This window comes from Corvus cornix, chromosome Z, assembly GCF_000738735.6.
Source record: "Corvus cornix cornix isolate S_Up_H32 chromosome Z, ASM73873v5, whole genome shotgun sequence".
Taxonomy (NCBI): domain Eukaryota; kingdom Metazoa; phylum Chordata; class Aves; order Passeriformes; family Corvidae; genus Corvus; species Corvus cornix.
Window position 1 is genome coordinate 51423429 of NC_046357.1, and position 72089 is coordinate 51495517.

Sequence of the window (72089 nt, forward strand, 5' to 3'; positions counted from 1 at the left end):
TAAGAGATAAAGGGCTCTTTCAATAGGGGGTATCTTTGTCACTTTCTCTTGCTTAAAAATAAAGCATCAGAAGTAGGCCCACCCCCACACACGGTGCATACAGTTTTATAAGTTTAGCAAATTAGCATAATTGACAAAAATCACCAATTAGGAGTACAAGCGCAGATGCAATTCCCTGGTTCAACCCTCTCTGAATCCTGTTCCCCACCCCTTAGATGGGACTAAACTTTGTTTATAAAAATGTGTCTTCAAGAGCTGTTTTTTGGCCTAGGTTCCCAGAAAGAACCAAGATAGGATTGGGGCCTTGTAATGTGCTTTGTCTTTCTGCATAAGGAAAAGGTAGGGAAAAGCAGTGGGAAAACTAGCCATGGGTACAACAATAGCCTACAGCGCTACAAATATATGTGTAAAAAATAAATATATAAAAGAAAAAAAAAGGCAAAAATCACTCGGCATCACAGCAGGGTCCCGGACTCCTTTTCTGCAAGGTATTCAACCAGTCAGCCCCCTAATTACACACTATTTTCCTTACTTCTGACTTTAAGATGTTAACAATGCCTACTATATAGTGAGAAAAATTAGTATCTGTAGGACCTGGAATATTCCATATAAACAGTACCTTGTTGTCCAGTGTCACCCAATTCAAGGAGCCCAAAAAGAACATGTAATATCTTTCCCAATAAGAGAAGTCTTGAAAAGGAAAGTAAGTTTTAAATCAATCAATGAGAGTAGCTAACTGAACACTAGAATTCTTTGCTGCCAGAAGCAGGCAGTAAAGACAGGGACGTTTTATGTAGCTGTGAATGTAACAGCAAAACATCTCCTAAACAGACCCCACCTTTAGAAGGTAATTGCATATTTTACATATATGAAGTTGTTTTGAAGCTGATTTGCCAAGGTTTCCAGAACTGAAAGACAGCTTACTGTCAAATACATCTCTTAAAGAAAAAAAAACAAACCAGGAATGACACCACGAGGTTCACAAACTGCTCTTTTCTTTTTCCCTAAAATACAGGCATTGTCTTTTCAATGAATGCTGAATCAACTTTATTTATCAGAAGACAATTGCAGCTATAACATTAAACAACAGCCCATTGTCAATTTCACCAAAACGATGGTATAAGGATAAGACAATCAGGATGTCAAATGTCTTCCTCATCATTGCAACAGCTCAGAGTTGCTTTCTGTCACTAACAAGTTTGCTGCCGTAATACCACCTGCAATACAGGCTAGGCTATGCCTAAAACCCATTTAAATTCCTTCAAGTATACAACTCATCTGAAAAAATACAGGTGTAAAACATAAATCAGCACAAACTGGCAAAAATTACCCATGCATAAATGGCTCAAAAGAGACCAGAATCTCTACTCACCAGCATAATCCAGCACAGCTGCATATACTGAAGACAAAACACTGTTAGTCAGATCTTTTGTTCTGCTTCAACAAAACACAGAAACAAAAGCAGCAAAACTGCTATGGCACCTTTTCTTTTTCAATTACAGGGTGCCATAGTATTCCCTGGCACAATCAGATAGTTCTTGTGATGACAGTTGATCATTTGTCCACAATTTGCAGGCAACAAAACTACAGCCAACCTGTATCACTTAACATTGCACTTTTACACCCTATATTTATGAATTCCTGAAGGGGATTCTCAAAACACGCTTCATTCAACACAAAGAAAGCACTTAAACATGTAATGGTAATGATTTCCATCAAAGATAGTGGCTGGAAGGTATCAAAGCTATGTATCAAATACAATGTAATAAAGCTGAGTTACACACCTGTATCCAAAAGTCTTGGATTAAGATGAAAATCCTTAAGTCTAATGTTGTTTTTCCTGAATATACTCTGAAATTCAAAACTCATTAAAGCATACTTGATCAAAAAGCCAAACAAGAACCTAGATGCTTGAGAATAAATTTCTTTCTACTCAATTAACTCACCAAAGTGCACAAGACAATAAGTCCTTTTAATTTCAAAGAAGGAAATAGTTTATAAGTAGCTTTGCAGCAGAAAGCCTATATGCTAAATGGCAAATTGTAGTAAGGTGAGGCATGGGGTGGGTGGGTGATCAGAACAGTAGCTGCTGATAAAGAAGTGTGCTGGCAATTGGTAACAATGGGCTACTGCTTTAGATGCCAGATTTCCTAAAACACACGAGGAGTTGCTACGTATTTTGATACTGTAAGCAACTGCTGCTAGTTTTTGGAAAACAAAACAAAAGGAAGAACTGCAAGTTTGTGGAATATTGTTTACTGTCAATCAACACATCTTAACCAAAGTTTTCACAATACTCAAAGCTACATTTAAGTATACAATAATCTCAATCACAAAAAACAAGCAGAACAATTAAACTACATAAGGCCTTAGAAGCACAGTGTGTATTGTTGGAATATTATTTTGTTTACAATCAGGCTACATATAATTAAGTTTATTTTTCATAGTTTTATTCACACAAAATGCATTCAAGGGAAAGGCAACTTCAGTTTATTTCACAATGAGTTAATAGAAAAATGTCAATATTCTCTTCTTGCCACTCCTCCCACCACACCCAGGCCTGATTAGTAAAATTTCCATAAAATACTCAAAAACCAATAAACTTTTACACTAAACATCCAAAATTAAGCCTGATCAGACAACTGCAAAGTTCAAACTGTTTATTACAATGTCGGATAAACATCAAGGTTCTTCTTAATGACACATTGCGGCTCTAGACAATCAGTGTTTAAAACTACATGGTTCAAGAAGTCTTCTAGGTTTTAGAAGTCTTACTGGTTTCAAAGAGGTATTTTGTGGCCTCAGTAGCAATCACGTGAATGATACTTGCATTACAATAATAACTTGTGGCATTATTTTGGCAAGATTAGGACTCCTGAGAACGTGAGTGGGTACATTTTATCATCCTGAAAGCTAAGGGACAACATGAGTACAAAATACCTAAAGTTAAACTAAGCAAAAAATAAATGAAAAATATGGGAAAATTTATCTATTTTGCCCCCCTATTCCTATAACAGGGCATTGGTAATTTCCAGTGACTGTTTATTCTTATTACATACATTAGTATTTGCTCAAACTTCATGGCTATTACATTTTTACAGAACTACTGCTTAGAATTTTTTAATTACACCTGTGCAACAGAGTAAGTCACAGTACACTTTGAGGTGTTTAGAAAATATTTATAAACTTGTTTTTGATATGCTAAAGCACTTGGCAACACTTTTACAGCATCTGGTTTTATATAATTAAATTTTCTTACAGTACACCTTGTGATTTTTTTTCTTCACATCTAAGAAGAAAAAACCTCACACAAAGAAATATGAACTGCCAAGTCTGACTGCATGATCATATAATTCCAGTTTATAATGCTGGCATTAAAACCTTCATTAATTATGTTGACAAATCATTACCTGTACATTTAATGAAGGCAACCAAGATGATTTGAAAACACAACATTCAGGTTTTAAGTTACGTATTTATCAAGGTGTGCAGTTCTGCAGTGAAATGAAAAAAAATGTGTAAATATACAACAAAAGTTACAAGTTCACCAGTTCCTGTGACACAAACCGTTTTAATCTTTCAAGGTACTGTCCATAGAGTTCCACATCATTATGGCCTGCTCCTTCTACCCACAGTGGTTCTACAGGTCTCTGGCAACGCTCAAATAATGCTAGGCCATGTGAAAAGTCTATTACTTCATCTTCAGTTCCATGGATTATTAAGACAGGAGATGTTATTTTAGAAATTTTGTCAATGCTGTAAGGAAAAGATTATATCTATGAAAACAATGGCATAGTTCTGAAATACATGACAGCAATTTTCTTCAGTTAAGATCTACTTAGTTTTTCAGTCTTACAAAAATATATTGCAAAAGACTTTGTTTGCCGTTACCCAGACTAACAATTCACTGGATAGAACTACTTGCTAGAACTAGGGATTTACGTGTTAGATATAGGAAAATGAATTACTTGTTCACAGATATCCACTAAAATGATTGGAGATGCAAAGTGCCTAGAAGGTATATAAAGTTTCGTAGACTTCTTCAAATCAAATGTTCCTCTTTGATGTTATCCACTGATTTTTCTCCAACTGTTTTATTAAACCTTTGAAAAAAATTTCAGAGAATTTGCCAGACTACTTGTTTCTCTAGTAGAAAACTTCTGTAATAGAGAAAATGCATGCTAAGTAAAAAAAAAAATCCTACAACTTACTTTGGGAATGCATCAAAGCAGTATGTCTTCTTCGTATCAGGAAAAGCTACTCGCATTCCTGAGGTCAGCGGAGAATGAAGAATTACAGCGGCACTTTCATACCTAGCGGCAAGATCCACAGATGGTACTGTGCCTATACTCTGGCCATATATAATCACATTTTCAGGGCGAATTCCATACCTAGAAAATTAAAAATGTTTAAAAAGTGGCACAGAAAGTGAAGCAGACAAAACCTAGAGAGCAAGGCAAAAAAAGCATTTCTGAAGACAAAAATTTTTGGAAGGGTATCAACTATGAAACAGGAGCTGGCAGAAGAATAAGCAAAGCAAGTGTGTTCTATGACATTCCTGACTAAAACATGCAATTATTTACTTTCTATTTGCAGTATTTTTTTTCCTTATGCCTGAATGATATTGAAATAATGATTTAATTTTTTAAATATGGATTTGTGAATGCAGTGTGACTTCTGTACTTGTTAAAAGTCTTTACTATTAACTCCAGTGGACCTACAGCAGAGAACTGGTTAGTGCCTGGTTATCACCAAATGAAGCATAATCAACCCTGCAAAAATTTGGTCAGCTTTACTCTTCTGTTACCTGATAAAACCTGCAAGCTGGTAACATTTTTTTATAAATTTAGTGAGACTTAAAGCATGCCCGTACTGACAGTGATCAGTATAATACTACTGATCATTCCATGCATTAGCCAAGAAGCTTGTTCTTATTGACCTAATCCATAAGCAAGACGGCCCAACAGGGAATACAGAATTGAAGTTAAAGCCTCCCTCCTAATAAGATGCAATTAACAGGGGTAAACAAAAGAAATATCTAGTTAACACACAAGTCCGTTTAATATATTTTTCGGCATTAGTGTGAATACAAAGAGCAATTGCTACCCAGGTTATACGGGAAAAGCCTCTAAGGAGAATGGTAATGTGGCCAAGAACAGTGCCTGGAACCGAAGTGAGCGGCTGATCCATTGCCCTGTAGTAACCAGGTACCCTTGGCACAGCTCAGATTGCAACAGTGTATCTATACTTGAGAAAGGAAGTATCTTGAATAGGAAGGGATACTACATTGCATTAAAAACAAAACGAAGAAAACCCCACACACAAAAAAACCCAAACCCAACAACAACTGCCTCCTCCAAAACCCAGCAAACAAACCAACTTCTCCCCATCACCTCCAAAAAAGGCCCAAAACCCCAAAACTAAACCAAAAAACCCAAACCCAAATCATTGTTCTCATACATTACTAAAAACTTATTCAACTTTTTAAGTAAGAGCAGCCTAGCCTAGTGTCACTGTGGAACAGCATGAGGTAAGTTTGATGTGTGCCACTACAACTAGTGTAGGAAAATCAAGTGAAAAATCAAGTGTAGGAAAGTGGACCTGTTACCTTGTCTACAATAAAGGCATGCATCTTTTCTGTCAACACTATATAACAACACCCAAACTCAAGAAGAAGTTATCAAATTAGTATATTTTGCATACCTCCAATAAAGTCAGGGGAGCAGAAGTAATGAAAGATTCTCCAGTATCTTATAAACATGGGTAAATAACTGAAAAGTAACTGTATGAGTAACCAAACACTAAAATCTGTAAAGTCTAAAAGACTCAAAATCAGGAACGATAGGAAAAAAGGTATTTCATGTGTACCAAGACATTTGAATTATCAACAAAAAAAATACCTCCCCCCAAATCCACAAATACTTCTTAATAAGCCAGAAAAAACATCCCCTAAGTTGCATCAGTATATAATAAACAGTTAATAAAAAATATGTATACAGGATGATTTCAAGATTGTAATATTACTTAAATGTTACATATCAGTAGCAGAACTCATTAGGCACACCAACAGCTTGATAAATTGGGTTTAAAGCCCACTGTTCACATCTAACATTGGCTACTTCATTCATCTGTTTATTTAAATTGGGTTCTGATAGAGTGAAATGTAAAAGCTTTTAAAGCATTAGCACAGAGACAGTCTCTGTCTGACACAGGAGTCTTGCTACATCATGACTACTTAATTACTACCAGTGTTTCCTAGGAAGAGTTTCTAGTCATAATCAGATCATGATCAAATTAAGACTTCTAAAGCACTAAGTCTTGATCATCAGCCTGGAACTACTAGCAGGCCATCCACCTCACAACAGTTCTCAAAGAATAAGCAATTTCAAGCATTAACAAGATTTTCTCAAAATTCCAACACAAAAATACAATAAATTAAAGCTTTGAAACAAAAACCAAATCAAAGGTCTTTGCTATTTCTGCATCTCTTCTGAAACACCTGAGAACAGCTTAGCACCTATCCTTTTACAATTAATCTCCCAATTCACATCACGTTTGTCCATTCTGAAAGTACAGTATGGCTTTCCCTCCTTCCCACATAATCTGAACAAAACTTGCATTAATACCTGACACTTTGCATAACTAGTATGGCATGTGGTTTGCACAGCATATTATGATATAAGTTTTCAAATAATAAATCTTGCCAATTATCACACTTGCATTTCCTTGGATGTTGAGTTCTGTACGATACAGGCCATTGAACAGGAATTTAAAGAACAACTTAAAATGTACATTTGGGAACATATATTCTTCTCTTTCTCATTATTCTTTCCCCTATTTTTGTTCAAATTCTTTCAGCTTAAACATAGATAAATGATGGCTACAAAAAAATAAGCCAAGTAAAGCATTTATGATATCTGGATTAAAGTAATCCTTTCTCCATCACAGTCAAGTAGATTGCCTCACAGTGCCTGCCTGAAACTACATGTTTTGCAATCTGTAAATTAAAATAATGAGGTCAATAACCAGAAGTGGTGCTTCAAAGTAGACTTCTGAATATTCTGGCTTGAAGAAAAAGAAACCTAAATAATCAAACCCCTGCCTCCCAAATAACAAACTCCAAGAAGCTTGGAAAAGAGAGATCAACACCTGCTGTTTCCAGTCTTCCCTCTTCTCTTGAACAGGTGCAGCAGACAGGCACCCACCAAAGCAGCTCTCTCACTCTGCTCCACAGCTGTACAGAAAATTTAATGAAGGGCTCATGGGTTGAGACAAGGACTGGGAGAGATCCCTCATCAAATACCATCATGGGCAAAACCAGCCAGAAATAGAGATATTAAGTAAACCTATTACTAACAAAATCAGAGCAGGATAATTAGAAGTAAAAACAGACCTTAAAAACACCCTCCTTCCACCCCTCTCCTTCCCAGCTCTACTGCCTACCCCAGCAGCACAGGGAGACAGGGAATGGGGGTTATGGTCAGTTCATCACTTTTCTCTCGCTGCTCAGGGTGAGGAGTCCTTCCCCTGGTCATCATGGGGTCTCTCTCATGCAAGACAGCGCTCCATGAACTTCTCTGATGCGAGTCCATCCCACAGGCAACAGTCCCCCTCAAACTGCTGCAACATGGGTCACCATTCCACAGGGTGCAGTCTTTCAAGGACAGGCTGCTCCAGTGTGGGCTCCTCTCTCCATGGGTCTCCCATGGAATCACAGCCTCCCTTCAGACATCCATTGCTCTGGTGTGGGGCTCTTTCCTGGGCTGTGGGTGGATTTCTGCATCCCCATGGATCTCCAAGGGCTGCAGGGGCACAGCTGCCTCACCATGGGCTGCAGGGGAATCTCAGCTCCAATGCCTGGAGCATCTCTTCCCCCTCCTTCTCCGATGACCCTGGTGTCTGGAGGGCTGTTCCCATCACACGTTCTCACTTTACTCTTCTCTGGCTGAAATTAGAACTGTACAATGATTGGTTTTTTTCCTCTTCTTCTTAAATATGTTATCCCAGAGGCACTGCCAACATTTCTGATTGGCCCAGCCTTGGCCAGCAGCACATTCATCTTTGGAACTGACACAAACTGGCTCTGCCAGACATGGAGGGAGCCTGTGGCAGCTTCTCACAGAAGGCAGCCCCCCTGCTACCAAAGCTTGGCCATACAAGCCCAATACAACAGGCTCCTGAAACGTTTGGGAAAAAGAAAGAGCCCAACTATCCCTCTGTCACTATCTCTCAGAAGTATCACTTTACAATCTAAAACAGCAAAACTATTGTAAAGGTAACTGTTGTTAAGTTCCTACTCATAAAATTTGTCTATTCCTTTTGCTACTCATAAATGCCTGTTAAACTCCACAAAATTTTGTATCAAATTATCTGTTGACTACATACCTGTCTCCCAAAGGAGGAGTGTCAGATCAAGAGAAAAAGTGGCAGCAACATTGTTCTCAATCAGTGCCTCGTAAGTACAGGCCATTCTGAGGAAGGGGAACATGACATTTACAGAGCCATACACTTCAAGTAGTTCCTCTGGTTACAAGAGGTCAAAGACATGCAAAAACTGTCACTATCTTTGAAAGCTCATTATGTTGATAATAGAATTAATGTAAACACTGTTGTCTACTCAAGCAATCTTAGATAACTTGTGTCATCATATACAGACCTTCAGTGTGGGTGTGATGGTAATGGAGGGTGTTTTTATGTTTGGGGATTTTTTTAAGCCATAATCACCAAAAAGGACCTTCAAACAAAACCTTAAAAGTAGGTATGCATAGATGTACCTTCTCAGAGAAAGCACTGTTACCTGGGGACAAGCTATTCTGGGCAGAATCTGGTACAAAACCAGATAACTGGTACAAAACCAAAAATATTGTCTGCAGTTTAAAGGCTGGCTGAAACATCTTTCTCTTTCCCAAAACAATTGAGATTTCATTCCTTTCAACACCCGATTTCATCCTTTATGTTCACACACTTAAAGGCTAGCTGTCTGGAAATCAGATGGAATTTAAAGAGCAGTTGTGACATAGAACCTGTGTTCACATAAGCTTTCTGACATGCTCACAGAGTATCTGCGCACCCCGAATTTCTGCCTCATCACCATGCTAAAGGCACAGGCTGATGTTACTGCAAACCTAAGCTATTGGCAAACAGAAAAGAACCACTTTCCTATTTGCAGCTCTAGCAATGAGTTCCCCCTCATTAGTTGAAGAAACTCAAGTTAGTTGAAGAAACTAAATAAATCTTGTCTGGAAGTAGCGGTGCAACTACTTTCATGCTCCTTTTTGCTGTCTGTCTTCAGGGACAGGCAAGAAACAGCATGCCACTGGTGGGCTGAGGAAGGAGCCAATAAGTTGTAACTATCCCATCAGACCACTGCCTGGAACCAGGGCCCAAGCTAAAACTAATGAAGCCAGTATCCCTTTCTGTGGCCCTACATATGCTGACCAGATATAGATGGTTTCCTGTAAAAGAGGCAACCCTAAACACTCCTGGCCTAATCGTTTCAGCTTCTGGTAGGAAAAGAACTGCTAAACAGCTAAACTGCTAAATATTCTTTTTTTCCCTTTGTGATGAACTTCATGTGATTTAGCAGAAACTCTTTCACCATTTCCTTGATATTTCTTTGTTACAAGACCTTTTCTGCACTTTACTAAACACTTACCTTAGTGGTGGTCCACCTTTTCTCTGACCCTCCACTTTCTTTTTTTTCTCTTCATGGCATTGTAGAACTGTTTGGGTTGGAACGTGATATAGACCAGATCCCTGACATAAGGAGGTAATATTTCACTGAATCAAGTTGCTCAAAGTGCTGTCTGACCTTTCCTTGAACACTTTAATTGGATATACTTCACTTATTTTGGATATTCACCTTATTTTATATTTTCACTGGATATATATCACATTACCATGAAGTGCAATACGCAAACTGCAAAATGCATGTCTGGCTGTAACAAGGTAGGTAGAGTTTTATTGTTTCTTTGGTTTTTTTCTTCGTTTTTTTTTTTTTTCTTTAACTCCAGTTACCTTTAAGAAACAAAACCAGCAGAAATTACCATGCTACACTGTCCAGCTTTTAAAAAATACCTGCCATTTTGATCTGGATATACATAGGGGAGAAAGAAAATAATTTATTTTTTACTTCTGAACTATGGCTCTTAATCTAGAGGATTTGATTTACAATAATGAAATAAAGTATTGATAAAATCAACCTTAAAAGGGTACATTTTCCATAGTAGCTTTTCAGGCTTACACAAGTAAAGAGCTGCTAGATACTCCACAGAAGCTACGGTTTGCGAAGCTACTGCAACATACATTTAGAAAACCAACACAGCACTTGGGGCACATGAAACAAGGGGGAACATCCTGAGGGAATTTTCAGTGCACATTCAGAATCTTTTGTCATCATGGACATAACACATGAAATTACAGCTGCAAGTTGCAGAACATGAAAGGCATGAACATTATTCACACCTTAACTACCAATATTCCAGGCCATGAAAAAAATTTAGGAGCATACAGCTCTTCCTCAACTGATATGCACATTCTCCTTCTTGTGTATACAATATTTTACAGGGGGAGAAGAAAAAAGGAACTATGTTTTATGAGAGGCAAGCCCATTGCTCACACAGTAATCAACAAACTGCACCTTCTCTGCCTCTCTCATGACAGTTTGGCATTTTCTAAACTTTAAAATGCTACCAATACACTTGTTCTATTGTCAAGATTTTTCTTCCATGATAATTGAGCTACTTTTCCCTAATTCAAATAAAACCTCCATTTCTCTCCAAATGTACGAAGTTAGGGTACCTCAACTTCTAGTTGAGCCTCCCCACCCACTTCTGAATGAAAAAAAGTAATTTGTGAATTGTCAAATGAACACTTTTGGCCAACATCCAAACAGATTCAATAGTATTCCTATACCTGGCTGTTCAAATTATGGACATTCTGTCCACTGTGACACATCATCTGATGGTGAGATTTACCCTTCAATTTTTCAATTACTATACAGTCCATGATAACCAACAATGAAAGGGCTGTTTGGCTTCTTACAGGTAAATCTGGTCATGAGGCAATTCTGGCAAGTCTTCAGAGGTTTCTGAATGAGCGCCACTTGCCCTGCATTTGCCTGGGGCTGGTTAAACCTTTCCACCCTTGCTAGGGTGTCATCAAAGGCCTTCAGAGACCAGAACAGCAGAAAATAGGCGTATCCCAAAATGACTCCTGGTATTTCAACACTTGGTAGCTATGACAATCAGAAAAAGAATGTCCTCACTTGCAGCTTTTATGCACATGAATATGCAATAATGTACGACTTTTCCAAACCTGATGAAGGTAGTGAATCACACTACCTTCTTTCATGGCCATCATCCACACACGTAGTAGCTACTGCTTCCTATTAAAATACTCAAAGGTGGTAACAATAGGGACACAACTCAGCATCTACATCTGCTGTTTACCTGTTCTGATCAGCTGCCAAACTAGCTTTCCGTATTTACTTACATGAGTGTTAACATTCACAGCAAAATCCCATCATCACCCTCAGTATGAGTTCCAGACTATTTCACTCCAGGTGTCCAGTCTCCCCTGGACAGCTGTGCTGATTTACTCATAAGTGAGTATGTGGATTGTCTTTCCAAGACACAAAACCTAAGATTCTAGCAAGTCTTCACCACAAGTGGTTTTGTTGACTGTACAATTAAGTCCGCATCAGCATTTCAATTACCCCAGAAACACCGTTTAAGTGCTGGGTTCTACGATTCCATTTTTCAGAACACGGAATGCAGGGAGCTATGGGAAACTGATCAGTCTCCAAAGGTAACTTCTCCATTCTTTTCTTCATCATATCACAAATTGTGAGGCACAGTTTAAAAGTCTAGGGTCCCTTTCTCATCTCATCAACAAGAATTTCCAAGGAGTTATAGCTATACTCACATTTATCCTACAAACAATCCATTGAATTAATTTGTTTTTGCAGAATTAGTTATAAATGTTAAAGATGGTGCCAGTACAAAACTGACAGAACAGTTTATGCTATGAAAGTGAATCAAGGCTGCAGCAAAAGCTCAAAGGCTCTGTTCTGGTCCACGTATGTATTTTAACACAGCTGAGCACTGTCTCAGGGCTCAAGAGAATACCATGGCTGGATAACCAAACTGTGAGCCAGTATATCCAGTCATGAACTTCTCCCTGATACATCCAGCACTCAGATACAAGGATGAGACCAGGTCTGCCAGTTGGAAAGCTGTTCTAAGTACTACAAGTGTAACTAGTAACATGAACCTCTTTTTCAGAAGCAGACCAAACCCAGTTCATGTGTGAAATTCACAAGTTGGGCAGACCAATGCAAATTTTATACACTCTACAGAATTTCCTGATTTCTATAGGAAATGAAGTAATTAAAAAAAAGGCAGACAAAAAAAGTGACTGAGGTGAGGTCATTCTTGAACATAAGAATATCTTCTAAGATATATTTAGATGTCCCCCCAACAATGTCTGCTCGCAAAAGAGCACACTTAGATGGGACATTACAACCATAAAATAGTTTGGGTTGAAAGGGACCTTTAAAGACCTCGTAATTCCACCTTCCCTGCTAAGGGCAGGGATAGCTTCTACTAGAACTATTTGCTGAAAGCTCCATTCAACCTGGCCTTGGAACACTTCCGGGGATGGAGAAGTTGCCCACAATTTCTCTGGGCAACCTGTTCTTCTCCTGGCAACTTCTCTGGGCAGCACTGCTCCAGTGCCTCATTGCCATCACAGGAAAAGAATTTCTTTCTTATATGTAATCTCAATCTACTCTCTTTCAGTTTAAAGCCATTAGCCCGTGTCTAATCAATTATGAACAATCTTATTTGTTTAGAGAAAGTACACTTCATTTCTTAAGAGTCAAGGTGAGAATTCAAACTGAAATTACATTTCCTTGTAGGTTTTCTATTCAGACATTCATTATGAGAAAGAAGAGACAATAATTACAACTTAGTTTATAAAACAGAGCCTGTAAACTGACAAAGTATTATGTTTCACCATCTAGTTCTCTTCCATTTTCTGTTACATTTAAATAACTCAGACTGTCTTCCACATTGTTCACAAACCACATCATGCTTTTGGTCAATGTTACTGGGTATTCCACTGAGTAGCTAACTTCCAGATCACCTACCAGCTGCAAACCAGCTAAGAGTGCACCTGTTGCAGCTCTTGGCTTATGAACAGTCATATCTCAACTTTCCACTGTAATAAAAATAAACACTGAAAAGCTAAGCTAACAACATAGTAGGCATGTTTTTCAATAGATGAGGCCGAAAACCTCAACCACAGGTTGGTTCATTCAACCCTGTGGTTGAATAAGGTTTATGATAACAAGCTTTTCCCCTATTTAATACATGGATAAAATATGCTTCTTTGAAAAGAAGTATCATACTGTTGTTGTAATGTAAAAGGAATGCAAGGTTATATGTATTTAAAACACTGAAAAGTGATAATCTGCTCATTAATACTAAATTGATGAAGTTCTAAACTCACTGTGACAACTACCAGGATCCAGGATTTAGAGTCCACATGTCCCTGATACCATAATTATTAAACAGGATGCTCAAGTTGCAATAACCAAGCCATAACAACATGCTTCAGGTTTTTACAACCTTTTGGTGTAAAATACACAGTGTGTTGGGATTTTTCTGGCAAGCAGTTATGATTGCATACTATTTAAAAAAATTTTTTTTTGTAGTTCGGGTATTTGTAACACAAGAATATTGATCTAAATGGAACAAATTACTGTGAAAAATGCTCTCAAATTAGAGAAACTGCACTTATTTTGTGCAGGATTCTATAGGATTCTCACCTGCATCAGTGAATGCATTCACAGTCTTTCATCTTGCTATTTTATCTCCCACAAAACCAGAGGCTTAGAACACCAAAATTGCTGAAATAACATCCTTCCATTTGCATTTTTTTCTTGCCCATTTTTATTCTGCTTGAGTTAACATTACTGCTCCAAATTCCTCTGGTTTTGTTCCCACAATGACATATTTACACAGATCCATTACAACCTCTCCCACACATTATATTTTGTGAAGATAGCTTTCTATATAAAGCAAAAAGATGTTTCTGTCTTTGGAAATGCTGTAGCTGCTAGCTGGAATTCTGAAACAATGGTAACTTGGTGAGACTATTTCTGTATGGTGTTGAAGTCTTCTCGTACCAGCTTTTACTCTGCCCCTCCCTACAAAAAAAGTAGGTGATGGAAATTATCTGAAGAAACAACCTTCATTTTCTCATATGCACATCACAACAATGTTACACAATCAGTTACTGGGGTATCAATTATTATAGATTTTTCCCACCTTTTGAATTTTTGCAGCTGAGAAGATTCCAAACTATGACAATAAGGATGATCCTCTAATCATTCAAGATCAAATCACAGCTTATTAAATTTAATTCCATTTCAATTTTTCCAGTATATAAGTACTATACACTGATCCTGCTTAATACTGACAATGCCTTCAGCACAAGGCACCACCAGTCAGCTTGGATATGAATCCACTAATTCTAAAACACAGCACTGCTGTTTCAACTACTCTTGCACATGAAGTAAACCATTTGACAAGCATGCTGTAGAAGAAAAATGGCAACTAATGTCTTACCTTGTTCTAAGAGCCACCCAAGCAGCATCAATGTCAGCATACAGGTTCTTCTCTGTTGGCTTTCCAGAACTTGCTCCATACCCAGAATAATCATATGAGAATATGTTGCAATTAACCCGTGAACCCAGTCCTATATAAAAGCTGCTCATCTGACCCAGGTCAACAGCATTTCCATGTGAGAAGAGCAAAGTATACTTGGCATTAGGTGAGCAGCGCACAAACATACAGGCAATCCTGTTGCCTTTACTTGTTCTAGTCATGAAGCACTCAATGGCATCTTTTTCTCTAGAAGAGTATTGCCAGTCCGCTCGCTCTGAGAGATGTAAAGTCCAGCGACTACCACTCTCATCACACATCAGTGTGTACGTGGGATCAGGAGGTAAGAATGCCAGCTTGGAGGCAATTTTCCCTGGGCATGGTGGACAACAGAACAGGCAACACAGTTCACTAAAGGAAAGATTATTCATCTTCTGTCTGAAACAGGAAGAGAGAATGGTATCAGTTTCCTGGTACAATCTGGGTTAAAAAACCCCAACTTAATAAAAAAATGTAAACATAACATCTCTGGAAAATAATACATAATTTTTGAACGTTTAACAAAATAAAGACTTAAATACATATATGCATATTTTCATATAATATCTAGTTTGGTATTATTAGTTACTTCACAATGAGTATATTATTAAAGAGGAGTTATAACACCGAAGTCCTGACTGATGTCAAAAGTAAAATATGATTACCCAGGGAAAGAACAAGCATGAGTTTTGGAATTTCTTTGGAGGAAATTAACTTCCTCATCTTAAGATATTAAGGAAAGCGTTCTTCCCATTGACAAATACATATGTTATAAAGAATAATTAAAATATGTTGCAGAGTTGCAGTATCCTAAGGCTATGCAGATTTCTGCAGCTAAAAATCACTACAGCATTTCCTAAATACAGAGGTATGGGCCTGCAATCATGAGGTACGGGCCCCTGCAAGTACTATGAGAACTATGAAAGGTGCGTGAAGATCAAAACTTAAAAGACAAAACAAGATGATGCTTCTGGCTGAGCAAACACTGCAGAGCTTTGGTACCCTAAAATGTAGCCATAACCTTATCTTTGCTTCTCATAACTTGCTGATAGAAATGTTTCCAAAACCTCCAAGAAATTCTTAGCTGTATTGCACATAGGAATTGGGATTGTAGTAATGACAAAACTGGGGTTTTTTTTTCATGCTTTGAGAAACACATCCCAAACTAAATGCTCTATCACAGATATTTGTTAAAGCAATATAATCTATCGTACCAATTCAAAGCATTGGTTTTAACAGTGGGGGAGGAGGAAAAAAAAGTAAGCACACCTACACCTAAAGCAAGCTAGGTAAAGACACAATTGCCTTTAAAGCAGATATTGTGTTCTCTTAATTTAGAGCAGGGAGAAGGGATCGGGGGAAAAATCCTTTGTCACAGCAATACTTTTTCTCAGAGATAAGAAGAGCAACAAAATTTGACAAGTACCATGCTGGAAACCAGCACACCAAAGATAGGCATTTACACTACTTTCCTTGTGTTAAGGCATCTGACATTTCATCTTAACTTAAACAACTTTTTCATACCAAATCTATCTGCAGGTCTCAAGTTCATCTCCTGACAGTTCCCTGTGAATATAAACCCTTTCACGGTTCCACATACGGGCTTCAACTCAAGCTACAAAAAAAGCAGATTTCAGTTGTCTACAGTACCATGCTGTTCCAGAAGTATTTGGGTCATCCAACAACAAAATCTTACTGCTAACTATTATGATACCTAACAATATTTAGACATTTGAAATTTTGTCCTTAAATATGTACAGAAGCATAGTTTTAATGTGTAAATTTCTTTTTAAAAAAGCTTCAAGGGCACTGCTGCCCTTGAACACTTTAACATATATCATAGAACAATACCTGTATTTTGGATGTGTGAATGGTCTGTTCCTGGTGGTACAGTATGAATGCATACTGCATAGAATGTTACATGGAGCATGCTTTTAGAACAGCAAAAACAGGCACAGTGAGACAGTCTGACAAACAGCATGAGCATTCTTGGAATACTACAAAAAAAAAAAAAAGGGTACAAAAAAAAGGGCTGCAACAGCTAAGAGTTTTCACCCCAGGTCTCTAGTTTTCTTCAAAACAGAGGGAAACCACAGATGCTTAGAAATGGGATATCAACACTACCAGTTTGTAGGAAAGGGCAGGAAGTACTTATCAGCTCCCATAAAAAGGTAGATAGGCTCTTAAAGAAGGTCCTGAACTAAAGACCATATTCCTGCCAGTTGAAATAACAATAATCTTGTGTATTGGGACAATTAGTCACTCAAATTTGGAATAGCTCATCACTGTCAGATGAGTTTATGTGAACATTAAGTTTCATTTAGACCCATAAGTCAGGAAAAGTGGAAGGAGTCTATGAAGGAAGTCTGTGTATTAGCAAAAGGTTTGGCCTGTCTTAAGCATAGTAAAAATGATATTGTTTTTGGGAGCAGGGGGATGTTTGTTCCCTCTTTACCTCTCTTATAGTTATGAGCACCAAAGAAGCAGCTTCTTTCACCTCTACTTAGTAAGTTCATGTTCACAGTCCAACAAAGCTCCTGTGATTCTCCATCCTTTTTTTCCCAGTACTTACGACCCAATACTCAAAACCACTTATATTTCTATCAGAAACTATTAAATGGATCTGTTCCAAGTGAGTTTTCCCACCTTTTCAGAAATGCTGAAGGCAAAGTTAGATAGTATACTTTCTTCTAAGGTGGGGTTAATCAGTTTTTTGTGAAAAATTTAAAAGAATATGTACCTCCAAAAGTGAGATATAAATAGTTAGTTCTGCCCAGGAACAGCAGATTGTACTCTATACCAGCATAAAACAATAGCTACAGAATTTCTTATTTCTTCCCAATCCACTTGTCAGAAAGAATTAGAACAGGAATTTACATTATCTGTAAGTATAAACAGCCCAGCAACACTACAAATATGATCTCACTCAAATTTGCTATTTGTCAAAGTAATTTCAGAAGAAATTGGAAGCTGGCCTGTGGGATTCATGCACAGGGCAGTACTGTAGTAAACCACAGTGAATCAGCTGATATGGTGGTACTGTCCCCCAAGATAGCTTAAATGTGCTAAAAATGGGTTGTCACCAGATACAGCAAATGACATGCTAAGGACCACACATGAAGTGTTACTCCTCTCCTGTGCTAGACTAATGCAGGCTTTATATATTGATCTTTTAATGCAATGGAAAATATGCCTGCTGAAACTAAAGATTCTGATTCTGGAGTCATTCTCCAACTAAATCATAGACAGCAACAACTTTTTCCTTTAAAACAAATACTTGCTACTTTTTTCACTCAGAAGACCCAAGAAAAACAGCGGGTCACTAACTGAGCCAATTTCACACAAAACTCCTACTGAACTTCCACAGGAGAATAGTTCCAACTAAATGCAAACAACGTTTCTATTATGCTGGAATGATTTGTCATTCACTGTGATGGATTGTATTCACATGAGTGTGTGAATAGGCTGGATGTGTGCTTTATCTGGATTCTTAGTGAAGCTGAGGCAAAACCAACTCTGACCACAGATTACCTTAAGCATATGGCTCCACAAGTACAGATGAGTAACTTTAATGGGACTCATTTGACTAAGACATTTTGTGAATACCTAAGGTATAGTCTAACACCTTCTGAGCACATATGATGTAAATCTCTGTGCTCATTACAGCATCATCAGATTCTGAGATCAACACATCCCAACAACACAACTATCTCACCTTCTAATTAACATTTCAGTAGTAATAAAAATGCCAGTGCTGTTCTGCAAACACAGTTCCTACAGCTGGTAAAAGATACTAACAACGAAAAGAATACAATAAAGAAATATACATCCCCTTTAAAATTATACTGCACTTTCCATAGTAATTAAGTATGAAAATTCTGTGGAAGAAACTGCAGAAAACTCTACTATTGCAGAAATAGAGGCTAAGAAATACAACAGACTCAAGCTGTATCACTTACCCCTTCTGGGATAGCTTTAAAAAGGAAGGCCTGAGCATTTTATCAATTTTATCTCTTTAACTCTCTTATGAATAAAGACCTAACATATAAAACTACAAATGTAAAACTGCCCACAGGCAGAGATTTAAATTCATTATTTGGCAATTAGCCTTCTCATAAAGGCTGACAGAAGGGGGAAAATGTCTATTCAATCTTAAAGCACACCTCAAGTACTTATCTTGTGATTCCTAGGATAACACAAATGTAGTTTTTTCATATAAGCAATTATTCCTGTCCTCCTATCTCTGTATATCATAACAAGAAAGTGGAACCTATTACTCACACCTTTAAGTACTTCACTATGTATTAGTCTCAAAAGCAGCCCAACCCTTGCGAACACTTATCTAGAAATCTTGTATTTACATTAAATATAAATTATTCTAATTGTATATTTAAATTAAATTGCCTATTTTGTATAAACTATTCACAAGAACAAAGTCAAACCCATAAATATAGCTGCTGGTTTGGAACTTTAAGTGTTGTTCAAACCATAATGGGCAAGATATTAAAATTGTTCAGGTTTTTTTTGTTTGGTTGCTGTTTGTGTGTATTTTGGTTGTGGGTCTGTTGTTTGATTGGGTTTTTTTTCCATCTTTACTGTTCATTATATACTACTGAAACAAGAAATTCTAAAGCATTTTCCCTTCCCTTTCATTGAACACAATACAATGAAAACTTGAGTTCAATCCACTATTGAAGTACCCATATTTATTTCAACACCTGTGTTATATTAAAAATGGAACAGAAGGATATGAACATCTCTTAACTAGTACAGCTAAAGCAACAAAACGTTTAGTGAAAAAAGTATCAGTATCTGATTAAGTATCACATAAAAGGATTATGAAAATATTAAGAAAGAATACACACTAAGTCCAGAAAACAACACAAAGGAAGTCTATCCAATTATGAAAAAAGCTATACCAAGAAATACTGTGAAATAACTATTCAAGGTAGTTTTCAAAGAACAAAGCATGCTACATGAAAACAGAGGAGTCTGATGGAACCAAAACTACACTTTGGTTAATTCGATTCTAAACAAACACTGCTGCTAGTCTCATAAATTCTAGCTATCTAAACTTACATAGAGAGATATTATTTGTCCTCTGCTGGTTACTTTGTATATATCAAAACCTAATGTCACAGCTGAAAAAAGAAAGGGAATAGAGGAAACACTAGCTGAAAAATCCAGACATGCCTTATCACCTGAAGAACAAACTAAACCTCTAAATGTTCCAGATAGACAACTGCAGGATTAAGTCGATTACATAATGCCTTGCATGCTTCAAGCAAGACAGTGATCCCAGGACCTGCTCTGCTAAAACCATTCGCCGGTGACCGGCGCGGAAGCCCCGCTGTGTTTCGGCTGCCCCAGCCCGGTGTCCCAGCGCGCAGGTCGGCCGGACACCAGCACCGAGCTCCGCCCTCAACACCGCTCTGCGTTCAGGCGGTTCTGATTTCCGCAGTCATGAACTTTCCTAGTTAATTACTGACCAAGTACTTTAGATTTTTATATTAATACCTGAGAACAATGTTGAGGCCAGCGTCACTCCCACCCTCAAAGAGCAGAAGGTGAAGGAATACATTTAACCAGACTGGCGGGAACTAAATTAACTCCTCAGGTGTCTGAGTCTGAAAAGGGCTTCGCCGAAGTCCACAGCAGTGACTCAAAGGCACTGCTTAGAGCCGCGAAAAGCCAGACTTTAACAGCCGTGTTACAAGTCAGGGGGCCCGTTTCCAACAACGGAGTCCAGGGCAAGACCACGGAGACGGGAGCGCCGGGACAGATCGCCCACAGCACCGGGGCACCGCGAGGCAGGCGACACCCGCGGAGACCCCCGACCCCAGCGACACAGGGACACGGGCGGGAGGGTAGCCGGGGCCGGCAGCTTCCCGCCCGGTTCGTGCTGGACACGGAAGTCCCTCCGCCCGCCTCTCCGAGGAAAAGCCGGTGGCTGCCGCGGGCCTTTCCGCTCGCCCCAGGGGCCGCCACACGCCCGCGCCAGGCGGCGCGGACGGGCCGCGGGTCCGAGCCGGGAAGAGACACGGACGGACCTGCGAGGAGAAAACAACTCGCCCACACATCACGGCAGCGGGTCACTCGCACACCGCCCATCCCCGCAAAGCCGGAGGAGGACAGCTCCTACCTGCACCTGGCGCTCCGCTCGGCGGCCCCGCGCTCTGCCGACTGCCGGGCCAGCGGCGTGTGGGGGCGCCGGCTGTGCTGAGTAACGGCGCGGCGGGAGGCGGCCGTCAGCGCCCCGGCTCCGGCCGGAGAACGCGCGGCCCTGGCAGCGCTGATCCCGCCCCGCGCAGCCTCGGGAACCGCGCCGGCCCCGCCTCGCCTTTAGACTGCACCGGCGCGGCGGCTGACGGGGAGGCCGGGGGGCCGGGGCGGCCGGGGCGGGGCCCCGCGGGCCGGAGCGCCAATGGCCGCGCACCCCGGCGGCACCGCCCAGCGCGGGCGGGGCCGCGGAGCGGTTCCGGGGCACGCGGCACCGGCCGGGATGAGCTCGGAGCGGGGGAACGTGGCGCGCACGCGGCCCCAGCGCCACCAGAACGCGCGCGCCTTCAAGAACGACAAGTACGATACCAGCGCCCGGTGCAAGGTAGGCGGGGGCGGGCCCGGGCCGGCTCGGGGTTGTCCCGGCGTCAGAAGCCGGCCCTCTGAAACCGCCGGAGCGGTGGGAAGGGTTTCTTGCCAAAGCATGGATAGGTCCTTCTACGGCCACTGAAGCCATGGCCTGTCCCTGTGAGGTCTGCTATCATGTCCTGAAAGGCGTCGGGATTGCAAACAAAGTCACGCGGCAGTGGATACCGAGGTACCGTTTTACTGATGGAGATACCGGGTCCTCCCACACCAGACACAGTGCTGCTAAGGGAGAATCGTTACAAGACATTTCAGTCAGTTGTCACTGAGCAAATGTGTAGTGTGAAACTTAAATCATACTTATGACCTGAAAGGACCTAGTTAAGCCAAAGAATTATTAAGAGGAAGACTGAAATAAAGCACTTACATTTGGGCAGTGAGTGCAGTAATTAAATGTACCATGGCGCATTATCCATATGACTTCTTGAAAGGTGTTTGGTCTTCTCAAGGTTTGGGACTAGTGGTCATAACTCAGGCATCTTGAGGTATTGAGAGTTTAGTTTGAACATCTTCCCCCCATCACACATATAAATGTCCAGCTTCAATTTGCATACTTTTGAGACAACTTTCATGTGTACTTTAATTTCTTTTAAAAAAAGAGGGGCTCTCCTGATTAGTTAGATAGAAGGGTGCCTTCAGCTAGTCTATTGGCACTTCTGCTACTAATGTTATCATCTTCACTGTTATTTCAGAAGACTCTTGTCTTTTTTGGTTCTAAGGAAGGGAAGGGAAATGGTCTACAATATATTCTTGAAACACGCTCTGTGCTTGTAGTTTTGGTAACATAATACTGGGAAAGGGTTGAAGAACACGCAGTGTGTCTGAGCCGTAACACCACCAAAGTGGGATGTTTCATCTTGCAGGCTAAACTGAGAAGGTGAATAAGACAAAAGAGAAGATGAACAATCTAGGAGAGCTTATCTGATGCTATTTCTGTCATATCAATATCCGTTTAACTGAACCTGCTTGGGTTGTCAAAAAGAGCTGGGAGGAGGGGAACATAGTAGTAAGTTAAAGCCTTGATGCCAAAGAGGGAGGTTTGGGCTTTTTCTGAGTTTGTTTTGGTTGGTTTTTTTAGTTGTTGTAGGACTGGTTCTGCAGGTTGAACAGGCTGCTTTCCTAGGAGTCTAAGCAGTGACAATATTATTTGTTGTGTGAGTCACTGCATGACCTCTGATAGGAGAGTATTTTCTGTCTGGGTACAAACATACACACACAAAAATATCCTAGAGAGTTGGTCTATCAGAAAAGTTTTCAAAGAGAAGCTGGATCCTGGTATCAGTTTTGTAACTGAAATAATCACTTTAATACCTACATGGCTGTTTTTCTGTTTTTCTTCTCTTGAAAAATATTTTATGTCCTGTAGAACTGGCTACACAATATCATGCACTCAAATAATTATATATACTTTTTAATGTAGCCAGGGTTTGCTGTGGACATCTACTTGTCTCTTTTTTCTTTCCATTTCAAGTAAATGATTTCTCTTCTCTATGCCTGCCAGTTCATGGAGAGGGCTGAGCGTGTGGAAGAAGCATCCTGAAGAACGCACTTCCTATTCTGGGGTTAGATAATGTGTGGTAAGGGGAAGGATACATTCCTTTTTCATGTGGCATACTGTCATGTAAAAATTCAAGTCCTAAGGTATCGTCGTATTTTTGGCATGATATTCCCCAATTCAGTGTTCCCACTGAAACTCTAAACCATGCACCACTCACTCACTCACTCACCCCTCCCCCTGCCTCTCTCCCTGAATAGCCCTGGAGAGGAGAATTGGAGGCACAAAAGGCAAAGATCACAGGTTCAAATAGGGACAATTTACTGGAAAGAACAAATGAAATAAGAAAATGAACAGTAACAGCAACAAAGCAATGACAATGTAGAAGAGATGATTCACACACAAGTGCTCACTGTGTGGGACCGATGGCCTGGTGGTACCAGACCACACCATGCTGTGTCACCTGGAAGGGACCCCTACCCCCATTTCTGGAAAATGATGTAAGGTGGTGTAGAGTAACCTTTGTGTCCTAGCCCTGACCCTCCTGGATCCTGGAAAAATTAACCCTGGCTTGGCCAGAACCAGGACAGGGATACACAGGGGTCATTATAATGATGACTAGCCCCATTTGTGCTGTCTGTGAAATTTGTAAAGAAGTTAGACTAGCAAAGATAAAGTGGTGATCAATGTCATTGTTTAGATATGGACTATGCTAAATGTTGACAGTTTTGCATCTCTGTCTTTTGTACTCCTGGATGATCAGATGTGTCATGGATGTTCAAGGTGTGATGAGGAAAAGGAAGAAATAGTAGAAATTCTATCACAGGACTGATACAGGTGTGGGGCTTACTCCTTTCTACCTCTCATTAGCTCAGTAGATCAAAAGAATGCTTAAATCTCCTCAAAGAGAGTGGCTCTCCTGTAAATCACTGTTAGACATATGGGGGTATTTGTATTTGCCCTGTCTACTGTTGTACACTCTTCAATGCAATACTATCTTGAAAGGCTGCAAAATGCTTATCAGCTTAAAATTTGGATCCTGCTGCTATTGTGCACTGCATTAGCAACGTTGATTATTTACTACAAGAGCTTCAGGTTGTACAGTGGGTGGAGTTGAGGTAGTTAATTATGGTGTTATTGCTGTTTCTCTCAGTGAAACAGTGCAGAGAAAATTGATCTAACAGTATTTTGACTTTTCTCTGCTGGCAGTCATTATCCAGTTGGTTTGTGGTTTTTTGAAATGTTTTATGCTCTTTATCTGACACTGACCGTGTCATCCATTTTCTAATCTTAAAGGCTACAGATCTGATTACGTGCAGAACATGCTAGAAGATCCATCTCTCTTTCCTCTAATGATCAGTCTTTACTACAACATTACCACAGCATAGCTCTGAGATAGGCTTGTTGAGGTGAAACATCCTTGCAACAAAGTACCATGCCTCTCTACTGTATTTGGAAAGCAGCCTACAACAATGCTGGAAAAGTTTGCGTCTTAGGATGACCTGAAGAAGGAATAGCCAGGACAGGGTAAGACACTGTCTTGTTAGTTATTGAATCTTGGAATTTGTTGATGGGTGTTTGCATTACATGGTATATTCCAGAATAGCTCTTTGCAGCACCAAGCTGAGGACTATACATTATGTTGTATGAATATACATTTTATGTAAAGTATATTACATAAGTCATCATGGAAGCTGCAGTAATTCTAGAAATGAAAGCAAATATCATTCAATGAGAACATTTAGAATTCCATACTAATAAGATGGTAAACCACAAAGTGATTCACATTTACACTAAAATTACTGTTTTGTTTCTCTGTTTCTTTATTTTCATTAAGTACACCCAAGATGATAATCCACATTTCCCTAAATTTCAGGGGTTATTAACTGTGAACCTCAGCTTTACCACAGTGTTGATGTCAGTTACTTTTTCAGCTGGGTGCCTGAATAAATCACTTGTTTTAGTGGAAACACTGGTTGAGACTGTGGGAAAACACTGGGAACAGAACAGCTGAATATAGAGCTTGAACGCTGAGTCAATAATCATGTTTTGAAGCACAGAAGGGAGATAAAGATAAACCGGTGGCCAACTGGAATTGTTAGATAACCATATTGCAGTTTTTTTAGATTATGTTCTTGCTGCAGCATAGAGTAGCTTGGTAGGCTGAAGTCTGCTCTCTAGCCACTCCTGTTACTCTGGGTTCAGAAGTACATTCAGTCTTGGGTTGTAATCTTTCATGTAGGGAAAATAGCAAATATAACATCTGCTCTGGACTCTAACCCAACTCTGGAGGTGGGGCAGAGAGTGAGAGAAAGAATGTGTGCGTAGGTGCAGGAGATGTGTCTGGTGTGTGTGTGTTTATGTGTCTTTGTGTATTTTCCATTCTTTCTGGGGGAGATGGTGAGAGTCCTTTCAGTGCTCTCTTAAATGCTATCCATATGTTGCTTAAATTTTTAAACAGACTTGATGAGAAAATATCTGTAGAAAAAGGAATTTCAAGTAATACTGATACAATATGTGAGCAAGTGAAGCTCTTGGGGGGAACAATTTCAGCCTGTGAAATGTGTATTAGAACCCTGAAATTTGGCATCTGGTAGCTCAGTTTCGTATTTGTCCATTTGCACTGACCTTCTGTAGCTGCTTTACAGTCATGTGCTGGAGATCCTGTGGAGTTTTGTTTTTCTGAGAAGTTAGTTGTTCAGAAATCCTGCATTCGTCCATGTGCTGCATTCATCCATGTGCTGCATTCATCCTTGCTGATTGAAGCAGTGTCACCTGTGTTTCTGTTTCTAAACAAGGAAGTTTATGTGTGGCATTAACATTACACTCATTTACAGCAGAATAGACCACTGATATGTGCTCAGTAGCAGGAATCTGCTTTCAATAGAGGAAATCAAAATACCCATAGGTTCACGTGTAATTAGAAGCTTACAAACAGATGGCGAAGCTTCTTTGAAGCCCTGTCATTACGTCTTGCCTGTGAGCATTTTATGCTAGTTTTAGTTAGGGATTATTTTGTGTGCCAAGTTATTAGGTGTAGGTGCATTCATTTGCTTTAATACATTCTGAACTGCTTTTGGCAGGTTGTTAGGTGATTTAATATTGGGTTACATGGGCAGAGGATGTTGGTATAGTGTGCACATGAAATATTTTGTGGCTTCATACTTTAAGACTGTTTAGATATGTCTGTATTGCATAACTGTAATTTCCCTGGAGCATGTATAGACATGATGTAAGCACTGGATGAGTTGCACTTGTCCTTGGAGCAAAGTACACTAAAGAAAAGAGAGAGCTATTGACTAAATGAGCATAAAGAAAACCCCAGAGAAACTGCTGCTACAGAAACGTAATATAACATGTTGGAGTTGTTTTCACACCAAGAAGTTAATTTCAGACCACAAGCACTACCTCCTATTTGTGTGTGAGGGCCTGACTACCTGCAGAAAAGGTGGTTAGAAAAGTTGGAAAAGAATAATGAAGTTTACAACCCTTGTTCAGGTCTTTGTGTGGGTTGTTGGGTTTTTTTATACCCTTAAGGGAAAGCAAGCTATTAAATGGGCAAAAGGAAGAAAAGATGAGTATGTGAAAGTTTGAACACTATAGAAAATATATTAAAAAGTAAGTTTTAATAGGAAAAGTAAGCACCGGAGAGGTTTCTTTTATTTTACTAGTGACTTCCCCATTCTGACTGGGAACTGAGAAACAAGAAAAGTTTGTCTTCCAGTTTATTACGAGAACTTCTCTCACATATTTTTTAGCAATTTCAAAAATCTGAAAAAACAGATTATTCAAGTCTTCCATTAGGGACAGTTTTCTTTACTTCTTCAAGTCTGCATTGCTTTTGAAAGTGGTATGTTACGGGTTTTTTTGGCCAGAGGAAATGCTGAATTAAGTGTAAAAAGCCACAGTAAATTAGAAACTTGTTTTAATAATAGTACCATTTAAATATCATGCTTTTTTTTTTTTCCTGAGCAAAATAAATCTAAAAGACAAACACAAGTTAAACTCTGTAACTGCTTTCTTTACATCAATCCATCATTCTCTATTGCCTTTCTAAACCAACTGCCTGATCGGGTTGTAGAGTTGTAGTCTCTCGTGTATTCAGCTGTGCTGAGCCAATGATTAATGACAACGCCCTGTATTGAAGTATCAAAATTGAATAAAAAGTACAGGAAATTGCTGAAGAGGAAGAAGATGCTGTATGTGTGCCCCTTAGAAGGAGAAAATTAGAACTTCAAAGCTGTTGTCTTTTTTCCAGTTTGTGACCTTCTGAGCAGATGCAATGTGATTTCTTCATGAGTAGCTGTGTAAGATTTGTGGTCTTATCATGTTGAAAAGTCCAGGCATCTTTATCCCTGGATCAGGATGCTTAATGTGATTTTTGACACACATAAATGTGATTATAGAATCATATAATGGTTTGAGTTGAAAGGGACCTTAAAGATTGTCTAGTTCCACCCCCCCTGTCGTAAGCAGAGACACCTTCCTCTAGACCCGGTTGCTCAGAGCCCCATCCAGCCTGGTCTTGAGCACTGCCAGGGGTGGGCCATCCTCAGCTTTTCTGGTCAACCTGTTCCAGTGCCTCACCACTCTCGCAGTAAAGAATTTCTTCCTAAGATCTGATTTAAACCTACCCTTTCAGTTTTAAGCCATCCCCCCTTGTCTTGTCACTACATCCTCTTGTAAAAGTCCCTCTCCCACTCTCCTGTAGCCCCCTTCAGGTACTGGGAGGTGCTCTAAGGTCCCCATTCTCTTCTCCAGGCTGAACAGCCCCAGCTCTCAGCCTGCCTTCATAGGAGATGTGCTCTAGTCCTGTGATCCGCTTAGTGGCCCTCCTTTGGACTTGTTCCGACATGTCCATGTCTTTCTTGTCTTGGGGATCCCAGAGCTGAATGCCTATGTGGTGTCTCACAAGAGCAATGTGAATGGGCAGAATCTCCTCCCTTTCCTTGCTGGCTGACTTTGTGGGCTGCAAATGCACACTGCTGGCTCATGTTGAGCTTCTCATCCACCAACACCCACAAAGTCCTTTCCCTCAGAGTACTCCCTGTCCATTCTCCACCCACCATATATTTGTGCTTGGCATTGCCACAACCCAGGTGCAGGACCCTGCACTTGGCCTTGTTGAACTTCATGAGATTTGTACAGGTCCACCTCTCAAACCTGTCCAAGTCCCTCTGTATGGCATCCCTTCCCTTCAATGTGTTGACCACATCATACAGGTTGGTGTCACTGGCAAACTTGCTGAGGGTACACACTCAATCCCACTGGCTTAATGCCTTCTCCATGTCCTATGTAACCAGGTCTTTGGTATCCTGAATCCCTCCTGAGAGGACCCATGTTTTCCTGAGTCTATCTTTTATCACCAATGTACCTAAAGAACCTTTTATTTCTTACCCTTGGTGTCCTTTGCCAGATTTATTTTGCCAGTACTTAACTTTCCTAACCATCTCCCTGGGTCTTTGGACGATTTCTGTGTATTCCTCCCAGGGTACTTTTCCCTGCTTGCACCCTCTGTAAGCTACCTGTTTAAGGTTCTCCAGGGAGCTCATCCATGTTCATCCATGCAGGCCTCTTGGTTTTCTTTCTTGATTTCCTCTTTGTAGGGATGCATTGCACTTGTACCTGAAGGAGACAGCCCTTCAATATCATCCAGCTCTCTTGGGCCACTCTTCCCTCCAGGGTCCTATCCCATGGCACTCTACTGAGGAGATCCTTGAACATGCCAAAGTCTGCCCTCTTTTAGTCCAGGGTAGTGATCTTCTTCCCACACTCCTCACTGCCCCAAGGACCTTAAAATCTGCCACTTCATGATCACTGCAGCCCAGGCTGCTCTTGAGCTTCACGTTCACCAGCCCCTCCTTGTTGGTGAGAGCAAGGTCCAGCACAGCACCTCTCCTTGTTGGCTCTTCTATCACTTGGAGTAGCCAGTTGTCATCAGTGTATGCTAGGAACCTCCAGGATTGCCTATGCCCTGCTGTAGTGCCCCTTCATCTTTGGCATCTTTGGCTTTTGGGATGGTCAGTGTTTCAGTTTGACTGAAAAAAGAAAAAGAAAAAAAAAGAAATGCATCACTGTGTGATCATTGTGTATTCTGGAGCCAGATGGTAAGAGTATTGGGATGGGGAAGAGCTTTATAAAGCTCCACTAATAATAACTATGCGTATTTCCTTGTTTCATAGCAAATATTTAGCAGAATTTGTAATAGGCTGCCTGTTTGATGAACTTTGCATTTGCTTCAGATGAGAGGTTTCTGAAGTAGTTCCTATTTCATTCTTCTGCACTGGGAGTGCCACATGCAGTCCTGAGCACGGCCTCTTGCATTCCAAGTGCTTTAGGCATTGCTGAGCCTGCCCCTGCATCACAAAGTGTCTCCTGACCCCAGCCCCAGCCAAGGACGCTGTCTTCATCCAGGAAGCTACCTGCTTCTTTGGAAAGACAACCATCTGCCTTCAGTTTAAGCTACTGCAGTCTTTTGGCATTCACTGGGTTCTGCCTTAGCAAAACTGAAAATAGCTGTGTTAATAAATGTATCCCCACCTGGAGAAACAAATTACAGTGTTTGTATCTTACTCCCCTCCTGCATTACCAGTCGATGCAAGTCAGGCGAGTGAGGGGGAGCGCTGGGAAGTTCTGGCTAGTTTACCAGTTGCCGGAAGCTTATGTGGGCTATACCGCTTGGAGTCGTACTCCGTGCTGGTCAAGCACTGAAAAGAAGGCTTATCTTTGAACTGCATGAGTTTTGAAAGACTGAGCACAGGCACTGCTCACAGCGGTTTGAATTGCAAGATATTGATTTATGACATATTGAATTGCTTTTAACAGATATCTGCTGAGAACTTACCAATGATTTTCTTATCTCAGAAATTTTGCGCATTAACAAATTGCTTGTATTTTTTTTGAAAATACATTTGTAATGCATCAGAACCACAGCTTTCTGTATTGAATATTCACGCAGTATGCAAAACCTTGTTTGGTTGGTTTCTTAATATGCCAAGTCTGCATTTGATTATTTAGGAAACAGCCAGAAAGCACCGCACCTTCAGTTAACCATATCATGGGAAAACTCGTACTGGATGTGTAAGTTTAATAAAAAAGGAGATAATGGAACACAAGTCTCAGAGTATAGTTTCACTTGAAAGTAGCATTTCCTCTGCCGTATACATTTTTGGAATATAATAAGATACTGTATTTTTAAAGCTTGGCTTGCTTTTTTTTTGTCTTCTGAATTGAAGTAGAGCTTTGTGGAGTAGTAGGAAGCTCTTGTGGGTCACAAAGGCAGGAAATTACTTCAGAAGATTCTGTATTCATAGAATAACCTTTTTCAGTTTATCTGTGAAAGAATAATATGAACTGTAATCCAGATTAATACAGAATCACTCCTTTTAGGTATGGTAAAAAGCAGACGTGGTTTAAACCACTTTAATAATGCAATGTTGATATGGTAGCCATTTAAAAACTACCTTTAAAAATACATATTTTATTACATGCTTTTTTAAATTGTGAAATTTATACTTTTAAATTTTTGAATGAATATGAAAATCCATGTGATAGATAACAGTACTGCTGGCCTTCTTAGATTGAGAAGAAACAAAATTAGGTTGAGCATACAAGGATGTTGCTTGTTGTTTAAGGTAAGAGTATGGTTTGGTATCACTTCCCATCTGAGAATAACTTCTCTTGTGCAGATACTACTGGCCAGGTGACATTTTATGTTTCTGAGAAAGTTAAACACAAAATGTTGTAGGAGATATTAAGGTAAATTTTTCATTGTCTTGAAAATAATACCATGGTTTAAATTACCATTTTAAGGATTTTGTCTTAGGTACAGAAAGCAAAAGTATTTTCCATAAAAGAAGGCTAGGATTAGAGAGAGACTGAATAATTTGACTGCAAGTAGTGTGTGGATTCTACTTCATTGTTATCTGAGAAAAAATCCTGGGACTGTTTAAACTATGTAGTATAGTAATAGCTTCAACAATAGTAAGTTATATGCTAAGTCTTGTAAGGTGTCTTCTTTGGACAAAAACTGTAATTCAGGGCTCATTTCTTCTTAAATCCATTTGGTAAAATGTCTAGAGATGAAAAGAATAAAATACCTACAGTAATCAATTATCAACAATATAACAACATAAAGAACTACTACTGTCAAGAATATTAAAATTATAATAATAATGTTAATGTAGTCTTTAACCTTAAGGTACTCTTTCCATTGAAGAAAATTGCTAGACCTAAATGTATATGAAATGCTTAATGTTAATATCAAGCAAACATATCTATAGTACTGTATTAATCATATAGCGGGTGAAAATGCTTTCTAAGCAAGATTATACTCTTCACTGGAGGAAGTCATCAATGTATTTTTATTTTTATTTATTTATTCAGAAAATAAATGCTAAGCTTCATGATGGAGTGTGTCAGCATTGCAAAGGTATCTTGGAGTGGCGAGTAAAATTCAGAAAGTACAAACTACTGACAAAACCTAAAAAATGGTGAGTTAAGATACTTTTTATTAATTGTTGATCATGTCATTTGTGAGCTTTTGGAAAATATTCTGGCTTTGGAAACTCATGAAAGAAGCTGCTGTTATGCAACATTTTTCAAATTTGGAGTCTGCAATGACTATATAGGCAATGTTAATTTTCTAATTCATAAGTCTTTTGTCTTAAACTTTTGAAGAGAAGACACAGAGGAAAAGCAATTGCTTCCCTCTTTGCTGTTAAAACTGGTTGAACTGTGGACCCATAAGTTTCCACGACCATCAGTGCATCCTCCTGAAGAAAAAGTCAAACCTGAACCTGTTGTAACATGATTATCTAAGTCTTGTTTCAAGTCTGTATTAGAGGGATCTGCACATCTCTTGACTTCTGTACTTCACTAATGTTTGCATTAGTGCAAACATGCATTTCATTACCTCTTAGCATGTTTGCTCCTTTTCTGTAAGAAACTATGATCCCAAGTAGTGAATGTTGACATTGTTTGCATATGGTTCTGTATTACTTGGTTTTGTATAACTGTATAACAAAGATTATAAATATTTTAACCTATCACAAACATAAAAATTATTTTAGTTTTCTGAGGCAGATGGTCTCTGCTTCCTTCTTATTTGCTCAGCTGCAGAGGTCCTTACCTCCTGTGGTAGCAGACACAGCCAGTGTTTCAGCAACAAAATATTGAACTGAGAGAAACCACAGCTGGGCTGTGGTGCACGATACAGCCACGTTTGTCACAGTAGCTTGCTCAGCATCTCAGTGTTGCTGTCAGTTACAAACTTCTGAAATACTTAGGAACTGCTTGAAGAGGTTTTGCGAATGTGTGTGCAGTTCCCTGAGCTGATGGTGTATTTTATTTTGGTTTTCAGTAGATCAAAAGGGAAGAAGTGTTTATTCATGGTATATTCCCCACTTGTGTAAAATTTTACTTTTTAATATGCAAACATATATGCAACAGGTATTTTGATGTTAGTAATCAGTTTCACCCTTCTGTGTAAAAAATAAATTATTAGGTAGAAGGCTTGCTGTATAAAAAATAAACATTCTGGGTTCTGTGCATCACAGATGAAGCTGGCTTTTGTGGTTTTTTAACTCTTTCTCAAACAACTATGTGCATCCTGTTTTTTTCTGAAACGGAGGAAAGCAGGCAAAAACCCCATGTAAATCAGGGAAGCATTGGAAGTAGGAAAAGTGACATTGTAGAACAGCAGCTTGTAACAGAATATGTGATGTTCTCCCTCATATTTTTGAACAAGGAAGTTGTGCTTCAGAGCATCCTCGCTTTACAGGTGATGATTTCTAGATTTCAGCAGTGCAGTGGCTGGGTGAGCCACTGTTCTGAAAGGACAAGACTGAAAATTTTTGGCAGATGAAGCTTCTGGGTGAAGTAAAAGCATACTAGACATTAAAAATATGACCATTTTTAAAAAGAATGAATTCTTTATATTGCAAGAGATGGGAATGGAGGACTTCTCTGTACCTCAACTTATCTTTAGTTTTTTAACATCTTTAAAATTACGAATGTTAAGTAGAACCACAGGCTTTCCCTACTTTATTTCAAGTGATAATTATTAGAAGTTAAACTATTTTTTAAAAGGTATATAAATCTGCCTTGCATTGGTAGTGCCCCTGTTTAGTATGACATGCCAGGGAAGAATTTTGAGGGCATGAGAACCAAGGAAATTACTTTCAAGACAGCAGTGTTACATGGGGTATATTGTTCTGGGTTATGTTCTCCAGATACACAAGACTTTAGAAATGTCACCTGAATGTTAAGCCATGGCATTTTGGAAATTGCTAGGTCTACAGAGTTTTATCATATTTTTAAAAGGAATAGCCCAAACCCTCTTCGTTATTAGGCTGGGTTTGTTGAGAATATTGTTCCATGCAGGCTTGTGTTCGTAGAAAACAAAGTCTAGCACTGACTCAGTTTATAGTCTGAGAAGTTCAAGAGGAAGTCATTGCAGTGTTTGAACTGTAAGCTTTTTATTTGTAAAATCGATGTACTTTTTTATGCCATATGCTACTTTTATCATCAAATGATCAAATCAAAAATGATGCAACTTCTAAAGTAAAAACTACCTACTGAATGGAATGGAAATGTTTCTTTTGTCAAATATAAAAATCTTGATTTAATGTTTCTTCTTCAGTACTCTTTTAAATAATGCTTCCTGAAAAAGGTAAGGGAGGGGGTGATTTTGATAGTGCTACTTGATAAAACACCAAGTGTTTCATTTGAAACTGACTTAAAACGTGTTGTTCCTCTTTTGTGGAGTGTGTCTATATTGTATTTGAATGCAGAATGTTTAATAAGTGTCCACAATATTTTTTTAATCATGTTTTCTTTCTCCACAGTGTGAAGTGCCTCCAGAAGACTGTAAAAGATCCTTATCATATTATTTGTCGACCATGTGCTGGTAAACTAGAAATTTGTGCTAAATGTGGGAAACAAGAAGAAATAGTAATTCCGTAAGTAGCTCACAGAGTACATAGTTTCAGTCCTTCAGTGTTTATTCCACTTGTAATAAACCTTGTTTGGAAACTGCTGAGAAGGTGTTGTGCTTTATGCTATATTCTCAATAATCCCAACAGGAATCAGTGAGAGTCATTTTCCTCACTTTCTTCAGATGAAACTAGGGGTGAAATGATTATTGATGTTAGTGGGGCTGAGCCATAAAAAAGTCCTACTTGGATAAGACATTTTAACACCAAAGGGTAAATTGCATATCTTCCTTAAGAGCAAAGCACTTCAAAACAGCTCTTGGTGCAGAGCATCATAAAATATGCATAAGCCAATTGACTGTTTGCATTTTGTCTGCCACTTGATGATTCAGTTACTAGTGAACAGAAGAACCAAACAAGGACTGATATTGAGCACAGTTAGCACAGTATATTTAGCAAGCTTTTGCCTTTTTTTATTCTTTTACTAGAGTTCTCTCTTTATTGAGCATGATACATAAAACAATCATTTACTAGTTTGTGACAATTGTCCAGCAGTTGCTTACTTGGTCAAGCTGTTCAAATATTTTTCTTTACAGTCTCTTCTGTACTAAATACTGTACTGCATACTTTTCTGTGTTTTATATCCTTCCTTCCTATTCAGTGTGATGTAACTTTAGGGACTTTTTTGCCCCTCTTCTACTTCTTCCCAACTCCTGCCATCTTCTGTCTTATATTGTGATGGAATGTCAGGAGAATATTCTATTTTCTGTCCCATTCTTGTTTAAGTTCCAGAAGTGGGTGGTGATGACATCCCTCTTGCTTTCTACAGGATTGATAAAGGACAAGACAGAACTGAGAGTGAGACTACTGAAAGTGGCCAAGAGAGCAGTAAGTTGAAGGATGAGCTGGAGTCTGATACAAATTTCAGTAGTGCAGACAGTGATGAATATTCTGATGTGCTTGAAGAACGATTTAAAAGTATGAATTTTGAAACAACAGAGATCTAAAAGTTTGTGTTTGTGCAAGAGATGATATGCAATCAAATGTGATAAACTAGTGTTTGCCTTAAACTGCTCCAAACCCTGATTTGACATCCAAGGTCCTTGTATGGAAATGTTGGCACTGTGTATAATAATGCTTGTGGGGATTTGTATTAATAAACATTTTTGTGTATTAGGAACAGAATTTCTTTGAAAAGAAATTCTATCTTTAAGCATAGTTATTTATTTCATACATGTAACATCTTCCTGTTTTATGGAATAAAGCCTCTTTGTGTAATTGTGTGAAATTCAATATTATGTGACCATTGGAAGTATTATTGCTACTTGGAAATCTACATCAAAGTCTAGAATAAACACAGCCTTGTCATGAAAAGGAAGAGCTAAACCAGTTTTAGCGGTTTTCTGAAGGAAGTACTTGCAACATTCTGTCAATGAATCTCCAAATGGCGTCTTACCCTTATGCCTGAGGGTTTTTGTTTTTTTTTTATTTTCCACAAAAACAGAAGCAAGTGTGTAAATGCCATCACCAGTACAGTTCATGAACAGTTAATCCTTATTTACCATGTATGAGTATGCATTACAGATTTGTAATTGTTGCTATCAATGTTTTGTAAAGAACAAGACCTGCAGACTGTTTAGAATTTCTCATAACTAGTCTCACACTTTCTTTTCATTTTCAGAATTCAGAGATTCCTCTGGATCTGATGTCGTTTTCTCTGATTTGAAAATACTTTCATTGTGGAGTGATGCTTATAGTTACTCCCGTCCCAATTTCTATTCCAGTGTTGATTAGGCTGTACAAAGAACTGAAGTTTATGGGATTCAGGATGGTTTGATTTCTTCTGTACTGTCTTCCTCTCTACATTTAACTGACAGTATATGTGTACATTAACCTGTGACATTATGCTATGCCACATCTGCTTTGGTGCTTTCCCTGAATAACAGTAGTGAGCATGGAAAAATTTGATTCTCAAACAATGTTTTTTAAATGCCCTTTGAGGAAATTCAGCTCTGAGATTGTTACCCATCCCTGTCCTGGAATGAAGGAAACACTGAAACTTAATCCTTTGGGTGCACATAGGCACCTGTGTCTGTCCTGTGAAGCTGGAAAACACCGAGAGGTGTTCAGTGGTGGAAAAGGAGGTTGTCAGGTGTGTTCAGAAGTGTGGATCTGAAGGTCATGTTTCACTGACAGGTAAGTCCTCCCAACAGGACAGCAGTGACATCTGACTTAGTGCCACATCTGTCACCCTGCCAGTTGACATCAACAAGGGCGGAGTAAACAAGGAATATCCCACGCACACAGTGCAGATGACCAGGTAGGAGAACAGGTAGAGGGAAGTTAATAAGTAATCTGGATTTAGCTTCAGAAAGGGTCCCTCTGAATGGGAAACCATGACTGTCACCAAAAGTGAACTTGGCTTTTGAAAGTGACATATGTATGGGAAATGTTCTTCCACTTGGAAAAAATTATAATGGCCTAGTCCTTTGTCAAAAGATGAGAGGAAATCCTGGAATGGTAGGAAAACATGTCATGGAACTGGCAGGAGCTGTACAATGAGAAAATAAGGGGAAGAATTCTCATATTGGTGACACAACCTGTCAGTACCAGGAGTGAGCAGAGCGACGCAGATAAACGATGTCTTGCAACACAGTACTAAAATGTTTGTACAGAGGGAAAGTCCTCTGCAGTCTTCATGTCACTCCTGATGCTCTGTTCAGAGTTGGTACTAGAGCTGATGAAACTTTGCTGTGGGTGAGCACAGCTGCAGTGGTGGCCGACTGGTGTTAGCGAAGCCTACCTGAAGACAGTTTTTGGTTCTGGCAAGCCTTCTGTCTTTGGTTGTCACTGGCTGAAGGATATACTGCTGGAAATAATTTCTGGAACACCATTTCCAGAGTTGTTGTAAGTCAGCTTACAAAATGGCAGCTTTGCAAGGGAAAAGGAGTTTGCATTTTACTGAAGACACTTCTAACATGAGTAAAAGGAACAGCTGTAATTTTCTTGTTTAATTTTGTCTGAAGTTAGGATATATTTGGAACTGCATTAAGCTGTTATAACTCAGACTATAAGAGTTTCTGAATATCAGGGGTTTGGGGTTTTTGTTTCTTTATGAGGAACTTATTGAACAGAGGATTATGCAGGGGTAGGACCCCTTTAAATGCTGATCTTCAGTAAAATCATATACAAATGAGAGTATTGTTTAAAAAGAAAGATTAAAAGTCATCAGAAAGATTTTTGAGAAGATCTTCAGGGTAGTCAATTAATGGAATGATTTTTAGAGTTTTTGATTGAGATTTTGAAAGCTTTCTACCCCCTCTTTCACAAATAATAATGAATTTGTATTTGTAAACGTTAAAGGAGAGGAAATAAAAATACCCAGTGCCTGCAGGATATTGAGATGCAGTTTAAATGGTATGACAGATCAAGGGTTTCAGGATTTGGACCTTGCAGTGCCTCACCAAATACATTACTGAAAAAGAAAATGATAGATGTTAATAATTAGTCATGTGAAGAATAATTGATGCATCACAAGTGATGCAGTGATGCTGCTGACAGTTGAGTTCCTGTTACCAGATTGCCCCTTAGGAGTGTCGTTTGTCATGACTCAACACTGAAGTAATGAATGAGATAGTGGTCTGCTGGTATGTGTGAGGCAGGCATGCCAGATGATTCTTATTCCACAAGGGGAAATGCTCATCATAGGCTGGAGCTGTCAGAACTCATCACTGTTGACTTGTACACATTTCTGGAAATCAAATTCCCATGTACAATGATTTCTTAAGACAACCTGGATTCATTGCAGTATGAGGAGAATCTGGTATGGACATGGTGCTACCTCCCAGCATAATTCCTTAAGAATCTTACTGGTCAAAGTTCACAGGCATCTCTGAGACATCCTATCATCAAATGTTTTGAATGATCAGGTGATGCAAAAAATATTGCCCAATGATTTACTTCCAGTTTTGCATGGGCTGGGCTTTTCTATTCTTCTCTTGGCTACTGATTACTCTGTATTCCTCTAAAATACTGAAATAATACCAGCCTCTGATGGTTTATAGAACTACTGCTTAATTAAGAAAAGTACAGCTTGCTTTCTCCCTATAATGGGCATGTACTTGGATGTTGAGATGCAAATCATAGCATTAGCAAGGAAAGTAGAAGAAAATATAGCAGGTCATCAAATGTGACCCACCTTGTAAACTTCTAGCCCTATAATTATGTATGTTTTCTTTGTTTAGGAGTTCTCATAAGTAAATGTATGCTGGTAGAAAATGCAAAATCGAGTGCTTATTGGAAGCACCAGCCTGACTTACAAAGTTAATGAGGAAAGCTTTGTAAGTGACACGGAGAGACGTTTTTCATTATCAGATGTTTAGGGAGCTGCTCACGCAGACTGCCAGCATCTCACTTAATTCTCCTGCCTACCTGTTATCTGAAAGCTAATACAACTCAAAACTCTTTGTGGAAAAGAAGGTATGAACTCTGCATGCATGCTTATCACATACAGTGAATTTGTAAAGTAGGATTCCTAAACTTTGAAACAGTTGAAGTGAGCTTTTTCTATGGATTGATAACATATTCACAGACAAATTACCTGTAGCAGAAGTGAAATATTTGGCTTATTTCAGATAGCAGACTTTTCTGTTGGACCCCCTAAAACAGTTAAGATGAAATCACATAGAAATTATATCTTTTTTTTTTTCCTTTTTTTTTCTTTTTTTTTTTTTCCCCCTGAAGCCAATGAGAAAACACCTATTTGTAATAAGAGGGGTGGCACTCATAATTCAGTTGTCAATAAGAAGCTTGAATTTGAGGATATGAAAACAGGAGCCAAAGGCATTAAGATTTTACCTGAATCTCTTCTTGCATTTCTGTCTGACATAACTTTAGAATCCCAAATTGAAAGTATCTGTAAACAAAAAAAGGCTTATGCCTGTTATAGAATGGCAGCACTCACTTGAAACCTCTCTCTTTTGGACAGCTTGCATTTTTGAGCCTCAAGATTGTAATATCTCTTCTTCACTTGACTTGCAGTTTCCCTAATCTTGTGCGAACAAGTATGACACCATGTGTCAAAACTATCTATGAAAAGTATCCGTTGTTGAGTTATTACTATATGTATCAACAGTGAAACTTGTAGTGTTATTGAACAGGAGTGGCAAAGCTACATGTGTAACAGTTTGGTTTGGTTTTTTTCTCATAGGCTCTGTCTCCTGACTATTGTGTTCCTTTTAGGGTTATTTCGTATTCTTTTTCCACAGCCACTGCACTGTGGAAGTTGCTAGCTGGCATGAGAGCTGATACAGCCTCTGACTGTCAGCAACAATGTATTACTCTGGGTTATTCCCAGCAGGAGGAACAGAATTGATGCCAGAACCGTAAAACAAACTGCTCTGCTTTGTAGGTCCATGTTGGAGATGGATGGTGTGGGCTTCATCAGACACAAGGGAAGCTTCTACCAGCTGCTCAGACAGAACAACCCCGTGGCACCCCCACTACCAAAACCTCGCCATGCAAACCCAATACAAAGTGATAATGTTTGTGAGATGTATGTGAAGTGAAATAAAGCCATGGGTCTTGGGGAAAAAGATGAAAAGCCCCACAACATTTTTAATAGTATCAGAGAAATGCAGAATAATCCCAAACTTTCCATTTCCAAGCAATAATTAGCCCCATAAAACCAGACTGCTTCTATTCTTTTTACCAAGAGCAGATTTACTACTGCCTACATGACAAAGATTTTTAAAGTCTTTCTTTGGAAATGGATAATGTCTCATTCTCAAAACAAAATAACTCTTCAATAGCAGCTTAGTTTTTCTGACAATAAGTTAGTGATGGAACTTTTCAGAAGGAACAAGATTGTACCTGCATTACTTAGAGAAAAGTCATAATACAATCTTTATGTTATAAAACTCTAATCTTATGCTTTAAAAAGATCACAAGGAATTTGCCTAGAAAATATCTAGAAAGTCTCAAGCTCTATTGCCATAATCTTCCCATTTTAGGAAATTGTTGCATTAAAGTTTAAGCCATCCCAAAACTATGCAGTGATCAGAACCTCAGAGCTATGGTTTTTACTGTGTTTCAGCAGAAAGTTTTCCTTTCTTTCCAGTTTTTGTACTATCTTGAGTTGCATTTGGGTATTAGTAGTTCTGACATTATGAACTCTCCTTTCAAGAAAGAATTGGGTTTTGGATCACTGCATCTAACCAGTTGCTTCTTTCTCATCTCCATAGACCTAAGGTCTATGGAGATCAAGCACAGGTAGTGGCTGTCTATGTTACTACAAAAAATCACATTAGCAGCTGACTGGTTGTGAAAAAAGACACCCAAAATCAAAATAAAAAACCCAAACAAAACCAAAACCAAACAACAAAATCAACAAACACCCCCCCTGTAGCACTCACCCAGGACACTGTCAGAAAGAATCCTGTTGGGCATTCTTGTCCCTTGCCACTCCAGGTGTGTGGCAGTTTAGGCCTGTCTCTAGAGGCCAGAAATAAATGTGTGCTCAACTTCCTCACTAAGCAGAGATATTCTGTGTGCTGTTAATGAGAACAGAGCGTGTGGTCCTGAAGGAAGGGTAATGTATATGCTTTAGTCTTTAAATGGAGAGAACGGCCTCTGTCCAATCTCTGATAGCGTCAGGCAGGGTTGTCCAGCCATGTTTGTCCAAAATGCCATTTAGAGGCAGAGGGTGGGGAGAAGGTGGGAAGAGGAGGAAGAGGGTGTGGCAGGAAACAACTTGTGAATATAGAAGTACAGAAGTTCACACAGCCTGCACCTCCCTCTCTTCATCTCTGCAATGTTCAGCTGTCACTGTAATGTGCATGGAAATTAGTCCAAATAATAAACCTAGAGTGTTACCATAATTAGCCGGACACCAAGCTGGTGTTTCTTGCCCCCAGCATGTCAAACTAGGTTTTTGTCAGGTTCCAAGGAATGAAATACCTTGTTGCTGTTTGAGATAGTTTAATTTTAGTTGAAATGAAAGCGATCTAAATGAGACATTTTAATGGACAGTAACTGCTGTTCAGTACTTCCTGTTGTAGGGCCTTAATGGAAATGATCCAGTAAGGAATGGCTCAGATTAAGAATCCCACTCCTAGAACTGAAGTTAGACCTTCACAGTGAAAAAATACAGAGTTATCTCTACTTTATCTTTGTAATTTGGTAAGCTTTTAAATGAGATTTTGTTTGGGGGTTTTTTGGGGGGGAGGGGGGTGTGGTTTGTTTTTCTTAATATTAAAGCATTAGACCATTAGTGACCCTGTTGAGTGTAGATCTTTTCTTCACAGAGCTACTGCTTTAATATCATGGCTCTGAGTTTCGTTAGCCTGCAACTGGGAATGTGTGGTGGCTCAACAAGAGCCAGCAGCGGTCAAGCCCCAGGCAGCTGCTTGCTCACTGCCCCACCTGCAGGACTGGGGAGAGAATCGGTAGGGGAAAGGCTAGAAAACTCGTGGGATGAGAGGAAGACAATTTGATAAGGAAAGTAAGACTCACACACACAAGCAAAGCAAAGTAAGGAATTAACTGACTGCTCCCCACAGGCAGGCAGGTGTTCAGCCATCTCCTGGAGAGCAGGGCCCCATCACACACAATGGAGACTTGGGAAGATGAGCACCATCACTCCAAATGTCCACCCTTTCTCTTTCTTCCCACCACTCTGTATACTGAGCATGCTGATCTGGAATATCCCTTTGGTGAATTTGGATCACCTGTTCTGGCTCTGTTTCCTCCCAGTCTGCCATGCACCCCTACCTTACTGCTGTGGCAGCACGAGGAGCAGAAAAAGCCTTGGCTCTGTGTAAGCTCTGCTCAGAAATAACAACCACCTCTGTATTGTGAACCCTGTGTTCAGCAGAAACCCAAAACAGCCCCATGCCAGCCACTGTGAAGAAAATTAATGCTACCCCAGCTCTATCAGGACAGAATGCTGAGCTCCTTCTTAAAGGTAAACGATATTACAAGGGAGCTTAATTTACTGATCTTGAGTAAACTATATTGGTAGTTAAACACATTTTCCCTAATTGATTTGGCAACAAAAAGTCCAGTGGGCTTCATGTTTGACATGCTTCAATGAAGATTGGGTTTCGGCTTTTTCCTTTACGTTTGTATTTACAGGAGTGTTTTCCTATCTCGTTGTAGACAAGGGCCCCAAATCTGTGTGACAGTTGTTGCTCCAGAGTATAATGCATATATAAATAATCTAGAGTAGATGCACGAAGTCACAGAAGCTCCTTTTTTTCGCTTAGTAAGTGTGGAATGAAGAAAGCAGTGCTGAAAAAAACCCTCGTGTTTGAAAATCTGAATATTTGTTTGTCATTGCCAAGGTACAAGCATTTCTGTGACTGCTTTTACCGACATCCTCAAGTTTCTCTCTTGAAAAAGCTACCTGGCAACACCAGGTGTCACTGTAACAAAGTGAAAAAGTTTGCTTGCAAGTTAGCTTCAAACTTCGTGGTGATACACCAGCCCGCGTATCTCGAAAGGGCTTTGTTTCCGTTCCCCAGGGCTGGCTGGCCAGTTTTCACCTCACAGACATGCAGCTCCCCTTGATCTGTGCCCTGAGCTGCCATCCAGACCATCTACACTTCTGGTGAACTTCTGAGGAGATCAAGGGCTGAGTTGGAAATCCTGCTTTCAATGTGAAGTTTGCTTTTAAGGAAAGCTTAAAAAGTCGTACTTCCCAGCCCGCCTAACCCACCTGCAGCTGCAGTAGCACAAGTAGGCAAGCGCTGAGTTTCCAAAAGTCGGAGCTACCGACCTCATACTGTTTGTTGGCCTCTTGTGATGCAAATGTTCATGTAATTAGTACATACACACAAGAATAAAAATAAAACCAAAACCAACCAAACAAGTAAACACTGCACAAACACAATAAATTATACAAATCAAAGGATTACACATTGTTAGATTAAGCTCAGCTCATTAATTTCCTCAGAAGTCTTGGAAAAATCTGGTGTAGAATTGTTGAGAGAGAAAGAAGCCTGAAAATGAAGAAATATTGCCACCAAATGACATTTAATCCAGAACTCTCATTTTCCACACCAACTTCTCAGGAGCACCCTTGAGCCACTAGTTGAGAGGACATAAAGGTGTGCATCAGGACCAACACAATTTTTACTTTTCTGTTTAGGTAGCTGAAAACAAGACAAGATTGAAAAGAGTTAGTCTGCCTTCCTGTGATGAATTCCTTCTCAAAAATCATCTGCTCATTTACCATGATGAGCCAGCCATAACTCAGAGCCAAATGCTCACACAGCTGCTTGCTTGCTTCCTTCTCCTGCAACATAGGAGAAGGTAGAAGGAGACTGGTGAGATTATTACAGCTTAATAGAGATAGCAAATATAGACCCAACCCTAACACTAATCCTAGCCCTAAAAATAAAAAATAAAGTAAAAAATGAGTGTTGGAGCAGTGCAAATAAAAAAGAGTTCACTTGTCACTTCCAGGAGCTGTTTAGTTGTTACAGAAGAGCAGGGTTTTGCCATGAGTAATATTTGTGGGCTACTGTGGAGAAAGTCAGCTCCATGTCAGCCAGACCCAATACATTCACGTGCTGAATGTGCTTTCTTAATTGTTTCAGTGTCACAGCAAACTCATCTCTGAGTGCCAAAAATACAAATTATTGTAAAACTTTCAGTACAGACCTTTGTTGACACACACTGAACAAATTTGTAAGAAACTATGTCAACATACACCTGGGGCTCCATATGTACCAATCTAATGGAATGTTTGCCTCTCACTAAAAGTAAGTCACTGTGCTCACGGAGGGGTAAAATGCATGATAAGCAGGTCTTTTTTTGAAAGAAAGCCTTGAACTTTTATTTTAAAGAGAATTAATGTCTTCTTCATTAGTTAGCAACTTGAAGACTGCCAACAAAAAATACCTGTAAGGTGCTGAATATTTAGGATTGAGTTATTTGCAGAAATTTGAGTTTGTGAACAGCAGCAACATTTGGGTTTGTGGTTTGTCTTTCTGTCTTTTGGAGATTCCTCAATCCCTTCACTTCATGAATGTGTGTGTGTTCTGGAGAAGTTTGAGTTCGAGAGAGGTCACAAGAAGGAAAAGGTGCAATCATAAGTGCTTAGGAAGAGAGACCTGAAAACTACCTATTGGCCACTCCCCTTGGATTTGGCTTTTCAGAACTCCTTCTTATTTCCTTCACAATTAATTTAATATTTTGGCTTGTGATTTCTAGAAGAGAAACATGGGCATGAAAGCATTCAAATCCATGCCAGCATGTTGTTTTATTTAGTATTAAAGGTCTGGATTACTGTAGAGCAGCTTTATAGAGCAGCATTGTACAAGGTTTTCTTCTGAAGTACTAAAGGACTTTGTGAGACATATGGAATTGTCCATTTATCTCAGGTGTCCTGGTTTTTTGCCTGGATTAATGTTAGCTTTCTTGCTAGTAGTTGGTACAGTGCAGTGGTTTGGATTTATGTTTTTGGAAGAAAGGAGTTTAAAGAGTGCCATGGTTTAACACCAGCCAGCAACTAAGCTCCCAGCAGTCACTGGCTCATTCTCCTCTTCCCACTTCTCCTCTTTCCCCCATTCCTTCTGGTGGGAAAAGGGAGCAAAGAGTTAAAAAGAAAACTCATGGGTTGAGATACAGACAGTGTAAAATGTACAGCAAAAGGTAAAGAGAAAGGTAAAGCAAAAGCCACACATAGAAGCAAAGAAAAACAAGGAATTCGTTTACTGCTTCCCAAGGGCAGACAGGTGTTCATCCCTCTCCAGAAGAGCAGGGCCCCGTTACACATTTTGGTGACTTGGGAAGACAAATCCCATCACTCCAAATGTTCACCCCTCCCTCCTCGTTCCTCAACATCATATACTTAGTGTGACGTCACATGGAATGGAATGGAATGGAATGGAATGGAATGGAATGGAATATCCCTTTGGTCAGCTGGGGACAGCTGTCCTGGTGGTGTCCCCTCCCCAGCCTCCTCTTTGGTGGAGTGGAGTGAGAAGCAGAAATGAGCCTGGTCCTGTGTAAGCGCTGCATCAAATCCAGACTGTGAAAGAATCAGTGGGAATCTCAGTGCTAAGTCTAATGGTGTCTGGATCTGACATTTTCAGATCTCTACTGTGCTAAAGGTGATTTTGAATGTGAAGCCTTCTGCATTGCAGGCACTCAAATCAAAACTTACTCTTGCTGAGAAGACCTTGTGGTCCACGTGGAATTTCACTATAGTGAGATGATTCACAAGCATATCCACAAATGCTTGTTTATCCAAACTGGTCACACAGAAGCTGTTTTGAAAAGCTGTTATAGCAGTGTATATTTCTGATGTGAATTTTTCTTGGTGGAAAGGCCATTGTACCTGAGGAGGTCTTAAGTCTCAAATAAGGTAGATTTGGGGGTAAAACTTTTTCCAACCCAGCAAATAGGTGTAATTCCTGTTCATCCCAAAAGTGGATTCTCTGACCCAAATCTTGGCAGCTGAAGGACTCATCTTCCAATGGTGTAAGACAGGTGGACACAGAGGAGTTGGATAACACAGCTACCAGCAATTCTTTTGTTTTTCTAGACTTTTCTCAGGCAGAGCTAAAGATTTCAAACATCCCTCCTCTGCTAACTTGACTGTTTTTTGACTCTGAGGGTATTTTGTACATTGAAGACAAAATAGATGAAATTTAACAGCATCTGTTATATCTTCCCTAAATTCCCCCATAATTTTTTTGTTGCAAACGTAAATGATTTCTATGGTAACAGCAGAAGAGTGTTTTCTAAATTTGTAACATCATACTGTGGGTGGGCATCAGTGCTCTGCTGGAAGATACTTGCAATTGAACAATTACAGGTAAACTCTAAGATATGCTTAAAAGAAATGACATATTTTTTATTGTTTTACTTTTTAGGGCAGATACAGCAGTCAAAAAGTTCATTTTTGTTCACAATTTAGCTCATGAATCACTTGTCTTGGCTGAAGTAAGTGTGGTGACTGGATTAAATACACCAGCAATGTTCAGGTGTCAAGAACTCTTCCTTTACATAATGTAAATCATAAAAGTGTCAAAATCAAATGTCTGGTCATAATCATAACTGATGACTTCACCATGGTTTAATCATGAATTACAATGTGAGCATTTATAATTAAAGACTAAATCAAGAGCATGAAATGAAAACACACTTGAAAGCTACATCTTTCACAATACTGTTCTCATATAGTAATAGTAATAATATTGAATTAAATTAGGTAAAATTAATATTTGGTATCACAGAAAAAACCTAATCTAAGTAGGCGTATACCTAATCCTTTTTGAACTAGTTAAGGTAGTGACTAGGTCTCTATTAAAAGTTGAAAGTAGGTATTATTCTGGGGTAATCTGAATTTGACCGACAGTGTTTCCTGAATTGTGAATCGCTCTGCAGTAAGAGGTACAGGCCATCACATAAATAAACTGTATTTGGAACAAAGCGAAGTGCATGGATATGGAACTAGATGTGTTTTGTAAAGTGATGTAATATAATATTTTTGGAGTTGGATGTTAAATTGGAAAATATCTCTTTCTGCAAGCTCCTGCTTGTGTACATAAAATAACATAGAAGCATAGAATGGTTTGGGTTGGAAGGGACTTTAAAGATCATCTAGTTACAAACCCCTCTAACATGGGCAGGGACACCTTCCTCTCCCAGAACTACCATCTCCTTTCCTTCCTAATTAGGAGTGACTGCATAAGAGTTTGAGCGAATGGACAAGAAGAGAGAAACAATGTCCTTTCTTTAGCCAGTAGATAGAAATTAAAAAGCAGAAATACTGTTTTCAGTAATGTTTTCCTAACGATGTTTTTCAGACACTGACTTCCTTACTAGCAATCTTTTTCCTGATGCAAAAACAGCTACAAGGACAAACACATCAATGCAGAAGGCCTACAAAATATTCCATGCACCACAAAACACTTCTTTAAGACCTTAAATACACCTCGGGGCCTTGTGCAGGCAAACAACTGGAGTCTTAATTCACCTTCTGAAAAAAATCAGATCTATTTTTGTGCCACCTTAAAAAAAAAAAAAACCAACAAACCCACTTTGACTCTGACTTGGTCAGTTCATTTTTACAATTGCTGTTTGTAGAGTGCAGGAATTAATCACTCTGATTAATATCTATGGTGTTTCACATCAAATGCAGGCCTGTTTCTTTGAACAGTTTTACTGAAGTGGGTCCAACTCAGAACACAATATCGTTTCAATGAGGCAGGCCAGTTTAAAGATATAAATTATACATTCCCTCCCTGTTTCTGGCTTAGAAGCAAGTAACCATGGTGACTGGAAAAGCTTAACTTCTGCGCAGATTCTGAGATTGTCACCTCTCATAGCTTTGTTCCCTCCTTAAGCCCCCCAAAAATAATTACCTTGCCAAAATAACTCCATTACTCCATAAAGTGATGCCAATAGCAAAGCTTCTTACAATTCAGCCTAACTCCAAACTGCTGCTGCCGTTGTATCACACAGCAGGTTATCTCTAACCTCATATCTACAGGGCAGTTCTGATGACAAACTGGAAAAAACAGCTGACCAAACAAGTCCAAAGGACATTCTCCATATGCAAGATAAGACTTTCAAAAACACCCCTGTGCCTGGTGAGCCTGGTCTGTGCTGACTCCTCGGCACATGAAGCTTACTGTTGTGACCTGTGCAGCTCACACAGCTGGCACGGGGTCAGCCAGCACTCAGCAGGTTTGTACCCAAGCTGAGAAGCATCTCCAGGATCATCACTGTGCTGGGAAGTCCAGCTTGGAAAGGGCAGGAGGGAGTCAATGCTCAGAGGGAGACAGAATAGGGGCCACTGGTAGTGAAAGGAGTCTCTTGCCCCATGTCCTGTCAAGCCACGACATTGCCACCACCACCAACCACCCCAAGCAGCCTCTCCCCAGCAAGGGGCACCATCTCACTTCATTTGGGGCTGCGTATCAGGCTTGCTTGACTAGTGAAGTATCAACCTAACACTGCAACTAATCCCCAAAAAGTTGTTCTTCTGTAGGTCTGATATTTACAGTATGTACATCAACCTGGATTGTGCATGGTCACACCACAAAAAATCATGGTCTGATCTCCACATCTTTTGTCCCATTATAAATGCATAAAGACGGGTATATATCATCAATAGATGACCTTTATAACCTTAAAATGTGTATGTCCAAAAATTATTCTTACCATAAAGGGGTGTCTACTAGTAAAATGCTTTGTTTACAGGATGTGCACTCAGATATATCATTTCATGGGGCTCTGTCTGACAAAACTGGAGCAGCAGCTGTTCCACCTCATTAGCTGCTCTAGAATCATTATGATGGCTAAGACCAGCCATTGAGAAAGTATCTTCCTTTTTTCTTATCTTGCTTCTATGAATTGCATACCTTTTGGAAGCGTAAAGAAGGGCTTTGCATAAAATTGTGTTTATACTCAATGCCATACATTCTCTTAGTTCTTCAGTTTCAATTGGTTAATCTGAAAATAAGTCTTATCTTATAAAACCTTGTCAAAAAGAAGAAACTCAAGTGTCAAGATAGTCAGGACACTATTTTCCAAAATCACTTTGCAAAGAAACCTCCATGTCCTTAACTACTTTTGGTATACAACCATTCTGAAAAAATGAGAAAAAAACTTGAATCAAGGTTGGAACAAAGATCCCATAGTAATTCTGTTGTATATCTATATATCACATTTCTTTGAGCTGTTTTGGTATAGGTCTTTTTTGAAAGAACAGAAGTTCACTCAACTATACTTCTTGGAACAAAGTCTCAGCTGAGCAAAAAACTTGCATTTTAAGTGTCCGCTGGACTGTGACTGCAAAATGGAAATTGAGGCTGCCTATTTCTGTAATCCAGATTTAGTTTTAAAACTGGAAGACCTTATCTCTGCAGAGCTGTGACTGTATTAACACCAGAGCTGGACAAAGTGCCAGGTTAGTGCATTTTGGTGGGGAGTGAGAAACAGAGGAATGCTGCTGCTAGCCGTAAGAACTTTCCCTGAAGGCACAGTAAATCACCCACAGTATTACAGGGATTCTCTGGACCGTTGATAAAAATTGTATTTTTTTGTTCTAGTAATAGGAACACATTAAATTTTCCTTCCTTCATTGCTGAATGTAAATTGAATTTTGTAGCAGTAAGAAGTAGTAGGAAGTAGAAAAGATGGTGGGGAGCTCAGTGTGATTTTGAGGGATTCAAGGAGGCTTTTGGGGTCCAGTTAAGATAAAGAAGACTTCTTTCTTCCCTATATGTGTTGTGAGTGGAGTGCTGGTTTGGGGGAACAGGCTGATGACCACCTCTCCTTGTCTACACCCAAAAGCGGTGTGGAGTAAATCTGGGGATGCACAAGCTTAGATAAAAATAAGGGATGTAAACTGAAGTCTCATTCTTTTTGGAGTATGTCAAACCTTACCAGCCCCAAGCAGATGATAATCTCTAGAAATACTTGCTGCTTCCTGGTGGTTCACTTCTTGACTTTGGCTAAGCTGCTCCCTGACACAGTCATCACAGATCTTTCCCAGAAGTTAAATTACCAGGTGAGAAAGGTCATCCATCTGAAAATCCAATTATATTTTTTGTTTATAATGCAAACTTCTTTGGAGATTACAATGTTGTTTTAATCCTTGCAGTTCACAAATGCAATGCAATATATGACATACATGCCCTTTAGTATTTTTGTGGTATGGTACCTGGCAAAAGACAACTCAACCAATATCTGGAATTTAAAAAATTTGAAAGTACTCAGCATTTTAAATCCTCTAGTGTAGAGGGATTCCTTGTGCAATATAGGATACCCCAGGAGGGCTTGGGCATCCCAGGGCTGTTGCAGAAGTACCCCTGACGGGGCCTCAGGCTGAAAACAGGCTTGCTAGGCACCTGCTAGCCGGCGGCCTTGAACAGCCTTGGGAAAAGGTATGCACTGGTCAGCTCCCCCGCTGCTTAGAGGCTTTCTCATGGGAAAGGGGCGTGAACTTCGGAAAAAGTATAACTTGGTGTAACTGAATAATAAAACTGGAGCACGATGCTCAAATCGTATCGGTGTTCGTATCGTGACTCTGGCTGGATTCCCCTGCTCCCGGGACCCCCCCGCTACACTCTAGCCTATAGGTGTTCCAGTTATTTTGTGTGGAAACTGAAGGCTGATGTCTTCCTCTTCTATTTGAACAAAGTTGAAGTAGTTTCTCAGATGTGTAATAAGACCTTTTTCTAAGAAGTAGAAACCTTATCTTTTTTGAGATACTCTCTGATCTACAATTAAAAAAAAATTATATTTAGCTGCCCTCCAAAAATTTTAAATAATTATGTTGGTCTTTGAATTAGTGATGTCGTGTTTTTCTCTGGGAAACATGCATGGATGAATGGCTGATTAACGAAAAGAGATTTAAAGGGATGAGTCAGAGAACAAAATATATGAACTCATAAAACCTGTGCTATGTTTGGAAGACATGTTTCATGTTTCTGTTCTTCCCAAAGTTTCACAAACTCTTCTGAAATTGAGGTGTGAGAGATTCTAGGGGAAGATATAAGGTGAAAGAGAGGACTTCTGTTCTTTCTCTTTCTGTGGAATCTCTTGATCATCAAATCACACAGAGTTGTATTTTTTCTGAGGTTGGAGCTAGACTAGCTTGAAATTCTAAGTCACAGCCTTGCTGCAGCCCAAATCTGTACATTGCTTAACAGGCTTTATTAAATGAAATCAAAATTATTGCCTCTCTTACCTCTTACCCTCTCTTGCATAGCCCAGGCATCAGACCCTTAAGTGACTTTGTTCTGTGTGTGTGGCAGCCACACATATCAAAAGACTGACTGATGTCAGAAGCCACTGACTAGATTGACTTTACAAGATGTTGTAAAGTTTGTATGTTTGGTACAGCTGCATAGTAGAACTAAGGCAGTGATGTCCAGTGTGCAACTATTAGAAGGAATCAGACCACAGTCACCTAACACCCTTCTAGAAAATCAATAACACGTCTGGAAGAACCACAATAGACTGGTTTTAACCTACAAAAGAAGGAAATAATATTTCGGGACAAACCTGCCAAATTTTTTTCTCTTTTCTTTTATCACAGTAGTCCTGAGCCTGGCCATCCTGACGTCAGAGACCTAAAGCCAGTCAACCCTGTGAATATCAAGAGCCAGAAAGAAGTATCAGACATGTGGTTTGATATACATAAGGCCTGACTGATGATGATCAATTTTTAGTTGCTAAGCATTTGCCTAGTCTTTGAACACAAGTAAAAACAGTCTGGATGTTTTGAGGTTTGCCTGCTCCCATCACAGCAATCCTCAGACGCCTAACAAAAACAGCTGCAGCACCACCAAAAGGCACTGCTGTTTATGTCCTCACAATGATCCTTATGCTTTAATACACTAGGGACACAGGACAAACACTACCACAGGGAACATCTGAGGAGCAAACCATTCTCTCACAAATAATGTCTTTTACAAGCTTGCGTTAGCTGCCCGTATAAATCTATTTTACAGTGTTATGCATGCTAATATTCAAATCCTTCACAGACCTAAGAGAATGTAAATACTATTGTGAGAACAATTTAACCTTGCAGATGGCTTTCAAAAACTCTGGTTTTAGCAGATCAGGTAACCTGGCCACGAAGTCTAACTGTACCATTTTCTGATTAACTAGACTGTACCCATATCTCAGCCTTGCACATTAAACCACCTGATTTATTAGGACAAGCTTTTTCTGACTGTGCTTTCAACAACTAGAAAAGATCAAAATTTACTTTATGACTGACAGGAGGCTGCTGATGTCTGGTGACTTTTCACTCTCACCACTGTTGGTCATCTTGGCACGGACCCCACCACTATCATCATAGCACAGCCTTCAGCAAACACTCCAGGCCCTGCTGTGCCCTTGTCCCTCTGAGATGCTTCCCTATGATCTGGGAACTCTTACAACATTATGGTCAAAATCCTGTTTATGGGAAGGAGGAATCATAACTTATGTACAAGTAAAGTTAGAAATATATTGCTAAGATGATGGAAATCTTAGACGTCTAATTCATGAATCTTTAATCGTCTGTTGGATGTGAGGGCAATCTGGCTGTGAGATCTGATATGCCATTGATTGCACAGGTTGATTTGACTGGTCTGGCTGGCTTAGGTGGGTGTCCCCTTTCTTCCTCAGCATTCCATGTGTGTTCCTACTGGAGCTGTGTGCTTGGTTAATGAGGACAGCCTCCCCAACAGACATGGTATTGCTCACTGGTCAAGGGTGTGTGGGTGTGTGGTAGCTGTGCTCCCCTACTGGAAGCTCTAAGTAAGCTCAAGGTCCATTTGTAGAAGACTGTAGGGTAGTCAAACATCCAGTACTAAAGACATAACCAAATGAGAAGCTCGATGCAGCAGTCTGCCAGTGAGTTTTTTTTTTTTAAAAAATAAATTTCTTAGGGCAACAAAGCCGGGGAAGGGTCTAGAGAGCAAGTCATATGAGAAGTGGGTGAGGGATCTGGGGTTGTTTGGCCTGGAGAAAAGTAGGTTCAGAGGGAGCTTATCCCTCTCTGCAACTACAAGAAAGGAGGTTGTAGCCTGGTGGTTGGTCTCTTCTCCCAGGCTTACAGTGACTGGACAAGAGGAAATGGCCTCAAGCTGAGTCAAGGGAGGTTGAGGCTGGACAACAGGAAGGATTTCTTCACTAAAAGGGTAGTCAAGCACCGAACAGGCTGCCCAGTGAAAGTGTTCAAGAAATGATTGGACATGGGACTTAGTGCCACGGTCTAGTTGACATGGTGGTGTTTAGTCAAAGGTTGGACTTGATGATCTTAGAACTCTTTTCTAATCTTAATGTTTCTATGATTCTGTGATCTAGATCTAATTATTACATGAATTAACAGTATTTCAGTCAAATCACTTCTATAAGGAGAAGTCTTGGTATTAATAAAATTAAAATTGAAACACCCCCATTCTGTAGTTTTTATACCCTTTTTCCTAGTGCTCATCTTCCCACTGCTCCCCTGCATCTTTAAGTCAACAGATTTTGGGCCCCTAGGGAGGGCAGGGTCAGAAGTGGTCACCCTCATGAATCCTTCAGGAGGAAAAGATACTGATGTCACTGGTTTCCTCTTTCTCTCTCCAGGAGCCACGTGAAGCCACTGGTACACATCTGCTAACATGATTTTTTTACATCTTCCTTTTTCTTCAGTGGTCTGTAGCAGCATGCTGCATCCAAATATACTGTATATGTTGCTGTCTACACATGGCAGGCGTCCTTTATTTCTTCTCTTTGTTATCTTTAAAATGAGTTCTGGCCAGCTCTGGGTCTGCATTTCTTTACCTGATCGCAGGGGAGTTGTTTATAGCTGCAGAGTCTCTCTCCAGTGCCAAGCCTGTTCCCCACCTCGTATCACCCCATGCCTGTACTCCTCTGCACCATATTGTGCATCTCCACTTTGCAAGGCCTCTGCTGTTGCACCAGACCTGAGTTTCTCTGCCTTATATCGTTGTGTCAGAGGTGTAATTATCCTATTCTGCATAGAATGACTGCTTGTTACTATTATCTGTAAAAAAATGTTATTGTACTACATGCAAGTAAAACGGATTGATCACCAGCACCTGCTCAATTAGAGAAATTGCTTTCACAGTAAGACAAGAAAAAGAAAGCTGCTGGTCAACAAAAAGTTCAGACGGAACAAGACTGACAAGCTTCAGACCCAAGGTCTTGCAAATTCAATACAAAGAGTAAGTGTGACAGGTCTGAGTCTCTGTTAGCTGCTCTGAGCCACTGTGGAAAAGGGGAAAGATACCATTATTGCCATTTCTACCCTAAAGAAGCCAGCTACCAAGAGCTTTAGGAGCATGCTTCTCCTGAAACTCTTGATAGGAAGAAGGAGGTGTCAGTCCTCAAAGGTGGAATCAGGATTAAAAAAAAGAGACCTCTTGCTTGGTTTCCAAGAAGCAGAGGTAGAATAGGACTCTCTGGACACACCAGGCCTGGATGAATGAAAAGAAACAGAATCCGCGGTGACAGGATGGATGATCACAAGTATAAAACCCCTATTGCGAATGGCCATACAGCACTGTCCCTTTAAAAAAAACAACAAGGAAGCACATCCTGTTAAATTCTAATAAAACCAAAATTGAATATCCAAAATGTATATTAATTGACATCTGAGCCAAAAACTTTCTGTGTGATTCCAAATGAAGTTATATGAAGCTCATGAAATAAGAGACGTTGTCTCTTTCACCTTAAGTCACACTCAGTAAAGTTCTAGGAAAATACCCCTTTTCAGATGACTTTTAATTTTTTAAGTTAAGTTTTTAACTCCTGTAAGTCTGATGAATGCAAAGTTACAGGGCAACTCCTATCATGTACCTATAAATGAATGAATTAAAATATCCAATGGCTCAATGACTACACTTTCATTTGTATGTTCAACAATAAAGTACAAAATGCTTTTGTGCTAGAAAATGTAGAAAAATAGAAAAGTCTTTTGTGTTAAAATCAAATATGATTATATGAGAATAATGTCAATGGTGTCAAGCTGATTAATTATGTGTATTCATTGGCTCTTCACTAATTTCTGGGAAATTAGTGTTATCTAACCAACTATTGTTTCTCTTCAAACCCCGCAGAAAACCCGAAGCACAGATTTATTTCCTAGACAAATTTAGCTGAGATTATAACATAAAATCTGTTGTTCTTTGTTTCCTGGAAATTTCTTGGTAGGGTCAAATGTAGGCATATATATTTTTCATATTGAATTTAAGTAGTGATTACATATAATGTTCTGCACAGTTGTTCCACTTTCTCATTCCTTTAATTGAAAATAGGAAAAAAGAACAAACAAAAAACAACTCTCTAGAAACAGAGTGTGTTCTTCTTTCCTTCCAGAAAGGAAACTTCTGCAAACTTTTGGCACTCTCTCCTATAATATTCTCATAGATAAGCTTATGAAATGTGGATTAGGTGATTGGACAGTGAGGTGGATCAAGAACTACCTAAATGGCAGAACTCAGAGGTCATAATCAGCAGAACAGAATCCAGTTGGAGGCGTGTAGTCAGTGGTGTTCCCCAAGGATCAATGCTGCATCCAGTCTTATTCCACTGGTTTATCAGTGACATCTGCTTATCACACCTGTTTTCCTTTCATGACAAGGTAAACCACCCAGCTGATCAAGGGAAGCCAGCTGATGTAATGTTTTTTGGATTTCCGTAGAGCTTTAGATGCTGTCTCTCATAGCATCCTTCTGGACAAAATGCGCAGCACACAGCTGGATGAACACATCATGGGATGGGTGAGCAACTGGCTCATGGATGAGTCATGAAGGGTTACAGTGAATGAGGTGACATCAGACTGGGGACCTGTCACCAGTGGGGTTCTGCAGGCTCCACCTTAGGCCCTGTGCTCTTCAACATCTTCATAAATGACTTGGGCACAGGACTGGAAGGGATACTAAGCAAATCTGCAGACAACACAAAACTGGACGGAGCTGTTGATTCCCTTGGGAGGCCCTGCAAGAGAGACCTTAGCAAATTAGAGGGCTGGGCAATCAGCAACCATATGAAGTTCAACAAGGGAAAGTTCTGGATTCTGCACCTGGGATGGGGCAACCCTGGATGCATGGACAGACTGGGGAATGACAGGCTGGAAAGCAGAGACAGAGAAAAGGACCTTGGGGTCCTGGTCGATGGTGAGTTGAATATGGGTCAGCAGTGCCCTGGCAGCCAGGAGGGCCACCCGTGTCCTGGGGGGCATCAGGGACAGCATCACCAGCTGAGCAAGGGAGGGGATTGTCCCACCCTGCTCTGCACTGGGGCAGCTTCACCTTGAGTGCTGGGGGCAGCTTTGGGTGCCACAATATGAAAAAGACATTGAGCTGTTAGAGAGTGTCCAAAGGAGGGCACGAGGATGGTGAAGGGCCTTGAGGGGAAGCCTTGTGAGGAGTGGTGGCTGAGATCCCACGGTCTGTTCAGCCTGGAGAAGAGGAGACTGAGGGGAGACTTCATCATAGTCTACAACTTCCTCATGAGGGGAAGAAGAGGAGAAGACACTGATCTCTGTGCTGACCAGTGACAGGACCCGAGGGAATGGCCTGATGCTGCGTCAGGGGAGGTTTAGGATGAATATTAGGAAAAGGTTCTTCATCCAGAGGGTGGTTGGGCACTGGAACAGGGTCCCCAGGGAAGTGGTCACAGCACCAAGCCTGTCAGGGTTCAAGAAATGTTTGGACAATACTCCGAGGCACATGGTGTGACTCTTGGGGGTGGTGCTGTGCAAGGTCAGGAGCTGGACTCAGTGATCCTTGTGGGTCCCTTCCAACACAGCATATTCTGTGATTCTGTCACCTGGATGAAGTTTGCTGACAATACCGAACTGGGGGAGTGGCTGATACACCTGAAGGCTGTGCTGACATTCAGCAGGACCTTCACAGGCTCCAGATTTGGGTGGAGAGAATCCCAACGAGGTTCAACATGGGCGAGTGTAGGGTGCTGCACCTGGGGAGGAATAACCCAAGTACCAACACAGGTCAGAGGCTGACCTACGGGAGAGCAGCCCTGCAGAGAAGGACCAGGGAGCCTTTGAGGATGACAAATTCATCTAACATGAAGAGCACAGTTTTTCCACGTAAGGAAAGGTGATCACAGAATGTTAAGGGGTTGCTCTGTCCCTATCCAATGCTCTAGCCTTATCCTAGAAGGTTACCAAATTTGTCAGGCACGATTTCCCCTTTGTAAAGGCATGTTGGTTGTTATCAATCACCTCTTTGTATTCCATGTAGCATAGTTTCCAGGAGAATCTGTTCCATGATCTTGTCTGGCACTGAAGTGAGACTGACTAGTCTTTAGTTCCCTGTGTCTTTTTTCCCCTTTTACAAAATGTATGTTATATTTCCTTTTTTTCCAGTCATCAGGGATTTCACCTGACTGCCATGATTTTTCAAAAATTATGGACAGTGGCTTAGCAACTTCAGCTGCAAGCTCCATCAGGACCTATGGATGAATCTTGTTGGGTCCCACGGACTTGTGCACTTTCCAGTTCCTTAGGTGGTCTGGAATGTGATCCTCTCCTGTGGTGGACTCAGGGTCTTCTTTCTGCTGGTTCCTGAATTTTCTGTTCTGAAGTTGGGAGGCATGGTTGGAGAACATCATCAGAGAACAGATCTTGGACTTCAGGCACAAAAACTTTGCCTTTTTCAGAGAACTTTTAGGTGGGATCTCGTAGGAGGTACCTCTGAAGGGTGAAGAAGTCCAGAAAAGCTTGTTGGCCTTTAGGGACAGCACTTTACGAGTACAAGTATGGTCCATCCTCATGAAAACAAGGAGACATATCAGGAGGCCAGCTTGGCGAAGCAAGTAATCGTGACATATCTTCAATAAAAAAATGCAAATACAGGTGGGAGACAAGGGCAGGATACAGAGAAGAAATAAATAAACACTGCCAAGGCATGTAGAGGCGTAGTAAAGGAAGCCAAAATTCCACTGGTTTGCAAGAAGTGTCATGGGCAGTGGATGCTTTTACTACTACATTAGTCAAAAAAGGCTGACCATTACAGGATGGGGTGGGTGATTCAGTGACAGCAGACATGGATAAGGCTGGTCCTCACCACCCTGCTTGTTGTCACCAACAGTGTCTGCCAGGCTTCTGTACTCAGTGAAGGAGGAAAGGAGCTACCAGCCTAGTTTAATGGTCACATCAGGGATCATGCAGGAGCACTCAGCACTCACACATATCCTGGGACCTGGTCCTGCTGCACCCCAGGGTGCTGAGGGAGGTGGCTGATATCCTTGTACAGCCAGTTTCTATCAGCTTTCCAAGGCTGTAGTCACCAGGGAGAACCCCAACAACTGGAGAAAGGGAAATGTCTCACCTGCCTTCGAAAAAGGGCAAAAGCCACATTGAGGAACCATATGCCTGTTGGATGGCCATCAGCCTGGGGTAAAATCAAGGAGGGAGTAATCCTGGAGCCCACATCTGGGCACCTGAGAGAGAAGACAGTGACAGGGAGCAGTTTGCAAGAATTTACCAAGGGTATTTGTTGCTGCTGGAGAAAGATTCTCTTCAGTAAAACTCTAAATCCTAAGAATTTACATTGTGCAGAAATAAATGAGGCATTAAACTGAAGCAAACGCACATCGAGCTACATGATGTTTACTTCAGCTCTGTTTTTTTCAGAGGCTGGGTTGTTGGAAAATGTGAGCCAGTGCCAAATTATTGTAACTCCCAAGACTAGATGGAAGACCACCTGACTTTTTGTTATTCAACAGAAAAAATTATTTTACTTCTGCTGCATTTTATCCTTTTGTGTGGCGGCTGTATTACGTGGGATACTGAAATATGTACATAATGAACAAATTCTTAGGGATCATAATATGCAGAATGTCTCTTTTACTTCTTTCTATCCATCAAGTTTTCCTGAATACAATGAATGATCATTCTATGGAATAGTCAATATGTACCATCCTAGTAGCTGCACTAGCCACTCTAATTTCTATGTAGTTTCAGAAAACAAAATGCAAACTGCTCTCCCATGTTTCTCTTATTGCATGACAGCTCAAAATATATGATTCAATAAAACACATTTGTTTGTTAAGGTAGAGAAAGATCCAAAAGGAAAGACCTGTAAAAATACTTTAGGTTCCTGAATATGGGTTCCTCCTTTAGTGTTCACTGAGTCTTCAAGATGATTGACTGGAAATACAGAGCCTGATTTTCAGCCAGTGAGAGTCCGAGCAGCTCCATTAAGGACCAATCTATGATGCCAGGTGGCCTCTGAGTGTCAGGCTCAGTATAAATGCAGCACTGAGAACCTTTGAAAGGGAAATTCAGTCTAGCCATGAAATTTATGTCTTTTTATGAGCTGATATGAGACATGAGAGAGGGACTTCCCCACGATTAAGAACAGAAATAAAATTTAATCACACTTCTCAAATAGTTAGCTAATAAATAAAAAAAACCCTCACTGAAAATTATGTTACTCTGAAGCAGAAGAATAGTATGGAAGCATAAATTGTGCATTCAGTAATTCTACAGAGCTTCCCTGATGCAGAAGAAACAACTAATCTGTCAAGCCCTGTCTTTCAAATATAAAACCAATGAATTTCTCAAGTATCGGCCAAAGCATCTGTAGAAGCAATGTTAGAATGAATGAAGAAACAGTTCTGCCTGGTGTCTCAAGACAGAAAGGAGGGAACTATACAAAGGAAAAGTTCCATTCAGTTTCTTTAAGAACAATGGACTAATTATTTTTTCCAGAACAAAATCATCAACTTGTTTATTTGATCCTTCTTTATTATGCTGTTCCCAGTACTCGTCACAAACCTTACAAATGCAGTTTTACTCTGCCCTTACTATTGCAGCTGCAGAGATGTTCATAGCAGATGCAAGTCTCATTACAGCTTCCTCTTATGGAACTTCTAGTGGGAAATAAGGCCTTTAGTTTGATGTGTTATTGTCTAGGAACAGTATTCCCCAGTTTAGTGCCCCCACAAAACCCACGAACTACTCACTCCCCCCTCCCTCTCCCTGTTGCAGTGTGCTCAAGAAGGGGACTTGGGGCACAAAAGGCAAATACCACAGGTTGAGATAAGAACAATTTACTGGAAACAGCAATGAGATAAGTAAATGAACAAAAACAGCAACAATATTAATGACAGAAGGTACAAAAGGGAGAGTGATTCACATGTAAAATGCTCACCTACAACCCTGACCAGAAGAGAGCCGTCTCCCTGGAAGAGACTCCCTTTCCCCACTCTTGGCAATGACTTGAATTTATATAGAGTAACTTCTGAGTTCTGGCCATGCCCCTCCTGGTGTCCTGAGTTGCAGTGTATTCTATTACCATCCTCATGAACTGTTGAAATCAGGTGGGGCAGTGTTTCCTTGCCTCCTCCTCCCAGACTATCTTGCTGTTAATGGCCCATCATTGTCCTGCCACATTACTCAGAGATAACTCCCTCCGGACCATCTTCTGTTAATGAGCCTAATCAACACTTGGCCTCATGACTCATCATCCCATTGTGAGATGCTCCAGCCAGAGGGAGGAATCAAGCATTCCATCCTGGATATAATCTGAGATTCTGAACACCAGAGACAGCCTTCCCACTGGATTTCCAGAGGACAGGAGCTACATAGCCACCACTGGACCTTCTGAGGAAGAGCAGACCCTTTCTACAGGATCACTGCTTCAACAGAACCACATCCACCACTTCAGGAGGACTGCAGCCACCCTGACTAACAAGGTGTCAGGTTGTACCCTGACTCTGTCAGTTTAACCCAGTGTTCTCTGCCTTTTTTTTTCCCTTTTATTTCCTTATTAAATTGTTTTTCTGACTTGGTGCCTCCCACTAGTTTGTTTTCAAACTAGTACACCTGGCTACTACAAAAATTAACCCTGTCCTGGCTGGAACCAGGACAGATGTGAAATAAGTTAGTATCTTTTTATTTTCTTCCTTCCTTTCTTGTCCTCCAGTTACTGAATTCCCAGTTTCTTCATCTAAAATCTGTCCAGCCACAGTCTGGGGCCTTTGAAATGGCTTAGAGAACAGGTATATGACCTGAAGCTAGATCTTGACATGGTAAAAATAGCTGCAGCCATTATGATTATGAAAGAACAACTCATTACGTGAAAGAGCAACCTGACAGAACAACTACTTGTGGAGGCCACTCTATTACAAGAGACAGGCTGACCTCAGTTTTGTCTCCCTACACTGTCCTTGATATCTCTTCTTGAGGTAAAATTAAACTTCCAAATTTTCAAGTAGAAATATCACAAGCCCTTTAAGAAAATACTTTGGGGGCAGGAGTCTCAGGGCTAGTATAATAAGCTGTTTCACATCCTCCACATTGAAACCGCCTCTCTGAAACTTTTTATACCTCAGTTGAAGATCTGTTAAGCAGAAAGCTATGAAAAAACCTCTCTTTTGGCTGTGCAAGCAAGCACCGGATGGAGATTGGACAGTCACAACAAAAAGAATTGCTGCTAAGTGAAACATATAATTTCAGAAGCTTAAATCAGAAAAAAAGGGAAGAAAGCAGGCCCAGAAACACTGATTAGTCTTGCATGTACAAGCTAATCTACACCCCTTGCGAAATAGACATTGTCTTAGCAGGCACACTTTCAGTGCAAAAGTACATACTATGTAACCAGTCTCAAAAAACCCCTCAAGACTATCTTTAATCAGGTGCATCTGAGCATGATTTAAAGGAATGAGTTATCAACAAAGTGGGTGGTTGCATGTGGGAAGTGAATGAAATTATTCGGTAGTGAGGAGTTAAGGAATACTGGTGGGTGTTGCTATTTTTGTCTAAGGCACACTGAGTTGCTGTCAGTATTAATACAGCCTTCAGCTAATCGGTTGCTTAGACTTTAACCATTACAGGGCATTAGAAAAGGTATCTTCTCAGATAGTTCAATTAAGTTGCCTAGAAAATGAACTACAATCTGGCTTTTCTGATCAACTCCTTCAGTGTACAAAGTTGTTTTATAATATAAATATTCTTTATGAATCTTCTCCATGGAGAAAGAAATGGGTCCATATCAGCAATAAAATAAAGTTGTAGTATACACAAAATCTTGTATTTCTGCTGTATTTTACTGCCAAAAGTATAGGGAAGTGTAAACTCCAGCTTCATTTTGTGATGTAAAACACAATTGCCCACTTTTTCTTTTGTAGTTTGACTGTGTCAAAATAACCTGGCTTTCTCAGTTAACTCTGAACTGTTCAGCTGAGGAGTGAAAGATGCAAATGAGGCTTCCTCTGCAGATCAGCCTTCCTTATAATCTGGTACTTTTTTTAAAAAAAAATCCATTTTGTAGTTATATAGATGAAGTAAAATCAGCAACCATTTCAAAACCACTGCCCATTATTTCAGTTCAGCCAGTTCCAGTGTGATTCAAGATTCCTAAACATACATGGTGGGACTTAAGTTTCACAACAGCAGAACATACTTTGAGGTCAGTGTTTGAGGAGTATCACCACTCATAGCAAGAGATCAGCAGGGGTAGCTGAGAGGTCCATGACATTTTCCAGTCAGAAATTAGCTTGGATATTTTACATTTCTGCACTAAAGAACAACACACATACGTGACCTCTAATCTTGCAGGATTGGGATGTCTGTAGTTGCTGCAAGTACAGCTATAAACTCATTGTCTAGCACTTACACTTTTCAGGAGGTAATGTTTTACCTAAATCTCGTGGGAAAAAATGCATTTTAAAAGCAAAAAATAGAGTGAAGCATTTTCTATAACATCAATTTTTGAGAATAAAATTAGAAATCAGTGCTGATACTGTGGGAGTTACATAACTTGTCCTGGGTATGTATGGGAGTTTCTTTTCCTTTCCCTCAGCCCAGAAGGTGTTTCTGCCTGTATCTGCCTTGAAAGCTGTAGGGTTGGGGCACATCAAAACTTGTGTGGCTCTGGAGTCACAGTGTAGAAGTTCTTTCTCAAATGACACTGCCAGAGCAGAAAGAGTACTTTTGGCTGGTACTTACCCGGTTGTCCAGACATCCATTTCCCTCTCACTTCGCAGGGCAACAGGATAAAACTGCTCTTCCCCTAGACACTGAAGCACTCACTGAGAATCTGTGGTGGGTGCCTCAGCTGTTTTTCTGCAACTCTGTTTGGAGGACTGAGAAAGAGAAGCCTATTTGATTTGCATAAATTAACTGCCTTTTACAAAGGTTTAGTTGTGGGGTTTTTTCTCCCTGTTGTTTCTACTAGAAAAAAAACCCCAACAAATTACAGTGGTTTAACACTGGAAGTGTGTGAATGAGTGTGACTTACCAGGGACCAAGATTCTCAAGCAGACAATCCACTTTGCCTGCTCTGTCTTTCTGTCATGGTGTACTATTTAAAGCATCATACTTGCATATCAAAAGAGCCTGTGAGTCACGACAGAACTTCTGAATCACAAAAAGCCTTGCTTGTGCCATGGATGAGAAAATAGTTTCACTGTGAATGCTACCAGGCAGCAGATAATTGAATACCTGTGTGTATGTGAGTAGATGACCAAAGCAGAACTTCTATACTCCCAAGAAGAAGCCTGCTACTTGATAGTTGTGAGGGTAACGGGGTGGACCTGTAAATAATGATAATACCTGGTTTAAATACAGATGGCATGTCCTGCATTCTCCAATTCATGAAGGGACATGAGAAAGCCACTTAAGAGACTGATGACATACTCTGCTCCTGCATACAGACTATTTAGGTTGGGAAAATTGGAGCCTGGAAGAGTGGGTAAAAAAAATGACAGCTTCCTGGAAGTGAAGGGAGACTGGAGATTGGTGAGCTGAGTGAAGATGACTGCCAGGGGATGCCCAGCATCCTTAGCCAGCAATACACAAGAGAGGTAACTGCCAGAGGTGACAGAACAGGAGCCTGCATGGCATTCTGCCTGACAACACTGAGTCAGCAGTGACCTCCCTACTGCAGACTGAGGTTGACAGTTTGGGAGCCTAATTCTGGGGCAAGTCAGGTTGTAAGTGCATGGCTCAATCCCCAGATCCTTCATGAGCTGTCATTCAATATACCTCATCTGGAAAACCTTGACAAGTTTCTTCATATTTTTTAATTTAATGATTTTTAAAGAATTTCAGAGCAAAGTCTTACTAATGTGTGCCAGCTGATGCACACAGATGTTTTGGAGTAGAGATACCATGGCTCTTTTCCACAAGCATTGAAAGAAATCTTGAAAGAAAAAAAGCACAGAAAGTATCTACCTCAATTATTTTGAACGTTTTTTTCTCTTAAATAAGATTCTTCTGCTATAGTGGAGTAATAAAATTCTAAAAAGATATACTGAAAGTTTTAAAAGCTTCACACTGAATATTAAGCCAATCTATTTTGTCAGAAGTAACACAAGATTGGGTACCATAGAGAGCCTACTCTTGACCACCCCACTAACTCATATGAGAATGCAGACAGACCTCTAGCTGTACTATCCATATGAAAGTATACTATGGTGTATTTCCATTAGGATTGTGAAGATACTGATGCTTGGCTCTACATTCTTCTTACCAGCCACTTGAAAAGAAGTACAAATTTTCATTGGTACAGTTTGAAAAAGACACAGATAGGAAGAGTAGCAAATAATAGAATGCACTTCTCTGGTCTGGGCATCTTGACTGCTCTGTCTCAAGCAAATCGTGCATATACAGGCAACAACAAGTATAAAGTGTATGCTCATGAGTGACTAATGTAGGTTGCATTTATTCTGCAGCTAACTGAGCCATAGGATTGACCATGACCTGTAATCAAGGCAATCTGACTTGTCAGTGTAACAGTACAAGCAAAATGGCAAATATGCTGGTTTCAGCTGTATAAATAGGGACATTACATAACCCCTGCATTCGGCTTTACCGTGATTGTTTCTAGCATATGAGATTCAGTTCTCAATGTCCATGACAGACACTGAAATCAGACAAAACCAGAAAAAGACATAAGGAACCTTTAAGCTGGGAAAATAGGCTGTATCTTGAAGGACAAAAACCACAACCCATTTAGCTGGTCAAGCAGGGAGTGAAGGGATCTGCTTGACCTCAGTGAAAGCACAACTTTCATAAAGAGTTTTCCTACTCAATATAAAAATATGAGAATTCAATGTGAACAAATTCAAATTATAAATAAAGTGTCTTTCTTTTTTTGCCAGGAAAGATAGTTATCAATGAAAATAGTTTTGCACAACTTATTGAAGACCATAATGAATTTTCTACTACTGTCAAATTATTAATCCAGATCATCCAAGAGATGTTTGAGTAAATATACACAACCTCAGGTATTGCCAGTGGTGCATATAATGTAGATCATCAGACTATAGGATCACAGCTGTCTCTTGTTTATATAAAATTTAGCTGCATATATGAACGAAGGGAACAGCCATGGAACACATTACAGCTTAACAGCCTTGAGTTTAGTGTCTCGGTTTAAAACTTGAAAGAAAAAGGACATCTCTTCATATCACTAATGTGAAAAATTGAAAAGCACATTTAAAAATATTGGAAAATTTACTGGGAGTTTTAAGGATGTCTGGAGAAAACTTTGTGTAAACCGTAGCAATCCTTGAATACTGCAAGACAACAAAGCATGTCTGAGAACAAAACTGAATGTGATAGTATTCATACATTCACTTGGGTTGAGGCAGCTGCATGAGGTTCTACAAGGGCAAGTGCTGGGTCCTGCCCCTGGGTTACAACAGTCCCCACAGTCCCCACAAGAGTGCTACAGGCTGGGTGAGAGCAGCTGGAAAATTGACAGCAGGAAAGGACCTAGGGGTGCTGGTTGACAGTGGCTGAACATGAGACAGTGTATGCCCAGGTGGCCAGAAAGGCAGTGGCATCCTCAATCAGTGTGGCCAGCAGGACCAGGGCAGTGACTGAACTGCTGTGCTCAGCACTGGTGAGGCTACACCTTGAGTCCTGTCTTCAGTTCTGACCCCTCACTACAAGAAAGACATTGAGGTGTTGGATCAAGTCCAGAGAAGGGAAATGGAGCTGGGGAGGGGCCTGGAGCACAAGTTTCATGAGGAGTGGCTGAGGCAGCTGGGGGTGTGTAGTCTAGAGACGCTCAAGGAAGACCTTTATTGTTCTCTACAACTCCCTGAAAGGAGGGTGTAGCAACGTGGGGCTGGGTTCTTCTCCCAGGCAACCAGTGACAACACAAGAGGACAGAGCATCCAGCTGCACCATGGCAGGTTCAGGCTGGACATCAAGAAGAATTTCTTCATGAAAAGGGTTGTTAAGCAACTGAACAGACTGCCCAGAGAGATCAAGAAGAATTTCTTCATGAAAAGGGTTGTTAAGCAACTGAACAGACTGCCCAGAGAGATGGTGGAGTCACCATCCCTGGAGGTGTTCAAGAAACAACCGGATGTGGCACTTAGTGCTGTGGTCTTGTTGACAAGGTGGTGATCAGTCAAAGGTTGGACTCAATGATCTTAGAGGTATTTTCCAGCGCGAAAGATTCTCTGTGTGTGATATGCAGGAGAAAGGCTCCAGCATAAACAGGAGTCACATAAAAATAGAACTGAAAAAGCACTGTTAGTTACAATCTAGTCAATAAATTGAGGTGAAGAAGTAAAGAATGCCAAGCATGATGAAACAATATTCTTGGACAACACTTGGCTAAAAAGGACAAGTGATCCAATACTTCTTAACTCTCATTCATGGCCTGGGCAACATGTCTTTGTGTCTTGGTGTTCTGCTTTGTGGTAGTATGTTGTCAATGTATGTGTTCATAATGCTCCAGTCAGTAAAGTTTGTCCACAGCTTTTGCAGATGCATTTCCAGCAGAACAATTTTGCCTCCACAGTGCTGCTGTGAGAAGCACTGTGATGGTTTTGTGAATTCTGTCAGGATTCTCTACCAGAGGTGTCAACAACAGCATTGGGTATGTGACTAGGTATGCATTCTTCATGTCAACTTGAGATTCAAGAGAAAAAGCACACTATAAAATACACCGTTATTACCTTTGGGAAAAAAAAAAAAAAGAAAAGATGGGTTCTTCAGAAGAAGGCAGATACTTAGAATCAAAGAATGGTTTGGAGTTTTTTGGCATTTAAACTCATCTAGACCAAGTCCTCTACCACGGGTAGGGACACCTTCCACTAATCAAGAGTCCCAGGTTACTCAAAACCCCATCCAACCTGGCCTTGAATACCTCCAGAGATGGAGCATCCACAGCTTCTCTGGGAATCTGTTCCACTGTCTCACCACAATTACAGTACAGAATTTCTTTTTTATGGCCTATTTCAATTAACTGTCAGTTTAAAATTGCTACCCCTTGGGCTGTCACTAAAGGCCCTGGTAAAAGTCCTTCTTATAAGAAATAATTATATGAGATAGATGTAAGAAAAATATACATTGAAAAGCCATAATAAAATCCCAACTGGAGTCTTTTTTTCTCCAGGCTAAACACTCTCAACTCTCTGTCTGTCTTCACAGGAGAGGTGCTTCAGCCCCCTCATCTTCTTGACTGCCTTGCTTTTACAAGTCCTTGTCTTTTCTGTGCTGGGAACCCAAGAGCTGGACACAGCAGGTAGGTCTTGCAAGAGCAGAGCAGAGGGACAGAATCCTCTCCCTCACCCTGCTGGCCGCACTGCTTTTAATGCAGCCCAGTATACAACTGGCTTTTGGGGCTGAAAGGGCATGCAGCAGATTCATATCTAACTGTTCAGCTACCAATATGCCCAAGTCCTGCAGGGCTGCTCTCAATTCACAGCCTCTGCTGATGCTGATGACTGCTCAAATCCAGGTGCAACTGGGTATTGTTGAATTTCATGAGGTTCACCTTGTCTCAGTCCTCAAGCCTGTCAAGGTCCCTCTGAATGGCAATGCACCCCACCAGCTGCACCACTCGTCTCAGTGTCATCTGCAAGCTTGCTGAGAATGCCCTCAATCCACTGTTCATGTCATTAATAAAAACACAACCTTACCAGTGCCAATACAGATCCCTGAGGGACACCACTGGTTTCAGATCTCCTTTGGATACTGAGGCATTAACAACAAATCCTCGGATGCAGTCATCCAGCCAGTTTCTTATCCACCTAGTAGTCCCTCACTGAAGCATATCTCTCTAATTTATCAACAAGAATATTGTGTGGGACAGTGCCTTCAATGGCTTAAGGCTCCCACCTTACTTACTGGCATGATTTGAAGTGTTGTTCTGCTGGGGGGTAGGAAGGGCCTGCAGAGGGATCTGGACAGGCTGAGACCAGTGGCATGAGGTCCAACAAGGCCAAGGTCCCACACTTTGGTCACAACAACCCCATGCAGCCCTACAGGCTGGAGACAGAGTGGCTGGACATTGGCGCAGGGAAAAGCACCTGTCAGTGCTGGTTGACAGCTGCTGAACATGAACCAGAGTGTGCCCAGGTGGCCAAGAAGGCCGGTGGCATCCTGGCTTGTATCAGTATGGTGAATGGAACTAGGGAAGTGATTTCCTCTGGTACTTGACACTGATGAGGCTGCACCTCAAATCCTGTGTTCAGTTCTGAGCCACTCAATTCAGGAAGGACTTTGAGGTGCTGGAACAGGTCCAGAGAAGGGCAACGGAGTGGGTGAAAGTTATGGAGCACAAGGAGCAACTTAGGGAGCTGGGGGTGTTTAGTCGGGATGAAAGCAGGCTCAGGGGAGACCTTATCACTCTGTACAACTGCCTGAAAGTAGGGCGAATCCAGCTGGGGATCGGCCTCTTCTCCCAGGCAACCAGCGACAGGACCAGAAGACACAGTCTTAAGCTGTACCAGGGGAAGTTTAGACTGGACATTAGGAAGCATTCCTGCACAGAAAGGGTGATTGGGCATTGGAGTGAACTGCCCAGGGAGGTGGTAGAGTCACCATTCCTGGAAGTGTTCAAGGAAAGACTGGATGTGGCTCTCAGTGCCATGGTCTGTTTGTCATGGTGCTGTTCGGTCACAGATTGGACTCTGATCTCAGAGATCTTTTCCAATGTAACTGATTCAGTGATTCTGTGATAGAAAGTTTGATTTGATGCTATCTGTTTTGGTTTTAGAGTTGCATACCCAAGTTGTGTTTACCAGCAACTGAGTTGATGCTAGCTGATGGCCATCCATATGCACCATGTGTCCATACCTGTGTCCGTACCTAAAGTGGCCATACCTAGGACCACATACCTTACGTGTCCATGTGCCTACACCTAATATATGATTCCTACATGAATATGTCTACAGATGATATGTGAAAACAGATTTCTGTAGAAATATCCCACATTGCCTAATCTTTACTAAGAGAAAACTGTGCAAGTGTAAAAAGAAAATTATTGAAGGACCTTGCAAACAGATAGCAGAAGAGAAATTTTTTTTGTGGCTTCCTGCATGCAGTCCTCAAGAGTTCCCTTCAACCAGAGGAAAACCACGGCAAGCACACAACTGGTGCTCACAAGCAGACACTGCTTTTGTCAAAATGTAGGCACAAGACAAACCAAAAAACCAAACACCACCCAGGAAATTTGATTGTGCAGCTCCATCTGCTCAAACTGCCAACATAAACACATTTATTGGGTGCTAAATATGGCACATACTTGTAGTACTTTCAGCTTATATCACTGAGTGCTTAAGAGTCAGCAAGGCAGATGAAACAGTAATTTTATGAGAAAGACTTACACTATCAAAAATCTTCTGAAAAGATAACCAAAATGTAGACAAAAGCAAGGATTAAGGAAATGAATACAGAGAAGATTAAGGCCTGTCCACATCTGTCATTTTGCAGCTATAGGCAATTACGTTTTTTTCACGTCTGTGTGGTCTCTACAGATAGTACTGACCAGTAGCCATAATGCTTCTAGCCAGGGTGACAGCATCCCATGAAACCCTGTTAGGAAAGGGTGAGGCTGGAAACTGATAGTGAAAGAATGAACATTATGATCAGCCTTTAAGGGATGAAAACTCCACCTTTTCCCACTTGTCACACCTGTGTTTGCCTTTTGGGGAAGTAAGGGGGTTTTTATCAACTTTTCAGATTGAACTTGGATGAATAATACTGACATGTACATCTACAAAATGTTGCTTCTTTTCTCTCATCTTTCCTCCTTCCCTCCCTTCCCTCTCCTTCTTTAAGAGGAACTGTTGGGAATTCGGAAATATTGTATATCTCAAATAAGAGACTACTATTTTCAGATGGTTTCAAAACCCTGTTTTGGATGCAAAGCAGGAAGTTTCTGTCAACAAGTCATAGAAATAAATTCCTTTTCTGTTCGAGATCCGGTAATCCAAAAATCTGTAAATAAGTAAGTTAGTTAATTCAGTGTAAATACATTACTAATACCAATGGACTTCAATACCTGTTTGATTTTTTGTTTTTAATTCTCACAGTTTATATATTCATGTTTTAGTATCTTCTGGAATAAAGTGATGAACTAATAATACTCTGATATTATTTTTATATTTCTAATAGACTTCCTTCAACCTGATCACAAAACTTCTCATGATGATTTTGCTGCTTTACTGAACACTGGCACACTTGAAGAGATCCTTCAGACACCTTAGAAATGCAGCTGCTGGTCAACACATTGCAATTATTAGGAGTAGGTTTGGATGCATGGACTATTAATTACAGCTGTGAATTTGTTTATTCATCATGGTACAGAGTTCACAAATCGCTCTAGAAGAAAATTAATTCCAGCATCAGTGGAATTTGCTCCTTGGTAAAGCACAAAAAGTGTTCATGTGTGGACAGCAATAAAGCAGAAATAAATGGTAACATCTCACTTTAATTCCTTATGACAATTTATTTGTGACTACACTTCTAAAGTGTTTTATCTTCTGTTAGCAGTGTAAAGTTAGATAAATCATTACTGATAGTATGTTGAAGATTATTATTTGGTTTTATTGGTTTTTTTAGCATGAAAATAAGACCAGCAACACAGTCTTTTTTGAACAGTTACCTACAGTGGTTTATAATATTGCCATGGCCAGAGATCAGCTGATCCCATTCTATTATGGGTGTTGGCTCCACCATACAATGTAATTCCACAGATAAAGTTTATCAGTGAAAGTTCTCAGGCAATAACAGCAAGTCATGTCCAATTTTTTTTCCCATAAACCTCTGTCAACAGCAGCAGACACCCAAATTCTATTCCATTCTCTTTTAACATGATCAGAGGTAAAGTTCACCAAGCACAGTGATTCATCCTTTGTGTCTTGTGGAAAATAGAAACAGATTTTCCAACGAAATCTTTTGACATATTTCACCCATTCATGCTTGTACTTCTAGTGAAAGATGAGTTTTACTGATATTTGTGTAGTATTTCCTGGCTTTTCTTAAGATCTTCTCTGGGTTAGTTAATACAATTCCTGTTACGAACAAGCCTTGGCAGTAAAACAGAAAAATGTCATGTTAGAACTAACATCAGCCAATCTGTGCTTCAGTTAATTATGTATCTGTGAGCAAGCAGAATGTACCATTTCTAAATTCTAATGATGGGATATCTTATGACACTACTATGCCAGTGCTGGCCTCTTTAGGAGATAGGAAATATCAGAAGGTAACTCCACCATCCCCTGGCAGTGTCTGAGCCTTGGTTTCCCAAGCCTTTGTAGACTTGGGTATCAAAGGCTGAAAGCTCTAGCTGAGACCTGCAGAGTGAATACCCATGGTGTCAAATGACATGGAGGTTGTGTTTATGGTCATTGCTTCATATTCTTTTTGAGTGTGGTAATTTTCACTTGTAGATGGAGTTGGAAAAATTAAGTTATGTAACATATTCTGATTATATACATTTTTGTGGGAAAACGAGGTGTCTGAAGCAGCCTGTGCTCCCAACATAGCTCCCAACTTAATTTCTCACTTGAGAGTAAGCATGCTTCACTCTTTTTTTTTTGTCTGAATAATACCAATAATTGATTAACTGCATTAATCAGCTCTTTCTTATACAGAAAAAAAAGCAATTATTGGCAGATAAATCAGCTGTATTTTTTCTCTCCACTTACCTAGTTGCTATGTTACAAATTATGGACAAGGTCCATTTTGATCATAAATGCTATAATAACATTCATTGCCAGATCAGGGTAATAATTTTCATATCCTGCCACTCAGGTTGCACAGGCACTGACCTCAACAGGCTCATGACAGAGGAGTTTCTTGTTGGTGGCAAGTACCCCACCAACTACTTTTTGAAAGCAGTGGGCAGATGCAGGCTTCTTTTTCTTATATTTCTCAGATGTTGCAGGATTAGCTTAAGTGCTCTGAGACTTTGAAACAAGTAATTGAATTCTTCCTTGGTATAGGGTGACAACTGAAGAAAAGCTCAGGAAGTGAAAGTGTTAAGGAGAATAAAGGCACTCTAATTCTGTTAAAATCTGTCCTTGTGCTACTAGAGATTCATTGACTGATTTTTCTTCTAGTCCTGAATATGTTTGGCTTCAGGACTCACCTAAAGACTCATTTCTATAATTGCCTAGAAGACCATAGATAGTCTGATAAGCTACTGAATAATGAGACAGACTTTTTTTTTCTAAACAGTATTAGATCAAAGTACACACTATTAATTATTAAATGTATTACACATATGTGATAATATTAAGTGCTACTAAAAAACCACCCATTGCATAATTTATAAGAAGCTAAGTATCTCTCTCCAGACCCTCAACTATTTTGAGGAAGGAGGGAAAAAACCAAAAGGAGCTACTCTTTAAGTTAATTACTATGTAACAGTCACAGCAGAACATTACATTTCTATCCCAGATGGTAAAGCGCCAGCTATATCAGTTTATCCCAGCAAAACAAAACATACTTCAGTCTTACAACATTTTGGAACAATGACTCAGTTTTTGATAGCTGGCCAAGGTCTCACCTTTACTCGTGCAAATATCTAGGGCACGCATGTGTAACTGTTGCAA

The 72089-nt window shown here is 40.2% G+C and overlaps 2 protein-coding genes across 3 annotated transcripts; one reads left to right on the forward strand and one right to left on the reverse strand.

Annotated features, from left to right (window-relative positions):
- Window positions 1-3112: 3112 nt before the first annotated feature.
- Window positions 3113-21035, reverse strand: ABHD17B (abhydrolase domain containing 17B, depalmitoylase). Of its 2 annotated transcripts, XM_039567446.1 has the most exons (4): window positions 20851-21035; window positions 14634-15107; window positions 4212-4391; window positions 3113-3756 (listed from the first exon to the last, which is right to left on the reverse strand). In XM_039567446.1, exons 2-4 carry the CDS (start codon window positions 15098-15100, stop codon window positions 3537-3539), a joined length of 867 nt encoding a protein of 288 aa, XP_039423380.1. In that variant the 5' UTR covers window positions 15101-15107; window positions 20851-21035; the 3' UTR covers window positions 3113-3536. The 2 variants fall into 2 exon arrangements, with proteins under 2 accessions (XP_039423380.1, XP_019137504.1); XM_019281959.2 differs by lacking the exons at window positions 3113-3756; window positions 20851-21035 and adding an exon at window positions 3775-4103.
- Window positions 21036-21171: 136 nt separating this feature from the next.
- Window positions 21172-37175, forward strand: CZH9orf85 (chromosome Z C9orf85 homolog). Its single transcript, XM_039567511.1, has 4 exons — window positions 21172-21312; window positions 31234-31340; window positions 33696-33809; window positions 34612-37175. Exons 1-4 carry the CDS (start codon window positions 21211-21213, stop codon window positions 34787-34789), a joined length of 501 nt encoding a protein of 166 aa, XP_039423445.1. The 5' UTR covers window positions 21172-21210; the 3' UTR covers window positions 34790-37175.
- The last annotated feature ends 34914 nt before the right edge of the window (window positions 37176-72089 follow it).

Excerpts from the sequence above, each read along its gene's own strand:
- CZH9orf85 (XM_039567511.1), top strand. The coding sequence starts at position 21,211 with ATGAGCTCGGAGCGGGGGAACGTGGCGCGCACGCGGCCCCAGCGCCAC. Across the intron at positions 21,313-31,233 it reads ATACCAGCGCCCGGTGCAAG|AAAATAAATGCTAAGCTTCA; the intron begins GTAGGCGGGGGC and ends TTATTTATTCAG. Across the intron at positions 33,810-34,611 it reads CAAGAAGAAATAGTAATTCC|GATTGATAAAGGACAAGACA; the intron begins GTAAGTAGCTCA and ends TGCTTTCTACAG.
- ABHD17B (XM_039567446.1), bottom strand. The coding sequence starts at position 15,100 with ATGAATAATCTTTCCTTTAGTGAACTGTGTTGCCTGTTCTGTTGTCCA. Across the intron at positions 4,392-14,633 it reads TGGGTGGCTCTTAGAACAAG|GTATGGAATTCGCCCTGAAA; the intron begins GTAAGACATTAG and ends TTAATTTTCTAG. Across the intron at positions 3,757-4,211 it reads TGCTTTGATGCATTCCCAAA|CATTGACAAAATTTCTAAAA; the intron begins GTAAGTTGTAGG and ends TTTTCCTTACAG.